The following is a 64,514-nucleotide window of genomic DNA, read 5'->3' as shown; positions in this document are numbered from 1 at the left end:
CCACTCTCACATACAAGTGTGTCACCCACAAACACAGCTCGCACATACACTAGCACACACTGCTGAGCAGAGGTTTGAGCCCTCTCTGACCTGGGTTCCTTGGCGAAGTCAGGCGTCTTATTCTCCAGCAGCAGAGACAACAATCTCACTCCTGATGCTGAGCTCTCATCCGCCCAGCTGTTATGCAAGTATTTAACATCACAGACATTAATTGGGAGTCCCTAATCACATGTTAGCAGGCTGATAACTTGGTTTTCACGAGCTAATATAGGGCCCAGATTGGGTCTAACAAAAGAAAAGAATCAGGCTGTGAGTCAGATACATAGAACACACACATACATGTAACTATCAAATAACATGAACACAAGCATACACACACACATGCACACTCATGAACACAAAGGCATGCAAAACCACATGCATACAGGCAGATCCATCACCAAGTGTAGATTTTCAGTTCCCTCTGACCTTTGCTCATCATTGGTGACCTGGAACACCTTATGCTCCGGACTTTAGCCCATATCCTCAGCTTCTCTTCAGAAGACTCAGTATCCAGACAAATGGACGAAATATCTGTGGTCTCAGGGCTTCTCCAGACTTTCATATTTCTTAACCAGCTGGAGAGAAATGAGTCGAAAGATAGCATTTTAATTACCATTTAGAGCACAGAAACAAACTCCCCTAAATTCCTGCTAAAGTCTGGCTCTCCTTTGGAGAGATGCATGTCCAAGAGCTGGAGCGCTGGAGTCCCAGGGGTTGGTGTCCCTAATGCCAGCAATGCCTGGGAGTCCTTTGTCTTAGTCATGGTTCCATCTGGGACAAAGGATTTTTTTTTTCATTAATGTTATGATAGATTACAACCTTGTGAGATTTCAGTTGTACATTTTTGTTAGTCATGTTGTGGGTACACCACTTCCCCCTCTGTGCCCTCCCCCCACCCCCCATTTTCCCTGGTAACCACCGATCAGATCTCCTTATCAATATACTAATTTCCACCTATGAGTGGAGTCATATAGAGTTCGTCTTTCTCTGACTGGCTTATTTTGTGTAACATAATACCCTCGAGGTCCATCCACGTTGTTGTGAATGGGCCAATTTTGTCTTTTTTTATGGCTGAGTAGTATTCCATTGTGTATATATACCACATCTTCTTTATCCAATCATCAGTTTCTGGGCATGTAGGCTGGTTCCACGTCTTGGCTATTGTAAATAATGCTGCGATGAACATAGGGGTGCAACGGACTCTTGAGATTTCTGATATCAGGTTCTTAGGATAGATACCCAGTAATGGGATGGCTGGGTCATAGGGTATTTCTATTTTTAACTTTTTGAGAAATCTCCATACTGTTTTCCATAGTGGTTGTACCAGTTTGCATTCCCACCAACAGTGTATGAGGGTTCCTTTTTCTCCACAACCTCTCCAACATTTGTCACTCTTGGTTTTGGATGTTTTTGCCAATCTAACGGGTGTAAGGTGATATCTTAGTGTAGTTTTGATTTGCATTTCCCTGATGATTAGCGATGATGAACATCTTTTCATGTGTCTATTGGCCATATTCATATCTTCTTTTGAGAAATGTCTGTTCATGTCCTCTGCCCATTTTTTGATCGGGTTGTTTGTTTTTTTGTTGTTAAGCAGTGTGAGTTCTTTGTATATTATGGAGATTAACCCTTTGTCGGATAAGTGGCTTGTGAATATTTTTTCCCAATTAGTGAGCTGTTTTTTTGTTTCAATCCTGTTTTCCCTTGCCTTGAAGAAGCTCTTTAGTCTGATGAAGTCCCATTTGTTTATTCTTTCTATTGTTTCCCTCAACTGAGGAGTTACAGTGTCCGAAAAGATTCTTTTGAAACTGATGTCAAAGAGTGTACTGCCTATATTCTCTTCCAAAAGACTTATTGTCTCAGGCCTAATCTTTAGGTCTTTGATCCATTTTGAGTTTATTTTGGTGTGTGGTGAAAAACACTGGTCAATTTTCAATCTTTTACATGTGGCTGTCCAGTTTTCCCAGCACCATTTGTTGAAGAGACTTTCTTTTCTCCATTGTAGGCCCTCTGCTCCTTTGTCGAAGATTAGCTGTCCATAGATGTGTGGTTTTATCTCTGGGCTTTCAATTCTGTTCCATTGATCTGTGGACCTGTTTTTGTACCAGTACCATGCTGTTTTGATCACTGTAGCTTTGTAGTATGTTTTGAAATTGGGGATTGTGATTCCACCGGCTTTGTTTTTCTTGCTCAGGATTGCTTTAGCAATTCGCGGTCTTTTGTTGCCCCATATGAATTTTAGGATTGTTTGTTCAATATCTGTGAAGAATGTTCTTGGGATTCTGATTGGGATAGCATTGAATCTGTATATTGCTTTAGGTAGTATGGACATTTTAACTATGTTTATTCTTCCAATCCATGTGCAAGGAATGTCTTTCCATCTCTTTATGTCATCGTCAATTTCTTTCAAGAAAGTCTTGTAGTTTTCATTGTATAGATCCTTCACTTCCTTGGTTAAGTTTATCCCAAGGTATTTTATTCTTTTCGTTGTAATTGTGAATGGGATTGAGTTCTTGAGTTCTTTTTCTGTTAGTTCATTGTTAGTGTATAGAAATGCTACTGATTTATGCACGTTAATTTTATACCCTGCTACTTTGCTGTAGTTGTTGATTATTTCTAATAGTTTTTCTGTGGATTCTTTGGGGTTTTCTATATATAAGATCATGTCGTCTGCAAACAACGAGAGTTTTACTTCTTCGTTACCTATTTGGATTCCTTTTATTTCTTTTTCCTGCTGAATTGCTCTGGCCAGCACCTCCAGTACTATATTGAATAGGAGTGGTGAAAATGGGCACCCTTGTCTTGTTCCTGTCCTCAGAGGAATGGCTTTCAGTTTTTGTCCATTGAGTATGATGTTGGCTGTGGGTCTATCATATATGGCCTTTATTATGTTGAGGTACTTTCCTTCTATACCCATTTTACTGAGGGTTTTTATCATAAATGGGTGTTGGATCTTGTCGAATGCTTTCTCTGCATCTATTGAGATGATCATGTGGTTTTTGTTTTTCATTTTGTTGATGTAGTGTATCACGTTGATTGACTTGCGGATGTTGAACCATCCCTGTGTCCCTGGTATAAATCCCACTTGATCATGGTGTATAATCTTTTTGATGTATTGCTGTAATCGGTTTGCCAAAATTTTGTTGAGGATTTTTGCATCTATGTTCATCAGTGATATCGGCCTGTAGTTCTCCTTCTTTGTGTTGTCCTTGTCAGGTTTGGGGATCAGGGTGATGTTGGCTTCATAGAATGTGTTAGGGAGTTCTCCATCTTTCTCAATTTTCTGGAACAGTTTGAGGAGAATAGGTATTAAGTCTTCTTTGAATGTTTGGTAGAATTCTCCAGAGAAGCCGTCTGGTCCTGGACTCTTATTTTTGGGGAGGTTTTTGATTACCGTTTCTATTTCCTTACTTGTGATTGGCCTATTCAGATTCTCCATTTCTTCCTGATTCAGTTTGGGGAGATTGTAGGAGTCCAGGAATTTGTCCATCTCTTCCAGGTTGTTCAATTTGTTGGCATATAGTTTTTCATAGTATTCTCTTATGATCTCTTGTATTTCATTGGTATCTGTTGTGATTTCTCCTCTGTCATTCCTAATTTTATTAATTTGTGATTTCTCTCTTCTTTTCTTGGTGAGTCTGGCTAGGGGTTTGTCAATTTTGTTAATTCTTTCGAAGAACCAACTCTTTGTTTCATTGATCCTTTCTATTGTCTTTTTTGTTTCAATATCGTTTATTTCTGCTCTTATTTTTATTATTTCCCTCCTTCTACTGACTCTGGGCTTTGTTTGTTCTTCTTTTTCTAGTTCTGTTAGGTGTCGTTTGAGGTTGCTTATGTGAGCTTTTTCTTGTTTAGTGAGGTGAGCCTGTATTGCGATGAATTTCCCTCTTAGGACTGCTTTTGCTGCATCCCAAATGATTTGGTATGTCGTGTTCTCATTTTCATTAGTCTCCAGATAAAATTTGATTTCTTCTTTAATTTCTTCAATGATCCATTGTTTGTTGAGAAGCGTGTTGTTTAGTCTCCACATTTTTGCACCTTTCTCTGCTTTTTTCTTGTAGTTGATTCCTAGTTTAATAGCATTATGATCAGAAAAGATGCTTGATATTATTTCAACTCTCTTGTATTTATTGATGTTTGCTTTGCTTCCCAAAATATGGTCAATCCTTGAGAATGTTCCATGTGCACTTGAGAAGAATGTGTAACCTGCTGTTTTTGGATGAAGTGTTCTCTATATATCTATTAAGTCCATCTGGTCTAATTTTTCATTTAATTCTATTATTTCCTTGTTGATTTTCTGTCTGGATGTTCTGTCCATTGTTGTTAATGGTGTGTTGAGGTCCCCTACTATTATTGTATTGTTGTTGATGTCTTCTTTTAGTTCTATTAAGAGTTGCTTTACAAATTTTGGTGCTCCTGTGTTGGGTGCGTATATATTTATAAGTGTTATGTCTTCTTGGTGGAGAGTCCCTTTTATCATTATATACTGTCCCTCTTTATCTTTCTTTATCTGTTTTGCTTTGAAATCTACCTTGTCTGATATTAGTATAGCGACACCTGCTTTCTTTTGTTCATTATTAGCTTGGAGTATTGTTCTCCATCCCTTCACTCTGAGTCTGTGTTTGTCTTTGGGGCTGAGGTGTGTTTCCTGGAGGCAGCATATTGTTGGATCTTGTTCTTTTATCCATCCTGCCACTCTGTGTCTTTTGATTGGGGAGTTCAATCCATTTACATTTAGAGTGATTATTGAGATGTGGGGGCCTACCACTACCATTTTGTGTCTTGTTTTCCGGTTTTCTTCAGTTTCCTTTGTTTCTCGTCCCATGGTTTAATCTGTTCTGATGTAGAGCTGCTACTCTCTGTTGTTGTCCTTCTACTTATCTCCTCTGCTCTTGGTTTTGTAGCCCCTTTCCTTTTTTGGATTTTTCAGGAATGAGGGTTTTCCTGAGGATTTCCTGAAGAGGAGGTTTTGTGGCAATGAACTCCCTTAATTTTTGTCTATCTGCGAAAGTTTTTATTTCTCCATCGTATTTGAAGGATATTTTCGCTGGGTAGAGAATTCTCGGCTGTAGATTTTTGTCCTTCAGATTTTTGAATATATCATTCCACTCTCTTCTAGCCTGTAAAGTTTCTGCTGAGAAATCTGCTGATAGCCTGATGGGGGTTCCTTTGTAGGTTAGTTTCTTTTGCCTGGCTGTCCTTAGTATTTTCTCCTTGTCGTTGACTTTTGCTAGCTTCACTACTATATGCCGTGGAGTTGGTCTTCTTGCATTGATAAAGTTTGGAGATCTATTGGCTTCTGTCACCTGAAGATCCATCTCCCTCACCAGATTTGGGACGTTCTCAGCCATTATTTCTTTGAATAGGCTTTCTGCCCCTTTCTCCTTCTCTTCTCCCTCTGGTATACCTATAATCCTTACGTTGCATCTCCTAATTGTGTCTGATAATTCTCGGAGAGTTTCTTCATTTCTTTTTAGTCTTGCTTCTCTCTCCTCCTCTGCCTGCAGCAATTCTATATTGCCATCTTCCAAATTGCTAATTCTTTCCTCCATATTATCGGCCCTACTGTTCAGAGCATCTAGATTTTTCTTAATCTCCTCTATTGTGTTCTTCATTTCCAATATTTCTGTTTGGTTCTTCTTTATCATATCAAACTCTTTTGTGACATAGCTCCTGAACTCGTTGAGTTGTCAGTCAGAACTCTCTCTTAACTCATTGAGAATTTTAATGATGGCTGTTTTGAAGTCATCATCATTTAGGTTATATATCTCATTTTCTTTGGGATTGTTTTCTGTGTATTTGTTACTTTCTTTCTGTTCTGGAGATTTAATGTATTTTTTCATATTGCTTGATGTTGTTGATTTGTGCCTCCGCATGGAGATAGAGTTTAGTTGCTCCTTTCACTTGTTTCAGCTGCTGCGGTGGGGGAGCAGCTGTTTATACTGCACCAACCAGGAACCCTGTCTGCAGTTGCTAACTGGGCCTGGGCCCCTCCTCGTAGCCACAGTGGCCCTTTGGATTCCCTCCTCTGCCGTGGGGGCCGTCACAGGGGGGCTTCAGGCTGCTGGTGCCTACTGTTGCAGCCCACCTAGATGTGCTCTCTCCTTGGGGTCTGCAACGGTGTTATGGGCTTTTCCAGCGGCCAGGGGTGGGATCACTTATATTTGTCGCTCCATTGCTGTCGGCACCCACAAAAATCTCACTTGTCCTCTATGGGTCGCAGGAGAGCTATTGGCATCTTCTACAGTCTGTGGTTAGTTCACCTAGCTATGCTGCTTTTGCCCTGGGGTCTTCCAGCCTTGTGGCTGGCGGCTGGGTGCCTTCTACTGGTGCTGTGCAGAGGCTTTCCCTAAGGCTGCTGTGAGCCTGTAGGGTTTCCCCCTAGGCTACGAAGCTGGGTCTCTGGAACTCCCCCCAGCCCCAGTCCTCTCTGAGATCTCCGGCTATCCCTAGTCCCACGGGGCGGGCAATGGCAGCTGGGGGTCGCCCCGCCCTCTGGGATTCTCTCCGGGCCTCTCCCGGAGCCGTGAATGTTCGGCGTGGCCCCTCTGCTAATGGCAGACAGAGAGTTTTGTCTGCTGCCCAGGCGGAACTCCGGCACTTCCCGTCTGGGTCGCAGAGCCGGCCTTTGAAAGTTCCCCCAGCCCCGGTCCTCTCTGAGATCTCTGGCAATCCCTAGTCCCACAGGGCGGGAAACGGCAGCTGGGAGACCTCCGTACCCTCAGCGACTCTCTCTGGGACCCTCCGGGCGCCGCGAACACCAGGCGGGGTCTCCCCGCCAATGGCGGGGAGAGACTCTCCCCGCGGGCTCAGGTGTGCAACTCCAAAGTTTCCCTCTGCATTTAGGAGTAATTGCGGGGGGGTTAGGTAGGGTTCTGGTCACCTGTTTCCACCGTCGCTCCTCTGTTGTGTGCTCGCTCCTGCCCTAGATGTGTGTAGATCCTCTGGGAACGTCCGTTGGAAGAAAACCGCTTGCGGGTACTAGGCTGCTCATCGGGGTCGGAGAGTTTTCACCTATTTCCACATCCTCCCGGAGGAAAGTCCATCCGCCTTCCGATGTATAGTCGCGTGGGTGTCTCAGACGTCCTGAGATGCTGTCTGGATATCCTTTGTCAAGCGATAAGTGTCCAAATAATTGTAGACTCGAAGGGGGAGAGACAAAGAGGACTACTCACGGCACCATTTTGGATCCTGCCTCTCTGGGACAAAGGATTTTTTAACTTTTTATTTTGAAATTATTTCAAGCTTATAGAGAAGTTGTAAAAATTCCTACATGGAGTTCACCCAGATTTCCCCAATGGTTAACATTTTAGTATGTTTACTTACATATATGTCTGTTTAAGGCTTAGATTTTTGGCATATCTACCACAGTACATATTATTGAAAAGCACATGATATCAGTGTTTCCAATTACTACTGATTTTTTATCTCTGATGAATTGGTTAAGGTGGTATCGGCTTGGTTCTCTACTGTAAAGTTACTATTTTAACCTTTGTAATTAATATATATCATTTCGATAGAATTTGTAGGCTACATAGCCATAACTTTAAAAAAATTTCAGTTACTATCTTTCCTATCCATTGGTGATTATTATATGAAAAAATTATTGAAAATGTGGTGGACAAATGATGATTTTCTGATTCTATCGTTTCTCCTACCTTTATCAGTTGTGTCGTCCTATAAGAAGGAACATTCTATCAGCCCCCACTCATATGTCTGTTCATTGATTTATTTATATCTAGAACTTGTGAATTCTTACTTCTTTGAGTCACAATCCATTACTGTTGTTATCAATTTTGAAGCTCAAATTATTCCAGATTTGGCCAGTGGGAGCCCCTTCGAGCTGGCCATGTGTCCCCATGATTCATTTAGCACTTTTTACTTTCAGACTTAACAAAATTTGCTTGGATAATCTTGTAATGTCCTAGCCTTGGCCCTGCAATCAGCAGTTTTTCTGAGTAACGTTGGTCCCTTTTAGAGGAGCATGGTAAAGAGCAAATTTGGCATTAGGTGTGTTCATTGCTTTCAAGTCTTCTAAGTGATCTCAGAGGATGCAGCTATGGAACACATATAAAAGAAACACAGGAAGTAGACACTAGAAACTAATAAACTAAAGGAGTGGTTACCCATAGAGGTGGGTCAGAAGTAGGACAGAAAGAAAGGTAATGGGAATAGTATATTTATTGACATATACAATATATAAATTTCAATCTGTTCACACATTTGAAAAATCATGGTTCAATTTGACATCTCCAATTTTAGTTCGACATCATAGAGTTCCTTCCAGCCCCTCATTTTCTATGCACATAGCTTCTTTCCCTAAGAGTGAGGAGTCGTTTCCCCTTTCCACAATCTGTTTACTTATTTGCTCAATCTTTGAATACAGGCTAAGTAATTTCAAATTCTTGAACCAATACCGCTGTTAATGACAAACTAACTGCAGCTCAAAAACTTTGTTTACAGTTTTTTTTTTCTTGTGAGATTATATAAACAAAATTCTCTGTTCAAGAATTACTTAGGTTATTTATTTTCCCCATAGTCTAATTATGCTTATTAATTTGAAACATAGATCTTTTTTTGTTTGTTTTATTGTTTTGCTTTATTCCTTGCCCTTTTCTCTTTATTGTCTAGTAGGCAAAAGATAACATAGTCAAAACTACCCAACTTTTCTACACCATTCCCACCCTCCTCTTGTAGGTAAGCAATCTCATTAGTTTCTGATTTCTTCTTCTAGCATCATATTTTGCACAAATTGGCAGACACATGTGCATTTTAATTCCCCTTCATTATTACACAAAAAGTATCATACTATAGATTGTTTAAACTTTTTTTTCATTTAGCAATATATCCTGTAAATCTCTCCATGTTGATTCTTAGATATCTTTGTCATTATTTATTCTCATCTGCAGAGTACTCAATTGCTGTGATGTTTTGTAGACTTTCCTTTTGGAGTCCTAGAATGAGACAGTGGTGATGAATGTACTAAACGCCACTGAATCTTATATCTCAAAGGGTTCAAATGGGAAATTTCATATTGTGTATACAATACAACAAGAGAAAAAAATTCAAAGAGAATGTAAGAAATAATCTCAACATACAGCACAGAAAAGAATTGTAAAATAATATTACTGTATGAGAAATAAGTTAATAGAAGGGGAATGGAATAACTATATGTATATTTAATACATAACAAGGGAGAAAGAGATGACAATAAGTATGAAACATGTTTCATGAGGAAAATATATAGTAATATGGAAAACATAAATTCAAATATATCCTGATTACATTAGATGTTAATAGATCTAATTCTCCAAAACTATAATTATTGTTGATCTGCATATAAAAGAGAAAAATCCAATTTTATTCTCACAATGGACACTTCACAGATAGAGGGACATAGAAAAGTTAAAAGTAAAATGGTGGAAAAGAAACACCATGCAAACACTCACCAAAAGAAAGTTGGTATATCTATAGTAATATCAGAAGAAGTAGATGAGATGTTAACATAGGAGCCATTGATGAGATAAAGAGGAATATCTCCTAATTATAAATGCAGTACTATATTGGTAAATGCATAAAAAAAATGACTCTCTCTTTCTCTTTTTCTCACTTTTTTATAAAGTCTTGATTTGTAACACTTATCAATTTTCATAATTAAATTATTTGCACTATGGTTGATATCAGTCTACCAAAATGATGTCATTTAATGTAGATTGGGGAAGAAATGTACACAATCACCTTGAAGCCAACGTAAGCCAGCCTCAGCACAACAGGAGCAGATCATGATGCTAAATTTGTATGTCCTCAATAACATAGCATAAAAAATATATAAGCTAGGTGTGGCTTGGTAGTGTGGTAACTAAGTTCACATGCTCCGATTTGATGGCCCAGGGTTTGCAAGTTCAGATCCCTGGCGTGGACCTAACACCACTCATCAAGCCATGGGTAGACAGTGTCCCACACACAAAATTGAGGAAGATTGGCACAGATAGTAGCTCAGGGCCAATATTCCTCAAGCAAAAAGAGGAAGATAGGCAACATATGTTAACTCAGGGCCAATAAACAATAATCAAAAATAGACAGATCTACAAGGAAAAAAAGACAAATCCACAAATTAATTAGTAACAAAGAATATTTAACAATACAAGTAGCTCACTTGACCTGGTTGACATATTAAAAACACTATAAAAACAGCAGAACGCATATGCTTTTAAAGTTATATGGAGTTGTCATGCATATAATAATTTTAGGAGATATGTCTCACTGTGCTCATGACTGCAATAAGAGGATTTAGTGATTGTCACTTAAGGAACTTGGCCTTATTGACAAATATTTCTAGGGCATGTTTTATGTCTCTGTTCCTCAGGCTATAGATGAAGGGGTTCAGCATGGGGGTAACTACTGCATACATGACTGAAGCAATTAGGTCTTTTTCATTGGAACTCCGTGAAAAGGAGAAAAGGTAAACACCTGCAATGGTCCCATAGTACAAAGACACCACAAAGAGATGGGAGCCACAAGTTGAAAATACTTTAAAGAGTCTCCTCCTGGAGGGGACCCTCAGGACTGTCATCCAAATATGGATATATGAGCCTAAGATACTAAAGAAAGGCAAGATGACAACCATTGCTCCTTCGGTGAAGATGACCAACTCATTGAGGAAGATGTCTGAGCAGCTAATCTTCAGGAGAGCAGGGAGGTCACAGAAGAAGTTGGGGATGGCATTGTCAGCACAGAAGGACAATTGGACCAAGAGGAGGGCGTGCAAAAGTGCATGTCCACAACTGAAGAACCAGGACCCAGCTACTAATGAGACACACAGCTCCTGCCTCATAACAGTTGTGTAGTGGAGTGGCTGACAGATGGCCACGTATCTGTCATATGCCATCACTGCAAGAAGGAAATTGTCAAGACAACCAAAAACTATGATAAGACACATCTGAGAAATGCACCCCACATAGGGGATGGATGGTTGCTGAGTCTGCATGTTCTTGAGCATCTTTGGAACTGTGACAGATGAAAGGAAAATGTCAGAGAAGGCCAAGTGGCTGAGGAAGAAGTACATGGGAGTGTGGAGGCGAGAGTCCAGTCCAATAAGCCAGATGATGAGCAGGTTCCCCAGCACTGTAGTGAAGTACATGCCCAGGAACAGGGCGAAGAAGATGCCCTGCTGCTCCAGTGGGATGGGAAGCCCCAGGAGGAGGAACTCAGACATGCTGCTTTTGTTCTCAGGCCTCATATTGCTGTCCTATATGCTGGAGATGAAGAAAGTTTGGGGATCTCAGGAACCTAGAAAGGATGATCAAGACCATCACATTTCATACTGTAATTCTCTTGGAAAACAGTGAATTTTCAAATACACTTTCATTAATTTCTCACACCTGTGGATGGAGACATCTTCCCTCTATCCCAGTCTGGCTCGAGGAAAACATCATACCCAAAAGCAGTCAACAAGACCTCATTGCACAGAAGCAAGAGAGTGCTCAATGCTTCATTAGACCATTATTTTTTGAACAACAAGTCTGAACAAGGACGTCAACTAAGGACTGAGAATGCAGGACTAAAAAAGAGAGGCAAGGTCCCTGATCTCTGTGAGTGTAGATCTTGATGAGCATACAGGGTTAATTACTACACCAAGACAGAGCCAAATTGTAATAATTCCCTGTGTCAAAAATAATAGAGGAGCCTCCACACACTGGTATCAGTTGTATCTACCTTAAAGTAGCATGAGACTCCAGTGCTGAGGCAAAGTCCTTGAAGCTTTGTCACACTCCTCCAGTCAATCTTTCTGGGTCCCAGAGACCTAGAATTGTAAATCATGGTCACTCTAGAAGTAGGTGGTCATTTAAAGCTGTCTGCTTCCAGAATAGATCCCAAACCATAATAGTTTTCTAACTATCTTTCATAAGAATGGTGAACATTTTAGTGAACAATTTGGGTACCAGGCTGAGGACGTTTTAGGTACATTGGCTAATTAAATCTGTGCCTCAGACTTTCATTCCCAGAATTTTAAAATATCTTTCCAGCTTCTATAAGAATGAATGTTCTTTTGCCTATTTTAGCTCTTAGGAAACAGAATTATAAATGGTATAAATTCCATGCATATATAAAGTTTATGTATTCCCATTTTCCGTAGGTCAAAAATTTTAGCAGATTGATTACTTCATGCTGTTCTATCTAATATAACTGTGTGATCAGATCTTGGGCTCTCAGGATGGGAAAATTCCTCCATCCCTGATTAGGAGCGCTAGATGCCTGTGTTGCTTTAGGGCTTCGAAGAAGCCAAAGTAGTTCAAAATCTTCTTACTTCACGTCCTAGATAGTTACATTCACTTGTATTGATCTACTTTCCAATTGATGAAAGTCTTTCACATTTATTATCATTTATTCAAACAATATTTATTGAGGGCCTGTAAGTTTCATGAGGCAAGTGTAATTGCTTCCATTTTATAGATTGAAAACTGAGGCCTAGGAATTAAGCAATTTTCCCAAGATCTCCCTGCCATTTGCTAGGGGTTCTGCACTCTAACTTCACTCAGTATGGCGCCCAATGTGTCTTTACCTAGGATATTAAGTGAATGGTTAAAACACTGAGCGATACAGTCATATTCAGGCATATGAAAATCATAGCAGATCCATTTCAGAAACAGAGTTGTTTGGGGCTTTAGTTATCTTAGTCAATGGTGCTTCAGAGTAAGATACTAAAGGAAACATTTGAGTCATGGAGGAAAGTCAGAACTCCTAAAACACATACAAACAACACGCATGTGCAAACACACATTGCTGATTTGAGGATTCCAGTCACCTGTGACCAGTTCCCATCCTAAGGGAAGGATGGTCAATATGTGGTTCAGTTCATAAACACTCATATACATTCACACAAGTCATAAATAATGCACAAAGTGAGACATACACAACATACGAGGAAGCACCATTCACCCACAAACACACTCACAATGCACATCAATGCACCTGACACATGACATACTTGGTAAACATTCAACTCTCCACATATAGGTAAATCATCACCATACACACACATCACCAAAAACACACAGGGCACACACAATGCAAAGGTCTCACAGGAAACACACACCAAAAACGCACACGCACACGCAGCCACACACTCACCACAACAATCAGCACCCACACTCCCACTACTGAGGGGCATTCTTTGGCCCCTTCTGACCCATACCCTTTCTGAGGGAAAGTAGTCAGCATGAAGTAGTTAAGCCTATTCACACAAGCACATCAGTAAAGCACCGACAATGCTATCTTATGCATGGCAACATACACATAGACAAAAGCAAACAATATACTTTCTTGCTTGCACACATGACTGTGTCACACACAAACACAGCTCACACATACACTAGCATACTGCTGAGTTGTGGTTTGAACCCTCTCTGATCTGGGTTCCTTGGGGAGGTTGGGCATCATCTTTCCCAGCGGTCGAGACAACAATGTCACTCCTGATGCTGAGGTCTCATCTGCTCTTCCTTGACACCCGTCCAGTGTTGGAAATGTTCCCATCATAACAAAAGGAGGCAAATATTTAAGATCATTGGCATGAATGCGGAGTCCCTAAACTGCATGTTAGGAGGCTGATGACTTGGTCTTCCTGCACTAAAATAGAGCCCAGATTGAGTCCAACTCAGGAAAAGAAGCAGGCTGTGAGTCAGACGCATAGGATACACACAATGGATGCAGCTATCAAACAACACAAACACGAGCATACACAATAGATGCAGACACACACCAATGAACACAAAGGGAACGAGCATACACAATAGATGCAGACACACACCAATGAACACAAAGGCATGCAAACTCACAAGCACACAGGCAGATCCACTGCAAAGTGTAGATTTCCAGCTCCCTTTGCCCTTTGTTCATCGTTAGTGACCTCAGACACATTTTGTTCCAGACTGCTGCCCAAATCCTCAGTTTCTCTTCAGAAGACTTGGTATCCAGATGAAAGAAGAAATATCTGTGGCCTCATCACTTCTACAAATTTCCATGCTCCTTTATGAACGCTAGAGAAATGAGCAAAAAGATAACTTTTTAAATACCAGCAAGAAGACAGAAACAAAGTCCCCAGGCTTCTGGGTCAGGGAGGAGCCACCTTAGGTTAATTAGCCAAGTTCTTCCTGAACTTTGGGGAACTACATGTCCAGGAGCCAGAGACGACAGGATTCCTATGGGGTGGTCTCTCTGCTGCCAGCAGTGCCTTTCTTCTTAGGCATGGTTCCAGCTGGGACAGGAATTTTTTTAATGATTGTAATAATGGCTTATTTACAAAGGTGTGGGCAAGATTAATGGAAACTACTAAGGGATGCTGTGGCACCCAGGACTAGCAGCAGTGGGAAACAAGTACAAGGGGAAGGAGTGGTTGTGAGAACCTAGTGAGACGTGTAGGAGTAGGAGAAAATTCCTGGACATGACTGCAGACAGTCACTGTCAACCTACAGTCCAGCAGGGAAGAAAACAGAATAAATACCCAAATGTCTGTCTCTTTTTGTGTTTGATCTCTTGCTTTCGGCCAAATACAAAGGACCTGGAAGCCAAGTTCATGCAGTTCATAAGACCTCTTAGAAAAACCATGGTGGAAAGGCTGGAGAATGGACCTGGATGGGCAAGTGGAGATTATCTACCACACATTAGTATAGATAACATGTTCTAGTTACACATTCATGCGCCAATTTGTACATGGAAAGTATACTTATATGCTTTTTCTTACAGACATGCTTCTTTTCTTGGGGTAAAATTGCTACTACAGTTTCAATATAGGGACAGAAAACTTGTAAAGAGGAGACATACCATTTTATAGAATTACTTTCCTGCGTCTTGCCCATGGTTCAGCAGTTCATAGTCTGTCTCTGACGGGGACTTCAAGGAGAATATTTTAGAAGATCATAATTGTCGGCCTGGACGCCAACTTTAAACTTAAGAATAGACCTGTAGGATATTCTATTCTCTCCTATTGAGTACTTGTGGACAAAGTATTATTTTTTCTTTTTGGTGAGGAAGATTGGCCTTGAATTTACACCTATACCAATCTTCCTCTGTTTGGTATATGGGATACTGCCACAGCATGGCTTGATGAGCCAAGTGTAGGTCCACACCAAGGATCCAAACCTGCAAAGCTGAACCACTTAAGTGGAGCACGTGGACTCAGCCACTAGACCACTGCACCAGCCCTGACAAAGTATATTTTTTAATTTTTATTTTGAAACCATTTGAGACTTACAGAAAAGTAAAAATTATACAAAAAGTTCTCATATACATTTCACTCAGCTTGTCCAAAGGTTATCATTTAACCCTTTTTTTTTCTTTTTTTGATGAAGAAGATTAGCTGTGAGCTAAGATCTGTTGCAAATCTTCCTCTATTTTTTTATGTGGGGTGCCACCACAGCATGGCTTGGTGATTGGTGTGCAGGTCCCCGTCTAGGATCCGAACCTGCAAACTCTGGGCCACCAAAGCAGAGCATGCTAACTTAACCAGTACACCACCTGCTTGGCCCCTATTTAACTATTTTTGCTTTACTATTATGTAGGTATGCACATATTTCAGATTCAGCCTATAGATCTGTGCATATCATCAGAAGGCAGGTGCAATTTTCCCAATTAAGAGAGATTTTAATCTTGGTCAGTTGATTAAGGTTGTGTCTTCTAGGTTTCTCTACTGTGAAGTTACTATTTTTGTCTTTGAAATTAATAAATATAACTTGGGTAGATATTTTGTAGTTATATAAACATGCTATTTCTCTTTAAAATGTCAACCACTATATATTACATCACATTTAACATGAGTCAAGTGATTCTTGCCTGAAACATTATTGTAATTGTGGTGGCCAAATGGTGATTTTTCTCATCCCATCCATAGTTCTGCATGTATTAGTTATCTCTGAGAGAGAAGTTTCCCTTCTCTTCCATTTATGTATTTACTTTTATTTATATCATTATGTATTCATGGATTCTCATTTAATCTCTGAGTCATAATCCATTACAGTTGTGATTCTTTTTTTTAAATTATTTTACCAAGGTCAAATTGGTTTAAAATATTGTATAAATTTCAGGTTTACATTATTATATTTCAGCTTAGGTATTGACTGCATCGTGTCTTCACAATAGTCTAGTTTCTACCCATCACCGTACATATGTGCCCCTTTACCACTTTCACACTCCCACCACCCTCTTCCCCTCTGGTAACATCCAATCTGTTCTCCTTCTCTATCTGTTTGTTTGTTGTTATTCTTTTTGGAACTCAACTTATTCCAGATTAAGCATTTAGGAGCCCCTTTAACCTGGCTCCTGTGTTCCCATGATTCGTTGAGGACTTCTTTCCCTTCAGGCTCAGCAAAATTTCCCCAGATCATCTTTCTATTTTCCGGCCTCAGCCCTAGAATAACCCATTTTCTATGTAATTTAGCTTCCTCTTAGAAAAGAATGGTATTTAGAGAGAAAATTTGTTAGGTGTGTTCATTGCTTACAGGGCTTATATACATACATACACACACACATACATGCATATATATATATATATATATATATATATATATACACACATAGGCATACATATATATATCAAAACAGGAAGTATAAACAGAAAACTAAGAAACTAATAGAAACGATTACTCATAGGAGATGGATTGGGAAAAGGGTGAAAAGAATAGGGCTTAGAGTAGTATAAATTTTGATATATAATACATAAATTTTAACCAATTTACATATGTAGTAAAAACCACAAGTTCCAACTGATGCCTCCAATTCCAGTTTGATACCACAGAGCTCTTTCTGCATCTCCTTTTCCAATTATGTGACACCTTTCCCTGATAGTGAGGAGTCATTCCCTTCTTCAACAATATTTTTACTTATTCACTGAATCCTGAAATACATGTTAAATAATTTCAGAATCTTGAACCCATATCACTGTGAATGACAAAATTATTAACTGCAGCTCTATATTTTTAGATATTTTCCCTTATTTTGAGTGCATATAGACAAAATATTGTGTTCAAAAATTACCCGGATTAGTTATTTTAATTCTCCACTCTGTCTAATCATGTTATTCATTTGAAATATAGTTAATTTGTTTTGCTTTTGTTCTATTTTTCTGTACCGCATTATTTTTATTCATTTATTTATGAGCAAGTAAAAGATAACTTGGTCAAAACATACAAATAGGTATGTCCATCACCCCAATCTTCCCACACCTTCCAACCCAGCCCTTGTATGAAACCAAACCCATTAGTTTCTGACTTCTTCCTGTGTTCCTTCTTGCTCAAGTGAGCAGATACACATGTGTTTTCTTATTTCTCTTTCATTTTTATGCAAAAGCTAGCATGATACAGAATTCATGGACATATTTCTTTCCTATGGTAACAGTGTGTCCTGGAGGTCATTCCATTTCAATTCACAGATATCTTTGTCACCTGGAGAATAATAAGAGCTTAAATTATAAAAATAGAGTCTGCTAATTGCTTTAGATGATGGACTGATGTGAAAAAGTTGACTTTCACTGTTAACAGCTTAAGGAAGACTATTCTTTAAAAGTTTAGATGACTTATCTGGGATTTGAAGGAAGTTTACTCAAATAAGAAAGGAGAGAAAGGAAGGGCCAGAAACCTGCGAATAGTTATTGACAGGTTGGAGAAGCAGGCTCATTGTAGCAAAGACTCCTCTGCAAGAGGAATGGGCTTAAAAGATGACAGCAATCTCTCACGTGACTTCAGAAAAACTGTTGGCATCCTGATCCAAATTCCATGCCCAGTATGGCATGATGACTGCGGTTATAGAAGTTTAAAAAAAGTCTCTGAAACGTTTCACACCTGGAGACTTATCCCAAAGGAGCAGGGTATGAGCTTGAATTCAAGGCAGAACACCAATATTTTTTCAGGGGAAATTGAATAATAATGTTGGGCTGAGTCCAGGTAAGAAGTTCCTTCAATAAGGCACTACAAATAGGAACTTAGAATGCGGACTTAAACAAAAAAAATGAAGTAAAACTTCATTTTAAAACAGTAATTGCCCTGTGTGAATGTTGCGGATTAGGAGAGAGATGCTGCAAACCAGATTATATCACAGGATCACAAAACCAGGGTATTGAACCCAAATCAATGTAACTGTGAGGGTGACACAAAATTGTCCATTTTTGGAAGGAGTTTGGAGATGGCTGGGTCTATTTAGGTGCGACCCATTTCATACTTGGATTAAATTCTAAAAAGTGAGGAAATGGTGAATGGGAGTTTAGTCTGCCAAGGTGTGAGTTTGCTGGTGAAGAAGGATCAAGAAGAAGTGAGGCAGGATTGACAAATGTCTACCTCCTGACGACTGCTTGCATTCTCCTGAACTGACAGTGGAGTTACAATACTCCATAAAATTTCTGCTTTGGGGATGTTATTTTCCCTGTTTTTAAAGTGAGTAGAAAGTCATTGGAAGATTTGCCTTCTTTCTTCTTGATTATTACAACTTAAATGGGTCTCATTAATCTAGTTGCATTGGCCAATATCTTCACCACAGTGTTGATTTGTGAGCATTCTCATTTTGATCATGAACTTAAAAGAAATACCTCTAATGTTTCCTATTAAGACATTGGCTGTTTAACTGAGATATATAGATCTTATTATGTATAACAGCACACATAATATAGTATATATTTTACGTGAAATATGTGATATATACATATATATTTATTGTGTATAGTAATATACATAAATAACATTATAAAGAATAAAAATATAATTATAGGCATCATATATATTTCATGTAACATATATTTATTTTTGAGTGTTATCAAATTCTGTTGAGGTCTTTCAGCATCTGGGGGAGAGTTATATGATTTTTAACCTAAGATTAATTAATGCATTATATTATATTCAGGGTTTCCTAACATTGAACTAACTTCAAATTGGCACTTGGTTACATGTGCTGTTTATTGATGTGTTGCTGGATTCTACTTGTTGATATTTTATTTAGCTTAAGTGAATAGTCATAAGTACTGTCAAATTGAAATTTTATGTTTGTACTTCTTTATCATCCTTACACATCAATGTTGTATTTGTTTCATCCATAAAACAAATTAAGATATTTTCCTTTATTTTCAATTCTATTGAACAATTCATGCAGTATTCATACTATCAAGTCTTTGAGCAATGATAGAATTCCCCATGAAATCATGTGGGCCTGGTTCTATTTTATGGAGTAGTTACCTTAGAGCATTTCTACTTATTCTACAGAAATTGAAGTGTTATGTTTTCTGTATCATACAGAGTCAATTTTGGTAATATGTATTTCCCTGAGTAATTATCTACTTCAACTGAGTTTCCAAATTTGTTTTCACAGAAATGTGGCATTAGGATTATTCAGATAATCTCCATAGGATACTGTTATTGTTGCTGTTTTTTGTCCAGTTAATATTCATTTTTATATTTACCAATATTGTGAATGTCTCTGAATTTTCAGGTTTCTCCCATAATCATTTTCCTTCTGCCTGAGGAATTCTTCTGGTGTTTCTATTAGTAAAGGTTTGCTGGCAATTTTTTTAATTTTTGTTTTTCTGAAAAATCTTTATTTCACTTTCAATTTTGAAAGATACATTTGCTGACAGGATTCTAGGTTGGCAAAAATTGCTTTTTTTACTCAAGATGTCACTTCTTTGTCTTCTGATTTCCTTCAATCTTTTGTTGCTGCTCTTGTTAAAAACTCAGCTCTCATTATTATTAGGACTTATTTGAGTGTGATGCTTGTGTATATAAAGTCACTTCTCATTCTGGATCCTCAGCTCTCCCTCAAAAACTTGGTTTAATTCACTCTTTCAGCTCCTCCAGCTTCTGAGCACCCTAGGTAGGCCTTGGTAACTCAGTGCCACGTTCTACTCATCACCTACACCTGTGTCCACCTGTGAGCTGCAAGATGATGGGTTTAGAGCGGATTTGCTGGTAAAGTTTCGAGACTAATATAAGAAGAAAGAAGACTTTTGTTTAAGTATGTTTTGATGTCAGCAAAAGACAGAAAACATTAGAGAGGAAAGAAAAAACAGGTAGGAAAAATGGGAACATCTCCTCTCCAAGACAATGACATTCATTATATACAAATATATGTTCTTTCACTTCTTCTGAATAGTTTCTTGCCTTTCCTGTCTCCTCCCTTTTAGTATTAGTGTCTAACATGCATACCCTATGTGCATAAATATAAAATGTTTGTCCTTATTTCATCAGCTTTAAAATGCTAATAATAATAGTATTGTCATTATGAAGTTATTATGATTAAATGAGTTAATGCATGATAAGCAGATAATAAATAGCAAATGTCGGCTCTATCATTCTCTTTGTACATTCCAATACAAGAGAAATATATCTATAATCATTGATGTTGATATAGTATTGAGAGTGAATGAATGTCTCAGTTAACTGATTCATAAATTCATCAAAACTTATAAATACGTACTTCCTCCTTGAGGAAGACCTAACTTGTCCCCTCAGAACAACAAAATATGTGATACAAACTTCAATAGATCAGCCAGTCCACGTTTACTCACTCTGTGTTTAACATATGTTAACAGACAGCCCCACAGGCTGGGTGGCTGTCAGGATCTTCGCAGACTCTTCAGAAAGTGGCTATTTGCACAGGATTCATTTCAAGCTTCCCTCCTACACACCCTGCCCACCTCAGCCACCACCCTCAGTTCTCATCATGCACGCAATCTGCCCTACAATTTGGGACACATTTCTTTCCTATGTCCCCTGAAGTTGTAGCTCCTCTAGGACAGAGGTTGTGTAATTTTTTCTCCCCTCTCCCCAACCATTCAGAGCCTAGCATGCGTCTGCACACACAATAGGGTCTCCTTAGATGTCAGATTCTGACACCTAGTCTCTTTCATTCAGACAGAAAGACCACTGAGGTCTCCTCAAGACTAATACCTTGTCCACAGGCACTTTTCATTCTTCTTTTAACTCTTGGATCAGGGAATGAGGGAGCTAACAGAGATTAAAGATTTTCCTCAGTTCAAGCTTCTGTCTACTTACGTAAAGAAAACCAGACTGATTCATTAAAGATGAATTAGTCAGATGACTAATTCTACAAATTGTTGTCCAACAATGCTAAAAGACAAGTAAGGTAAGAAATTAACTAGTAAATAATACTCACAGCATAATTTCTCTACCAGTTGCTAAACATGATAAATTGGAACCATTTCTTCCTTTAAAACATTTGATAAAATTCACCAGTGAAGCAGTCTGTGCCAGTTTTCTTTATGAGAAGACTTCAATTAAAAATTAAATTTCTGTAATTGATATAGCAGTGTTCAAGTTAACTATCTAATTCTTTTTACTTTTTTCAGCTTTATTTGTATGTCATTGGTACAATAAACAGGTATTTAAAATGCACAATTTGATGTTTTCACGTAGGCATCCATTCATGAAACTATCACGTCAACAAAAATTGAGATACTATCCATCACTCAGAAGATTGTCTTGTCCCACTTTGTAACATCTCTTTCCCATACTACCCTTCTCCACCCTCCTCACTGTAACCAGGCAAACACTGACGTGCTTTCCATCTATAGGTTAGTTTACCTTTTGTAGAATTTTGTGTAAGTGGAGTTAGATAGTATGCACTATATTTTTTCTTACTTATTTCACGTAGCATATTATTTTGAGATCCATCAAGGTTGTTGTGTGTATCAATAATCCATTACTATTACTGCTGAGTAATATTCCACTGTATATTCACCTATTAGTTAACATTGGTTTGCTTCCAGTTTGGCTCTATCAAAATAAAGCTGAACATTTATAAATGAACATATGTTTTCATTTCTAATGAGTAAATACCTAAGAGCGGAATAGATGAATGACACAGTAAGTATATGATCAACATTGTGAGAAAATGACAACGTTTTTCAAAGTTGCTGTATCATTTTCCCTCTCACAGACAGTGTATGAGTTTTTGAATTCCATCACATTCTCTTAGTATGATCAAAGTTTTCCTTTTGTTTTGTTTACTTGTTTTTTATTGAGGTATAATTCATATATAGCATCATATGTGTTTAGATGTGCAACATAATTCAATATTTGTAAATATTGGGAAATGATCACCACAATGTCTAGTTAACATTTGTCACCATATATAGTTACAAAACTAGTTTTTTCTTGTGATGAGGACTTGTAATTTCAACATTCTAATAGATACAGTCAACATTTGGTATGGTCAGTCTTTTTAATTTTAACATTCTAATGAGTTGATCTTGTCCAGCATCTTCTTGTCCAGCAAAATAGACATTAATCTCACTCCCGATGCTGAACTCTCATCTACTCAGCTGTGAAAGCCACCAGTGGGGGAAATGTCCACAATTTATAACAACAAAAGGCAAATATTTATGATCAAAGGTATGAATCAGGTGTCCCTAATCACCTGTTCGAAGTCTGATAACTTGGTTTACATGCACTAAAACAGAGCCCAGATTGGATCTAACTCAGGCCAAGAATATGGCTCTGTGTCAGCTCCATAACACACACACACACACACAATTATCAAACAACATGAACACAAGCACATACACACATGAACACAGAGATACTCAAAGAAAAACCCGCACATACACAGGCAGATCCATTGCAAAGTGCAGATCCCCAGCTCACTCCGACCTGTGCTCCTTGTTGATGAGTTCAGACACTCCCCTCACAACCATAGCCCATATCCTTAGCTTCTCTTCAGGAGAGTCATTTTCCAGATGAAAAGAAATAATATCTGTGGCCTCAGCACTTCCCCAGGTTTTCACGTTCCTTAACCAACTCCCAAGCTATGAGCAAAAACATAACATTTAAAGTACCAGTACAAGGACAGAATCAATGTCCCCAGCCTTCTGGGTCATGGAAGAGCCACTCTAGCCTAACTGGCAAGTTTTTCTTCCTTTTGGGGATCAACATTTCCAGGAGCTAGAGGGGACTGGAATCCCAGGGGATGGAGTCTCTGACGTCAGCAGTGTCTTTCTTCTTGCTCATGGATCTAGGTGGGGCAAAGGATGTTTTTAAAAAGATGTCAAAATGGCTTGTTTTTTACAAATCTGTTGGCAAGTTTAAGGGAAACTATTAAAGGACGGTGAGAGAAGCAGGGCTAACAGCATTGAAGAACAGGTGATAGGAAAGGGAGTGTTTATGAAAACCTAGTGAGACTTTTGGGGTAACAGAGGACCCCTGGACAGAACTGTGGACAGTCATTGTCAACCCATTGTCCAGCAGGCTAGAAAATAGAATTAAAGCTCCAACCTTTCTCTCCTTTAGCATTTGATGACCTCCTTGTGTTTACATTGGCCAAATCTAAAGGGCCAGGGAGCCCAGTTGACATAGTCCATAAAGGTCAGATTCCTGAGATATAAGAGGCTGGAGAAGGCTGGAGAAAGGACTTGAAGGAGCAAATGGAGACTATATAGCAAACATTGGTATAGATAACATTTTCTAGTTACACATTTGTGTGCCAATTTGTGGATGGCAAATATGCAGATATGGTTTTTTCTACAGAGACACTTATTTTCTTGGTGTAAAATTGCCACTTCAGTTTCCTTTCAGAGACTGTAAACTCTTCTTTTTTCCAAATAATTTTAGTGAGACCATAATGGTTTATGACATTATATGATTTTGAGTGTACATTATTATTTATCAATTTCTGAATAGACTTCATCGTGCTCTCCACCAGTGGTCTAATTTTTGTCTGTTGCCGTATATATGTGCCCGTTTACCCCTTTCAAGCACCCTTCAACTCCTTTCCCCTCTGGTAACCACTAATCTGTTCTCTTAATCCATGTATTCATTATCTTCCACATATGGGTGAAATCATGCAGTATTTGTCTTTCTCTGTCTTGCTTATTTCACTTAACATCATACACTCAAGATCCACCCATGTTGTTGCAAATGGTGTGATTTTGTCCTTTTCAATGGCTGAGTAGTATTACAAGGTATATGTATGCCACATCTTTTTACATTCATCCATAGATGGGCACTTGGTTTGCTTCCACATCTTGGCTATTATGAATAACGCTGCAATAAACATGGGGAGGCATAAATCTCTTTGGATTATTGATTTCAAGTTCTCTGGGTAAGTACCCAGTAGTGGAATAATTGAATAGTATGGTATTTCTATTTTTAACTTTTTGAGAAACCTCAATATTGTTTTCCATAATCACTGCACCATTTTGCATTCACATCAGCAGTGTATGAGAGTTCCCTATTCTCCACATCCTCTCCAACATTGTTGTTTTTTGTCTTGGTAATTATAGCCATTCTGACGGGTGTAACATGATTTCTCAGTGCAGTTTTGATTTGCATTTCCCTAATAATTAGTGGTGTTGAGCATCATTTCATGTGCCTGTTGGCCATCTGTATTTCTTCTTTGGAAAAATGTCTGTTCATATACTTTGCCCATTTTTTGATTGGGTTGTGTGTTTGTTTTTGTTGAGTTGTATGGGTTCTTTATATATTTTTGAGATCAAATCCTTGTTGGATAAATGATTTGCAAATATGGTCTCCAGTCTGGTAGATTGTCTTTTCTTTTGCTCATGGTTTCCTTTGTTTTTCAGAAGCTTTTTAGTCTGATGGAGTCCCATCTGTTAACTTTATCATTGGTTTCCCCTACCTGAGTAGACATGGTATTTGAAAAGATGCTGCAAAGACCAATGTCAATTTGTGTACTGCCTATATTTTCTTCTAGGAGTTTTATGGTTTCAGGTCTTACATTCATGTCTTTAATCCTTTTGAGTTAATTTTTATCTACGTTGCAAGATAATGGTCTACTTTCACTTTTTTGCATGTGGCTGTCCAGTTTTCATAACACCATTTATTGAAGAGAACTTCTTTTCTCCTTTGTATGTTTCTAGATCCTTTGTCAAAGATTAACTGTCCATATATTTATTTCTGGACTTGCAATTCTGTTCTATTGATCTGTGTGTCTGTTTCTCTGTCAGTACCATGCTGTTTTGATTACTATAGTTTTGTAGTATGTTTTGAAGTCAGGGATTGTGATTCCTCCAGCTTTGTTCTTTTTTCTCAGGATTGCTTTGGCTATTCAGGGTGTTTTGTTGTTCCATATATATTTTAGGATTCATTGTTCTATTTCCATGAAGAATATCTTTGGGCCTCTGATTGGGAATGCATTGAATCTGTAGTTTGCTGTAGGTAATATGGACATTTTAACTGTATTGATTCTTCCAATCCATGAGCATGGAGTATCTTTCCATGTCTTTGTCTTCTTTAATTTCTTTCAATAATGTCTTAACAGTTTTCAGTGTTTGGGTCTTTCACCTCTTTGATCAAGTTTATTCGTAGATACTTTATTCCTTTTCTTGGGATTGTAAATGAGATTGTAGTCTTGATTTCTCTTCCTGCTAGTTCACTTTCAGTGTATAGAATGCAGCTGGTTTTTGTAAGTTGATTTTGTACCCCTGCAACGTTGCTGTAGTTGATTATTTCTCATAGTTATATGATGGATTCTTTAGGGTATTCTATATATAGAATCATGTGATCTGCAAACAGCAAGAGTTTCACTTCTTTCTTTCTAATTTGGATTCCTTTTTTTTTTCTGACCTAGTTTCATTGGACAATACCTCCACTATGTTGAATAGGAGTGGCAAGAGGGGGCGCTCTTGTCTTGTTCCTGGTCTCAGAGGTATCACTTTCACTTTTTCCCCATTAAGTATTCTGTTACCTATGTGTTTGTTGTATATGGCCTTTATTATGTTGAGGTAATTTTCTTCTCTACCCATTTTCTATCATAAATGGATGTTGGATCTTGTCAAAAGCTCTCTCTGCATCTATTGAGATGAAAATATGTTTTTTGTTCCTCATCTTGTTAATGTGATGTATCACATTGATTCATTTGCAGATGTTGAAACATACCTGCATCCCTGGACTAAATTCTATTGATCATGGTGTACGATCTTTTTAATGTATTGCTGTATTCGGTTTGCCAATATTTTGTTGAGGATTTTTGCATCTAAGTTCATCAATGATATTGGCCTGTAACTTTCCATCTTTGCATTTTCCTTGTCTGGTTTTCATATTAGGGTAATTGGCTTCATACAATGAGTTAGGAAGTGTTCTGTCTTCCTCAATTTTGTGGGATATTTTGAGTAGGAAATGTATTAAATTTTCTTTGAAAGTTTGGTAAAATTCTCCAGAGAAGCCATCTGGTCCTAGACTTTTGTTGTGTGGGAGTTTTTTCATTACTCTTTCACTCTCTTTACTTGTAATTCATCTATTCAGATTCTCTACTTCTTCTTGATTCAATTTTATAAGGTGGAATGAGTCTAATAAAATTTATCCATTTCTTCTAGGTTATCTGATTTGTGGGCATACATATTTTCATATATTGTCATAATCCTTTACGTTTATGCAGTATCTGATGTAATTTCTCCTCTTTCACTTCTAATTGTATTCATTTGATCCTTCCCTATGTTTATCTTGGTGAGTCTGGCTAAGGGTTTGCCGATTTTGCTTATCTTCTCAAAGAACCAGCTGTTAGTTTCATTAATCCTTTCTACTGTTTTTTAATTGCTACTTCATTTATTTCTGCTCTGATTTTCATTATTTCCTTCCTTCTGCTTACTTGGGGCTTTGTTTGTTCTTCTTTTTCTAGTTCTGTTCCATGCAGTTTAAGATTATTTATTTGAGATGTTTTTCTTGTTTGTTGAGGTGAGCCTATATTGCTGTGAGTTTCCCTCCTATGACTGTTTTTGCTTCATCTCGTAAGAGTTGGTATGTTGTGTTTTCATTTTCATTTGTCTCTAGGTATTTTTTTAATTTCTCCTTCGATTTCCTCATTGATACAGTGGTTGTTCAGTAGCATGTTGTTTTGTCTGCACATATTTCTGACTTTCCCATTTTTTCTTGTGGTTAATGTCTAGTTTCATAGCATTGTGGTCAGAAAAGATGATTGAGATGATTTCAATAATCTTAAATTTACTTAGGCTTGCCTTGTTTCCCAACGTATGGTCTATGTTTGAGAATGATCTGTGTACACTTGAGAAGAATGTGTATTCTGCTCTTTTTGGATGGAGTGTTCTGTATATATCTAAGTTCATCTGATCAAGTGTTCCATGTAAGTTTACTATTTCATTGTTTACTTTTTGTCTGTATGAACTGTCCTTTGATGTAAGTGGGGTGTTGAGCTCCACTACTATTATTGCATTGCTGCTCATCTCTCTCTTTAGGTCTATTAATAGTTGTTTTATGTACTTTGGTGCTCCTGTGTTTGGTGCATATATGTTAACAAGCATTATGGTATTTTGGTGGAATGTCTCTTTTATCATTATATACTGCCTCATTTTCTCTCATTGTGTTTTTTAATGTGAAGTCTGCTTTGTCTGATTTAAGTATGGCAACATCTGCTTTCTCTTGTTTCCATTAGCTTGGTGTATTGTCTTCCATCCCTTCATCTGAATCTATGTTTGTCTTTAGAGCTGAGGTGTGTTTCCTGGAGGCAGCATATTGTTAGGACTTGTTTTTTATTCCATCTAGCTACTCTGTGTCTTTTTATTGGAGAATTCAATCCATTTAGATTTAAAGTGATTATTGATATATGAGGGCTAAATACTGCCATTTTCTCTCTTGTTTTCTGGTTGTTCTATATTCCCATTGTTTCTCTTTCTTTGTATTTCTGAATGCCATTTCATTTGCTGGTTTCCTGAGGAGGTTTTCTCAGTTTTCTCTCTCTTTGTGAATTGCGGCTCTGCTCTGCTTTATTGTTTAGTGATTACTGTGAGGATTGTATGAAAGATATTGGAGATGAGATAGTCCATTTTCTCATATCCTCTTATCTCCATTAACCTAAGTAGGTTCCTTCCCTCTCCTCTCCTCCTCTGAGTAATTGCTGTTACAAATTGTTCTATTTTTAATTTTGGGATTTTGTGGCAAAGTTGAAGTGTTTATCATTAGACTCTTTGGAGGGATACATTCCATCCTCAATACTGACTTTGCCTGCATTTATGATCCATTGTTTGTAGGCAAATGTATCCCAAAATTGTCTTTAGGGGACCTAAATATCAGCTTCCAAGTTTCTAGATATTTCTTGGGCATCAAAAGAAAAGCTTCAAATTCAGACTCTCAGTCCTGTATACCAGCCTCAGATCTACGAACTGAGGAATATAATCAGCCAAGGAGAGAGCTCTCGGGGGTAGGGTACAGGACTTGTAATTTTCAGTTAAACAGATCCATCAAACTTGAATTAATTGCCCAATTTGCCCATTTATTCCTCTAGAAAAGATGTCCTGTAGGAAGGGTGTTTGTGCTGGGAACTTTAGAGAATGAGCCCGCAGAGAAAGGATCTCAAGACAGCCTCAGCATCCTTTCTGTTTCAGGTCTACTTTCCCAGTCATAATCACGCTTTGGCATAGGTAACCTCCAGAGAGCTTAAAAAAAAAAAAGAATTACTGGCTCCAACCAGGTCCCAATAGAAAGCCAATGATCAAATCGCCTCTGAAAATTTAGGTAGAACCATATCCTATTCAAAGGGATTTTATTGGGCCCTACCCACCAGGTAACCAAATAGAAATGACTTTGTGTTTCTTATCTCTGGTGATAATTATGAAATGAAAAGTGAGAATAGTCAGGGATAATCACTTTTTTGGAGGTTTTATAGCTTTATTGACAAACTTAGGTTTGGTGACATCAAATAAAAATAGTTTTCAAGGAGGGAAGAAAAGAAGGGAAGAAAGAAGAAGGTGGGAAGGAATAAAGGAAGATAGAAAGGAAGAAAGGAAAGAAGGTACAGAGAGGAGAAGGAATGGAAGATAGACCAAGTAAACCCCACGAAGAAAAACAGCTTGCAAATAGGAACATAAACTTGACAGATATAACCAGAAAAATTTACACTTACAATTGAAAAGTTTCAGGTTCTTTGAAATTGACCCTTTGGACAAAATGATCATTTATTGTGGCGTTCATGATTCTTACTGTTGAGATACATAGGACAAAGAAGTATTTATGTCCTGAGATAATAATCATTGAGGATTTATTTTGGCCTTTTTCTTAAAATGAAGAGTATTTTGGCAAAAACAAGCAGATGAACCTATGAGAGTGGGGAAGAAAGTATACAGACCTTTTTTCCTGGACCACTATCTTTCCCCTGAGAATCAACAGTGGTTCAGAAAACTTTCCAATATTTTCATTACTTATAAAAGGAATGCATGGTTATATCAATGTTATGGGAAAGAAATATTTTTAAAACACATAAATGCATCTACTCCCAAGAACAAAATACAGATTCTGTTAACATTTTAGAGCACATACTTTCAGGTTTTAAAAAAACTGATAACCTGCATTTTTGCCAATAGTTGTAAACATGCCTATACACAATTTTCTATTACACTGTTTCAAAAATAATATCATCAGCTTTTCATAAACATCATTTTAATGGTTGTGTAATATTTCTTCCAATGGATATGTACCATAGTTGCCTTAACCCTTCCCTTATTGATAGAAATTAGGCTGTAACTGATTCTTATCTTTTTAAATTATGCAGTAATTAGATGTATTTTTGCATAAGTCTTTTTCAGTGCTAGGCAAAGAGTAGAAACTGTTATACATCAAAGCCTACACCACCAACTACAAAACTCCAATGACTCCTATTTTGTTATGGCTTTGGTACCTGAATTAGCTTGCTTCTTCCCTACAAGTTGCCCATCAACTTGGGTGCCTTCAACATTTGCATGAATGAACCATTCAAGGACATTGTAAATTTATTCTTTGATCTTCTGTTCAATGACCTTGACCTCCATCACACTTTAGCCATGTCTTCCCATGGCTATAATATGAAAACTGGAATTACTTTAACTATTAAATATTGTTTAAACATTCAGTTAGTGCACTATCTTTCCACTCTACTCATTATGGAGGATCTTTGGCCTCATAAATCTATCCAGTCTCTGATCCTGTCTGTTTTTCTCCAAAATTTGTTTTGTCTTCATTCTATTACCTCTTCAGGATGGATCTCCTGATTTATTACTTTCTTACCAATTTGCCCAAGTGTTTACCACAATGGTGTTCCATCCCACCAGCTAGTAAAGATTCAATGTTGGGTCAGGCCAAATAGTCCCCTTCTGCGCTTCTTACTTTCCATTTATTCCTCAATGAACTCTAATCTATATTCTGTTCCCACCACCCACTGAAATTGCTTCTGGTTACATCATCAAAATCCTCCTTAGTACTAAATTCAATGAGTGATTTTCAACACTTAACCTTCTCTTCCCTTGGTTCCCAGGGTCCCACATTTTTATATTTTCCTTCTATGTCTCTGGTAGTTCTTTGAAGTCTTTTTTAGAACACTCTTTCTCTACCATTTCCTTAATTGTCAATATTCATTATGATCTATCCTCCACCCTGTTCTCTTCCTTTCCTTTGCTTTTCTTTCCCTCCTCCTTCTTCTCCTCCCTTTTCTCTTTCCTTTACATTCTTGCTCTCTTTTCTCAACTTTTCTTATTCATCTCATTTCTTTTCAGGCAATTGTGTCCTCTTCTATGTTGATGGCCCAAGAATTTCTATCTCTATCCAAAATAGACCCGCCTGTCTCCTGAACTTATTTTCATGGATGACCCATGAGTACTTCATACTCAGTGTGTTAAAAACTTCTCAAACCTGTTTCTCCTCCTGTGCTCCCTGTTGCAGTGAATAGCACAACCATACACTTAGCTGGCCGAGCCATAAATTTAGAGAGGTTTTTAACTCCTATGTTTTCCTTATTTTATATAGTTTTGTCAAAGTCAGCTCACATCAAAATTGCCACATCCTTCAGATTTTGACTCTGAAGGAGACTGAAATCCACATAGTTCTCTCCGACTCCATTATCTCTTAGACAGACTTCTATACTCTCTTACCTAAATGACTGTGGTCACGTCCTAACTAGTCTTCTTGCTTCTGGTATCCCATCTCACCACATTATTCCTGTTCTGCCAACATTCCCTCCACCCACTGAACACATGCTCATTATCCATTCTTCACCTATAGTGATAGTTTTAAACATGACACTGTCAATATTCTTATCAAATCCTTCTACAGTTCTCCCTTTCCTTTTGGATAAAGTGCACATTGTTCAGCATGGCTTCCAAGGTTCTGCATGATTCATTCCTGCTAATCTTCTGGCCTCATCCTGAACCTCTTCCCCTGTTGAAAGTGTACATTTCAGCTATTCTAATTTTCCTAATAACATCTTTCCAAACTTGCCACCTTTCTCTTCTCCAGGTCTTTTCCTGTTCCTCTCTTTTTCTCCCTTCCAAATATCTGTCCCTGTGCTGTCTGTATCACATTTTACTTGTTTTGATTGTCTCGGGTATCTGCTTACATGCAACTTCCTACAAGTCTGCCTTGATTGACCACTTAAATTTCAGTTTGACACCCTTCTTCTGTGTTCCCAAAGCACTCATCACTCACCTTAATTGCACTTGACACACACTGTTTTGTCTATTCTGCTCACTACTTTGGGAGCACTCCCAATGTATTTTTTTTTCAGATATTTACTCAGAATACTCAAATTCTTTGCCACATCGTAGCTACACAATATTTTTGTGAATGAGTAAAATAATGAATGAGTTATTGAAAAAATAATGTATAGAATGCTATCTTCTCTGCTCGATCTGTTATCTCTTCTCTATTTTTGCCAATCTGAATGGAACAGGTTTCCAAAGGCTTCTCACACTCAATCTTATGATTAAAAATATATTTTGAGCTCTGAGAATGTGCCAACTATTATGTGTTATAGCCAACAAGAAAAATCTCTACATACATGCAATTCAGGTGTTTCTGTAGGAAAAAGTACTCTCTATTTGTAAAAAACAGAAGCCTAACTATTCCTTGATAAGTGTTTTTATTCCCTGGAACTAGTGGCCATTCTCCTCCCAGTTCCAGATAGAATATGGGAAGGAAGAAGTCCATAAGATACAAAGCCTACTATTATGGTGAGATGCAACTAGGCTTTTGGTTTGAAGGTAATGCATTTGGGTTTGAAACCTCATTTGTCCATTTTCCTGTGAGCCATTATCAATCACAATAAAATGGGGGAAAAAACCACTATCCACCTGAAGAATTATTGTGAAGCTTAAGTGAATTCATAGATGTTAAAATTCTCCATGAAAAAATGAATCTGCAAATAATAGAAGTCCTCATTCATATACCCAAAGGAGTTGACTATCTTTAGTATCTGGCAAGGGCACCTATCCCCTGGGAGTGGCTAAGGGAAATGCAGTAATTACTCCCAAATTGTCCTTCACCAAAATCTGTTCCCTGGGTTTTCTGGGTTCTCAGAGTGGCTGCTAAAAATGGATGCCTTTGTCACTGTCTGGATCTGGTGAAAAAGAGAGCGTGTACTTCCTTCCCACTTCAGAGTTGAGTTTGTGACATTTTCCCTGCACAAGATCTAAAGAAAAGTTAGTTCCTACCCTGAAGCTGACAGTAGTGCTTGCATTTATTACTCCTGAGATAGGTAAGGGCAGTGCCTATAGACTTCACTCAGCAATCAATATGTGTGTGTGTGTGTGAGAGTGTGTGTATGTGTTTGAGAATGGTCTTCTACAAAATCTTGCAGATGATTATACTTGTATCAAGCACTTTTATAGTTTTCGTGTATCATCTCAACTTAGATGGACAAAATAATTATTACTCTTTGGAGTTTACACTTCTCTAGGAAAACGCTATTTCTTTCACAGTTTTGTTGAATATCTGTCATGCATCCAAACTGTGAGCAAAACTCCACGTTTAATAAAATAATAATATAATCTGCATTGTTTTTACAAATAACTGTAAGCATGACTATACATAATTTTCTATTGTGTTTTCAAATATTATATCATGAGCTTTTCATGAATGAATTTTACTGGCTACATGATATTATTTCCAATGGATGTGAATAATAGTTGCCTTATTAACAGAAATTAGGAAGTCCATCAACCACATTTGCCAGGATCTGATCTGCTTTTTTTCTGGAGACCTCACAAATTCACTTTATGAGCTCTGCTCTTTCACTTTACTCTTTCTTTTCATTTTACTCTCTGTAAACCCCGTAGCTGGTATCCTAGTCTCTCTAGGCACTTCTGATCGTCTGATTAACAACAGAGGCAATATATCTATCAAAAGGCTTTGGGGAAATTATAGATCCCATCTTCTTCTCTTTAATGGGAAACACATATCCAGATGTCTCTTTTTCATCAAATCATGCTCTGCTGGAGGCACTATTGCTTGGTGGTTAGCAACATGGGTTTGAAATCAGATAAATCTGGGTTTAAATGATCTGTCCATCATTTTCATACTGAATGATTTTAGGAAAATTACTTACACTCTCTAAGCCCTAGTTTCCAAATGGTTAAATGAGAATAATTCCATTTTTGTGGTCCTGTTAGGCTGATACGATATACAGTACATGTCATAGCATCTGGCCTACATTATTCAGACAATAAATATTTGATTAATGAAAAATTATTATAATTTTATCATTATTATCATTGATATTAACATCTAGGCACATATCTTGAAACCATAGATTTTCATTCATCCTCAAACTTCCTGATTTACTTCTTGAAATTCTTGAGTGCTCTCAGGCAGCAAGGACTGTCACACTTGAGGATATAGTCAATGAAGGCAGGTAACACACTGGGAGAAATATAGTCCTTGAAGTCAGATAGACATGGGATCAAGTTCCAGGTTCACCATATAGTAGTACAATAACATTAGGCAAGTTTCTTCACTCAGTCCCAATGTTCTGAGGATCAGAATGACTATGTTGAAAGGTTGTGGGAAGTAGTGAACAGCACTTGAAAAGCACCTGGTGAAAATTAGATGGTAAATCAGATTTTTTTATTAATAATGTGACTATTTCTATCCCTTTATCAGTCATCTCAGACAAAGTGGAAGGACAGTAAATTTGTTATCAGTGTCTTCAGCCTCTGACTTCATTCCACCTGTAATCCCCAACAATCTCCCCTTCTCACTTTGTCTGAGGAGGTCGGTGCCCTTGTTCTGCCATCTAAATGTTGTTCCCAAATATTAACAGTTCCAAGCCATGCCATCTCAGTGAGACTGCTGGCCACAGGGCTCTGTCTTCCAGAGATATTTACTTTTAAATCTAATCTGTAATTGAGACTTTAAAATCTTTTTTTCTCCTGGTGAAAGAATTTCAGGTACCAGCAACCTATTAACGGTGGTATTTTGGGTAAGGGTGTGGAAGGCTCAACGCTTTTCTGGAAATCACACTGTACAGCCATAGTTCTTCACGGCACCCCACCCCCACCCCCACAAATGGATCCATAAAATCTGAAGACTCTCAAGAAAATTAGAGAGAGTAGTCCATCATTCATTTTCCACAATCCATGATGACTGTGGCGTCAGGGTTGGGGCCAAGGTGCTGGAATCTGTGCAGAAGGCTTACTGTTTCTAGGACTGAGTAGCAAACTACCTTTCACCTGTTTCTCAGACAACTAACATATTCACAGATATTCTGATTTAATTTCTGATTCCAGACACTATAGGGAGCCAATTGGCTCCCTACACTTTGCAGCAGTCATTGAAAGTTGTCATTTGACATGAATTTTCACTACTGGATTCATTTGTTTCATAATTACACTATTCTTTTCACTCAGTTGGAGGTAGAGGAACCAGGACTCATACCTGGTTGTCTTCTGAATCCAGCTGAAAAAGTGATGGTGAGGCCAAGTCCTCATTATAAACGTGTCTGTTTCTAGACTCTCTATTTTCTTCCACTGTTTTATTAGTTTATCTTGTAAAATGCATTTTCTGTTGAAATCAATATATCTTTATAATCAGCTTTGATAGGTTATAGTGACTCCCTATCTTCTCTTTTAAAAAATATATAGACATTTTGACAACCATTGATTGGAGTTAGGAAATAAATCTCTTACAGTCTATTTTAGAGACAATGAAAAGATTAGAATTCCTTTTTATAATTATGTTTCATTTTTAGATTATACTTCTTTGAATGCAATTTCATGTGACAACTAAATAATATTATTATTAGGGTTTATTATTATTAGGATTATTAGGGTTAAACCTGAGTCTTGAACAAGGTCTGATGCAAGTTTCTTAAAGATACCTCTATGATGAATTTAATTTGAATATCTTATCTTTTACTGGATAGACTAATTTATATTGTGTGTGCATTCATTTTCTTTGATAGATTCTGGGTCTACAGCCAATGAACAAATTAGAAATAATCTAAGATGTGTAGACAGGAGGAGGATACAGTATTAAAGAGATTATTACACAGAAAATTAGGAAGGGCAATGATATTTCTGATGTCAAATAATTTGTTTTGCTTCCAGAGACCAAATTCTGGAGTCAAAACACTTGGGCCCAAATCCCAGCTTCTCCTCTTCTTACCTCAGTGACTGTGAGACTGTCTGCTTCAGCTATCCCATAGGAAAGTGGAAATAATAACAGTCCCTACCTAGTTCATATACTTCAGACTATGGAATCAGTTACTACATGTAAGCTATAAGAACAACACATAAGGACAATGTTTAATAAACACTGTTAGTATTATCATTTACAGAGACTGGGGCCAGATTGATAGAAAAAGTAGCTGTATATCATAAACCTACACTTCTACTTTTATCTGAAAAATATATGTCAAATATAAGAAAATATGGATGAAGACATTCTAAAAATCAAAAGAACATCTCTTTTATGCTATGCCACTATTATCATTTTTTTTATTTTGAGACATTCCTTTCCCCCTCAGCTTTCTACAGTAATCCCCTCCAGCTGATATATCAGTATGAGAGGAGAGAACCAGAGCAGCGTGTATGAGTTCCTCCTCCTTGGGCTCCCCATCGAGCCAGAGCAGGAGGGCCTGTTCTTCATCCTGTTCCTGGGCATGTACCTGATCACGGTGCTGGGGAACCTACTCATCATCCTGCTCATCAGGCTGGACTCTCACCTCCACACCCCCATGTACTTCTTCCTCAGCCACTTGGCCTTCACTGATGTCTCCTTCTCATCTGTCACCGTCCCTAAGATGCTGATGAACATGCACACTAAGCACAAATCCATCCCCTATGCAGGATGCATTTCACAGACATATTTTTTCATCTTCTTTGCTGATTTGGACAGTTTCCTGATCACTTCAATGGCTTATGACAGGTATGTGGCCATCTGTCATCCTCTCCATTATACCACCATCGTGAGTCAGAGAGTTTGTATCATGCTGGTGGCCAGGCCCTGGCTCATTGCCCATGCGTGTGCTCTTTTGCACACCCTCCTCCTGGCCCGGCTTTCCTTCTGTGCTCACCACACTCTCCCTCACTTCTTCTGTGACCTTGCTGCCCTGCTCAAATTGTCCTGCTCAGACATTTCCCTCAACAAATTGGCAATCTTTACTGTGGGATTAGCAACAATTGTGCTTCCATTCTTAGGCATCCTGGTTTCTTATGGCCATATTGGGGCCACCATCCTCCAAGTTCCCTCTGCCCATGGCATCTGCAAAGCCTTGTCAACATGTGGATCTCATCTCTCAGTAGTGACACTTTACTATGGGGCAATTATTGGTCTGTATTTTCTTCCCTCATCCAACAATGCCAACAACAATAACATAATTGCTTCATTGATGTACACAGTGGCCATTCCCATGTTGAATCCCTTCATTTATAGCCTGAGAAATAAAGACATGAAAAAGGCCTTGAGAAAACTCCTGAGTAAGAAAACATACTCCTCCAGCTGATACTTACCTTTGTTTTAAAACACCTATATGAACCTATTTCCACAATAATATATAGCTCACTTGTCTTCTTTCCACAGCTGCTACTCAGAAATCTTTTCTGGAATTATTCTTGAAACTATTAGAGAAGTAAAATAGAATTTGGTTTATAGGACTTGAATAAAGTGGGGCTAAAGTTCTCTTGGATAGTGGGGATTGTAAAATACTTTGAGGGTTCTATGGCACTTCAGCAGTTATCATTGAATGGAAGCCATTAAAGCTGGTGGTTCCCCAATATTAAAGTTGTTACAAAATGTTTTTGGAGTTTCACATTTTCATTTCTAAAGAATTTTCCATTTTGGTGACAATATGGCTTCTCCTTTACCCAGGCACCCAAGCATTCAGGGACCATGATCCCTTTGAGGGAGAATTAATTAAATTTTACTTTCTTTATATGATAATCAACACACTGCTTTCTTGTCCTTCAGGAATATAACCCATACTTTCTCCCCAAACACATACAGATATTCAGCAACAAAATAAATGTCAACTCCTTTGTCTCAGGTACTGGTCAAAGAGCTTAATATGCATTAAAATCATCTACTTTAATCCTGATAACAACCCTAAGAAATATGGTGGGAAAACTCAGGCTCAAAAAGCTGAAGAACTTCTTAAAATTGCACTTAATGAAAGTAATATTTCAATCTTGGCAGAACTCCAGAGTTCTTCAACCAAGGACCATAATTGTTTACATGGAACGCTGTGTCCTGAGGAGGAATAATTAGCTCAGCAGGGGATATGAAAAATTTCCCGGAGAAGACGTTGCTTTACCTGAGACTTGACAAATCAGTATTATCTAGACACGAAAAGTTCTATCTTGTCTTGATGACCATAGGAAGAGGGAACAGCATGGGTCAGGATGTTAACCTAGAAGTTTCAACTGAGGCACCAAGATTTGATAGACGGAAGATACCAAAGTGAGTTGGAAGACCCAAAATGAAGATGTTTATAGGAAGTACTCAATGATCAATTTCATAACTAATTTTGTCTGTGTGTGAGGAAAATTGTCACTGAGCTAACATCTGTGCCAATCTTCCTCTCTTCTATGTGGGATGCTGCCATAGTGTGGCTTGATGAGTGCTGCTAGGTCCACACCCGGAATCTGAACCTGCAAACCCCGGACTGCCAAAGCAGACTTAACCACTAAACAACCAGACCATCCCCCAATTTCATCACTCTTGAGACTCCCAGCATAGATGTGGATCTAAAAAGTGATAGGAGCTGGAAATGAGGGATTCTTGTGAAGTGGTGGAGCTTTTTTTGAGAAAGCTGTATGGTGAGCCCCAAATCCTGCAAACAGAGAGGGGGGTACCCTTCTCCTCATACCAAGCTTAGTGGGAGAAGCTTCAAAAGAACCTTTTAGAGAGATTTATTTATATCCTTTGCTTTTATAAGAGTGAGAACAATAGGAAAAATGAAGTGGTAGGGCAGAGGGAGAGAATTGGAATTATGGAATAGAATTATGTTTGGGAAATACCTTTACTTCTTTTCACCGTAGGGCAATAAAAGCAAAAACGTTTCTGATGGACAACAGGTGGGCTATGTGAGAGAGATAAGTGATATGAAGCCACATTAAATTCCTCCCAAGAAAACCTATTAGTAAGCCTAGAAAACACCAGGAGAGAATAAGAGATTTGTAGTGGATGAACCACCACAAACAGGGGCTATGAGGTGAAGCATTCACAGGATGAAATATACTTAGTTAAATCACAGAGCATGTGTGTGAAGGCAGCCCAGAAGTCTCTGATTATCCCATGGCCCGGAAGTGACAAGAGAATGAGTCAGTTTTAACCATCATCCAAGTCAAGAGAGGTCAAAACCTCCTTAATATGGTAGTGACCAAAAAGGCATATATTGTCACTTCTTTCTCATTCTTCCTTCCATACTCCATCTCCAGAAGGTGGGTTCAGTAGCTGCAACTTTACTTGAGAAAAATAAGGGAAAAAGAGATAATATACCATTATGACTCCTTTCTGGACCTCAGGTTCTTGCCTGCAGCTGAATTCAATGAGAGAAATGGAAATTTAATTACAGAATTGAGGGAGTGTTTGTAATAGAAAGTAATCCTTACTCTTTCTAATACCTAAAGGTTAGAAGAGAATTTATGGGGTCTATAAGAGGTTTTCTTTTTTTTTGTTCAGTAGTAGAGGAAAACAATCCTCAACTAAATAAATTTTGAAATAACAGCAATAAGAAATTACATCTCCTGAGAGGTAACTTGTTCAACACTCCATATATCAAGGATGGTATATTGGATTATTGTTTAAAATAAGATTTACTCTTTCTTCCTCACTTCCATGGGAGGAATATACTTTCCCATTCCAATGATGTTAGGCTTGCCCTTGTGACATAAGGACTTTTTCATACCCCTATGTATCAATTAGCTCTTGCCACGAAAACACTAGATAACAAATGACCACAATATCTCAGCAACATTCAACGAATCTGAAGGTTAGTTGAGGCTTGCCAGAACTAATTTAAGCTTGGGATGGTGATTTTTCTGGACTTGACTGTTCTCACTCGTGCTTCTGTGGGCACCTACAGGTTATCTGATCTAAAGTAGGCTCATCTGGGGTGACTCTGCCCCATGCATTCCTCATCCTGTTCCTGATGCTTGTATATGGGCCCTCTCCCAGCCTCCTACCCAACCCCTCTTTCTTGTACTTAGATCCTATAGTAGATTGTGGTTAACTTAGCATCATCATCATCCGTGTCTAAGGCTTCTCCTATATTGCAGTGGTGAGTCTGGAAATTACGTTTTCCACATTTTTCTTTTTGGTATTGTTCATGTTTAAGGTTTTCCACTGAGAGGAACTTGTGAGAGATTTGAAGGTGGAAGAGAAGCCATTACTCTCTGCAGGAAACTCTAGCCAGCAATAGAGGCAAATGTGAGATTCACAGTAGTTTCCCATTGAGCTCCTAAGAGCCGCCTGCATTATTGCTGAAGACTGAGACATTTTGGGGAGTTTTTCAGTGATTCTTGAGATTTGCAGCTACTCTTCATTAACCTTTTGAAACTATTTTATGCGTTAGGCTGAAATCTTTAGTTTTAGCTTTTTTAATCTTCAAGAGCAACTTCTCTAACCTCTGTTCCCTAGTTCTTTCAGACTATCTCCAGTTTTATGGGCACACACCTTTGTTCTACCTTCCTGAAGAAATCCTTACTGATACACTTCCACTTAAAGATTACCTGTCATTTGTCTTCATCTATTTCTTAGAGTACTGATAAAATTACCTAATTGATACTTTCATTTTCAGTCAAGGGCATCTATTGCAAAGTAGTGGAGAAAAAATAAACTCTTTAAAGTTAGTGAATTTTAAAAATTTTATTATTAATATGAACAAACATTAAAATGAATCTCTATCTCACACTACCTTAAAACAATCAACTCAATGTATTTCAAGGACTGAAGGCAAAGTTTTACAATTTCACGCAAAAATATAGAACGCAATCTTTATGTACATGAGACATGGAAGTCTTTTTTTTTATTTTTAAAACTTCAGATGTATTTGGTTTGAGCCACACTGAAAAGCACATGATTTGCCAGCCAATGCCTGTATAAAAACCTATCAGGGATGGAAATAATCAAAGTGTTATAAAAACTGGATCCTGTTAAGTTATTATCAAAGCATACACTGTTGATATTCTTTTATTCTATTCTGATGAAATCTAGCTCAGCTTCTTATCACATAGTGTTAATTAGATCAGGGGCATGGGTTTCCCTGTAGGCATTTCACTGGATTCTATTTTTGAAGGTCACAAACTTCCCCCAGACTCTGGACAATGCCATGCACATATAAGCTGTTAGTTGTAAGGTGTTTGTGCATGTATATGTGTGTGTGTTAAATTAATATCTCTGAGTTTAGAGGACATTTTCTCTGACACGACTATATAGCACAGTATCAGTCTTGTAGGTTACTTTGCTAAACAACTCTATCCTTTGAGCAAGAGTCTAGGGTAGAACCATGTAATGCTGAGTTATCTGTAGCAGATTGTTCTAGAGGGGATTCCACTGGGATATTCGCACTATTTATGCAAATTCAAAACGTTCTCTCTGAGAAGAAATCTCAGTACACCCTTCCTCAGTCTCATTTCCTAATCTCACATCTCTTCTTTGTTGTCTACAAAACAGAATTGTTGCCATTTTCAAGGTGACATTCTCAACGAAGTACATTAAATTCAAGAATACAAATCATACAATAATTCATTAATAACTTTAATCACATTAAAATTAAGACTAATAGTAAAAAAAAGCTAAAGTAACAATCTTCAAATAATGGAAGGTGTTTGCAATATAGACAAGTGGTAAGGGATTTACTTTCAGATTTACGAGGTCTGTCTTACAATATAATAGATAAAAGAGAAGCAATCCAATAAAAAAAAAAACCAAGGGAAATAAATAATCATGTATTTCACAAGAGAAAATTTTGTATCAATACTGAGAGTGATGATCAATAAGGATAGTGATAGCTGCTACAATGGTTCAGTGTGGGTCTTCTGATGGAGTGATGGCATTTCACTTTATGTTAATTCAGGGACCAAGTTCAATTATCTCTCAAAGAAGCAGGTAATTTTCTTCCAGACAATAGAGCAGAAGACACACTATTCTTCACAATTTAGCCAGGAAATAAGACACGTTCTCTTCCTTTGTGGAGAATGTGCCATCTACCTACACCTAGATTAGGAGGAAATGTGTCAGCTGCCTCCCAGTGACAACTTCACACGTGGGAAGTAGGTCATGAAATTTTGGAGGACAGCCAGCCATCTCTGCCACAAATATTCAATAAGCGTAGCATAAGATGCTATACCTCTTCAATAATCAGGGAAATAGAAAGTGAAACCACTATGAGATATAATTTTCTATTCACCAGAATTGCAAAAATTAAGAAATCTGTAAATACCAAGTGTTGTTGAACATGTAAATTAATAGGATTTCTCATACTCAGGTGAGGGAGATTTAAATTAGTATAACTTTTAAAAGATTAAAGGATTTTATTTCTTAGAGCAGTTTTAGGTGGGCAGAAAATTTTCATATGCATCTCCCCCATCTCTATCCAGTTCCCCTATTATTAACATCTTTCATCCATGTGTTACATTTGTTATGATTGAACTAACATTGATGTATTATTAACTGAAGTCCACAGTTAACATTAGAATTCACTATATTATACATTTTTTTTGTTTTTTGACGAATATGTAATGACATGTATCCACTGTTATAGCAACAAACAGAATAGTTTCACAGCCATATAAATCCCCTTTGCTCTACCTATTTATCCTTATTCCTCTCAAGTCCTGAACCTCTGGTAACCACTGATCTTTTTGCTGTCTATAATTTGTCGATAATTTCTCCAGAATGTCCTATTGTTGAAATCACACAGTATGTAGACTTTTCACACTGGCTTCTTGGTACACCTATTTTAAGCAGAGCTTAGCAGCTATAGTCAAGTTTAACATACACATAACTACAATCCAGTAGCTTTTCTTCTGGGTATAGAATTTACAGAATCTCTTGCATATATATGCACTAGATGATGTACAAGAATGTTTGTAGCAGCCTTGTCTGTAACAGCAAAATGCTGAAAACAAGCAAAATAGCCATCGAAAATAGAACAGAGTGTGTTATAGCTTCATGGTGGACTATAAACAATAAAGATGTTTCACAAGGACAGTATGAGACAAAAAAACCAAAGCCTAGAAGAATAAATATAGAATTATTCCATTTATATGCAGTTCCAGAGAAATCAAAATTGAAGGATCAATATAGAAGTGTTAAAACTGTATGGAAGCCTAAAGAAATATTGAAAATATTAAAGATAATGGGCACTTTCAAGAGGAGAGGAAGATACCATTGAGGAAGAGACACAAAGGACTTAATATTGTTAGTGTTCTACTAGTTAAGCCTCAAGATTAAGTGAGTATTTCTTATAATATTATTTTTTAAAGTGTGATTATATGTCACATACAAATAAAACAAACATATATAAATATCTATATTAATACACAAATATATTTAAACTGTATATATATTATATATGCTTTTTTGTTCGTATGCTAATTTAATATTATTTTTAAATTTAAATAAAATTTCCAAGTAAAATAGGTAAAAATATTGTTCAAATTTGAAGACTATTGAAATTATTTAAAGGACTCAAGATTTGACCTCACACATAGAATAGTTTGAGTACCACCTCCACTAAACATTGCTAGTTTAGTGGTGATGGGAAACTTATGAAATGTCTCTTAATATGAATTCCCTACTTTATACCAATTACTGGGGTTAAATGAAATAATGGATATGGAAATATTTGTCACAGATATCAGCATGTCACAAGGAAGTTACCTACAATTGCCTTGAACAGAGGTAGTTCCTCAAGAACTGAAGACAAAACTTCACTATGTCAGATGGAAACATAAGACACTATATTGATGAACTTGGGGCAGGGAAGTAATATTTTTAGAAACCAGATACATTTGGATTAAAGTACACTACGTCCTGCCTGAGTTCAATTCAGGTTGCCTAGATTTCCAGATATTCTTACTAGCCATTCTTAGTCTCATATCCTGAAAGGCCGAACCCCTGTGTCAGATTGGACTTGTCACCCATAATCAAAATCACTTGGAAAGCCACTTGGAAATCTCTTCTATTATCACTACCACGCATCACATCCAATTGGCCATCCAAGGACACAGGGCTACAGCCAAGTTTGAGTTCACCAACTAAGGCCAGTACCAGTCCTGTCTGTACAAATTTCCTGGCCTTTTACAGAAAACCATCTCATTTAAATTTGTGGCCAGGTCCACTCAACTTATGGAAAATAAAGTGACACACCATGTCACCATAATGCTATAAACACAACTGTAACGAAAATTTAGAAAACTGATAAGAAATTAGAAACAAAAATAAAACTCAATATCTGATTAGTGTCATTCATAAAAATACATTTCAAATGTATTACAAAATTAAACACAAAAATAAAGTCATGTAACTGCCAGAAGGGATATTTTTGTTCTCTTGAGAAGGGAAAAGCTGTGCTATATAAAAGTTATAGACTATAGAAAAAGCGAAATAAAATGACTGAGAGCTATGACTTGATAAAAATTTTAAATGCTTGTAGGTCTTGGGATACCAAATGAAAAGGAAATAAAAATAAGAAAGGATAGTTTTGTAGGTATATTTTTAATAAATCTTTCCCATGACTTTCTTTTTTTGGTTTTATTTATTTATTTACTTACTTATTTATTTATTTATTTTTATTTTCGGATGTACATCATAATATATTTCAAATTCTGTGTAGATTACGTCATATTCACCACCTGAAAACTAATTATAGTCCATCCCCTCACCTGTGAGCCTAATCACCCCTTTTGCCCTCCCCCTCTCCTGTTCTCCTATGATAATCAGCAATCCAATCTCCAATGCTATGTGTTTGTTTGTTCTTGTTTTTATCTTCTACTTATGAGTGAGATCATATGGAATTTGACATTCTCCCTCTGACTTATTTCACTCAGCATAATACCCTCAAGGTCCATCCATGTCATCACAAATGGCCGGATTTCATCATTTCTTCTAGCTGAGTAGTAGTCCATCGTGTATAAATACCACATCTTCTTTATCCATTCGTCCTTTGATGGGCACCTAGGTTGCTTGCATGTCTTGGCTATCGTGTATAATGCTGCAATGAACAGGGGTGCAAGTATCTTTATGCCTTTGTGTTTTCAAGTTCTTTGGATAAATACCCAGCAGTGGGATAGCTGGATCATATGGTAGATCTATCCTTAATTTTCTGAGGATGTTCCATACTGCTTTCCGCAGTGGTTGCACCAGTTTGGACTCCCACCAACAGTGAACAAGGGTTCCCTTCTCTCCCCATCCTCTCCAACATTGGTTGTTTCCTGTCTTGTTAATTATAGCCATCCTGACTGGAGTGAGGTGATACCTCATTGCAGTTTTTATTTGCATTTCCCTGATAGCTAATGAAGTTGAGCATCCTTTCATATGTCTGTTGGTCATCCGTACTGCTTCTTTGGAGAAACCTCTGTTCAGATCTTTTGCCCATTTTCTAATTGGATTGTTGGGTTTTTTGTTGTTGAGCTGTATGAGTTCTTTGTATATTTTGGATATTAACCTCTTATCTGATATATGGTTTACAAATATCTTCTCCCAATTGTTAGGTTGACTTTTCGTTTTGTTGATGGTTTCTTTTGCTGTGCAGAAGCTTTTTAGTTTGATATAGTCCCATTTGTTCACTTTTTCTTTTATTTCCCTTGCCCGGTCAGACATGGGACTTGAAAATATGCTGCTCAGACCCATGTCAAGGAGTGTAAAGCCTAAGTTTTCTTCTTGAAGTTTCATGGTTTTAGGTCTTACATTCAAGTTTTTAATCCATTTTGAGTTGATTTTTGTGCATGGTGTAAGGGAATGGTCTACTTTAGTTCTTTTGCATGTGGCTGTCCAGTTTTCCCAACACCATTTATTGAAGAGACTCTCCTTTCTCCATTGTATGCTCTTGGCTCCCTTGTCGAATATCAGCTGTTCATAAATGTGTGGGTTTACTTCTGAGCTCTCAGTTCTGTTCCATTGATCTGTGTGTTTGTTTTTGTGCCAGTACCATGCTGTTTTGGTTACTATGGCTTTGTAGCATATTTTGAAATCAGGGAGTGTGATACCTCCAGCTTTGTTCTTTTTTCTCTGGAATCCTTTGGCTATTTGGGGTCTTTTGTTGTTCCATATAACTTTTAGGATTCTTTGTTCTATTTCTGTGAAAAGTGTTGTTGGAACTTTGATAGGGATTGCGTTGAATCTATAGATTGCTTTAGGAAGTATGGACAATTTAACGATGTTAATTCTTCCAATCCAAGAGCACAGAATATCTTTCCATTCCTTTGTTTCTTCCTCAATTTCTTTCAACAATGTTTTATAGTTTTTGGCGTACAGAACTTTCACCTCTTTGGTTAAGTTTATTCCTGGGTATTTTATTCTTTTTGTTGCAATTGTAAATGGGATTGTATTCTTAATTTCTCTTTCTGCTACTTCGTTGTTAGTGTACAGAAACGCAACCAATTTTTGTACATTGATTTTGTATCCTGCGACTTGACTGTATGCCTTTATTGGTTCTAAAAGTTTTTTAGTGGAATCTTTAGGGTTTTCTAGATATAAAATCATGTCGTCTGCAAAGAGTGACAGTTTCACTTCTCCTTTTCCAATATGGATCCCTTTTATTTCTTTTTCTTGCCTCATTGCTCTGGCTTGGCCTTCCAATACTATGTTAAGTAAGAGTGGTGACAGTGGGCATCCTTGTCTGGTTCCTCTTCTTAGAGGGATAGCTTTCAGTTTATCTCCATTGAGAATGATATTTGCTGTGGGTTTGTCATATATGGCCTTTATTATATTGAGGTATTTTCCTTCTATATCCGTTTTATTTACAATTCTTATCATAAATGGATGGTGTATCTTGTCAAATTCTTTCTCTGCATCTATTGAGATGATCACGTGATTTTTATTCTTCATTGTGTTAATGTGGTGTATCACGTTGTTAGATTTTCAGATGTTGAACCATCTCTGCATCCCTGGAATGAAACCCACTTGATCATGATGTATGATCTTTTTAATGTATTGTTGTATTCAATTTGCTGGTATTTTGTTGATTTTCGCATCGATGTTCATCAGTGATATTGGCCTGGAATTTTCTTTTTTTGTGTTGTCCTTGTCTGATTTTGGTATCAGGATAATGTTGGCTTGGTAGAAAGACTTAGGAAGCCTTCCCTCCTCCTCAATTTTTTGGAAGAGTTTGAGGAGGATAGGTATTAAGTCTTCTTTGAATGTTTGGTAGAATTCATCAGGGAAACCATCTGGTCCTGGACTTTTATTTTTTGGGAGGTATTTGATTGCTGTTTCGATCTCCTTACTGGTGATCAGTCTATTCCAATTTGTTGGCATATAGCTTTTCATAGTATTCTCTTATTATCTTTTGTATTTCTGAGGTGTCTGTTGTAATCTCTCCTCTTTCATTTCTGATTTTATTTATTTGAGCCTTCTCTCTTTGTTGTCTTGGTGAATCTAGCTAAGGGTTTGTCAATTTTTTTTATCTTTTCAAAGAAGCAGCTCTTGGTTTCATTAATTTTTTCTCTTGTTTTTTTAGTCTCTCTTTCGTTTATTTCTGCTCTGCTTTTTATTATTTCCTTCCTTCTGCTGATTTTGGGCTTTGTTTGTTGTTCTTTTTCCAGTACCTTTAGGTGCACTTTTAGATTGTCTATTTGGGATTTTTCATCTTTGTTGAGGTAGACCTGAATTGCTATAAACTTCCCTCTTAGAATCACTTTTGCTGTATCCCACAGATTTTGACATGTCATGTTTTCATTTTCATTTGTCTCCAGGAATTTTTTTATTTCTTCTTTTTTGATTTCTTCATTGACCCAATCGTTGTTCAGTAGCATTTTGTTTAATCTCCACATTTTTGTGGCTTCTCTGGTTTTCTTCCTGTAGTTGATTTCCAGTTTCATACCTTGTGGTCAGAAAAGATGCATGGTATTATTTCGATCTTCTTAAATTTATGGAGACTTGTTTTGTGGCCTAATATGTGATCAGTCCTGGAGAATGTTCCATGGGCATTTGAAAAGAATGTGTATTCCGTGGTTTTTGGATAGAATGTTCTGTATATATCCACTAAGTCCATCTGGCCTAATGTGTCCCTTAAGGCCAATGTTTCCTTATTGATCTTCTGTTTGGATGATCTATCCATTGGTGTAAGTGGAGTGTTGAAGTCCCCTCCTATTATTGTGTTACTGTCTATTTCTCCTTTCATGCCTGTTAATAATTGCTTTATATATTTAGGTGCTCCTATGTTGGGTGCATAGATATTTACAAGTGTTATAACATCTTGTTGTGTTGTTCCCTTTATCATTATGTAGTGCCTGTCTTTGTCTCTTGTTACAGTTTTGTTTTAAAGTCTATTTTGTCTGATATAAGTATTGCTAGCCCCACTTTCTTTTCTTTGCCATTTTCATGGAATATCTTTTTCCATCCTTTCACTTTCAGTTTGTAAGTGTCCTGTCCTTAGGTCTGAAGTGTGTCTCTTGTATGTAGCATATACATGGATCTTGTTTTTTTATCCAATTGGCCACCCTATGGCATTTGATTGAAGCGTTTAGTCCATTGACATTTGAAGTAGCTATTGATGAATATGTATTTATTGCCACTTTGTCACTTTTTTTTCTGGGTGTTTTAGTAGTTCTTCTCTGTTCCTTTCTTTTTCTCTTTCTCTCTTCCCTTGTGGTTTGATGGCTATCTTTAGTAATATGTTTGATTTATTTTATCTTACTTTTCTTCTTGCTTGTTATAGGTTTCTGATTTGTGATTACCATGAGGATCCTATTTAATATACTATGCATATAATAGTCTGTATTGAGTTGATAAACTCTTTAGCTTGACCTCTTTCTAAAAACTCTACTTTTTCACTCCCCTCCTCCCACATTATATGTTTTTCAAATCATATATAGTCACTTGTTTAGTGTGCATCTGTCCATTACCTTCTTATCATTGAAATAGGTCATTTTAGTACATTTGTCTTTTAACCTTCATATTATCTTCACAGGTAGTTGATCTGCTGCCTTTACTATATTTTTATCTTACAAATGATTTTACTGCCTGGTTTTGTTGTTGTTCTGTTTTTTTGATAGTTTTGTTTTGTTTTGTTTTGTTTTTGAGGAAGATTAGCCCTGAGCTAACCACTGCCAATCCTCCTCTTTTTGCTGAGGAAGAGTGACCCTGAGCTAACATCTGTGCTCATCTTCCTGTTCTTTATATGTGGGATGCCTACCACAGCATGGTGTGCCAAATGGTACCATGTCCACACCTGGGATCTGAACCAACGAACCCCAGGCTGCTGAGATGTGGAACATGCGAACTTAACCGCTGCACCACCGGGAAAGCCCCAGATAGTTTTTTGTGTGTGTGTGTGTCTATTTGTGGTCATTGCTTTCCCACTTAAATAAGTCCCTTCAGCATTTCTTGTAGAACTTGTTTCTTGGTGATAAAATCCTTTAATTTTTTGCTTGTCTGGGAAACTCTTTATCTCTCCTTCCATTCTGAAGGACAACCTTGATGCATAGGGTAGCCTTGGCTGTAGGTTTTTTCCTTTTATCACTTTAAATACGTCGTGCCATTCTCTTCTCGCCTGTAGGGTCTTGGCTGAGAAGTCCACTGATAGCCTGATGGGCTTCCCTTCATTTGTCACTTGTGGCTTTTCTCCTGCTGCTTTTAGGATTCTGTCTTTGTCTTTAATTTTGGACATTTTAATTATATGTCTTGGTGTGGGCCTGTTTGGGCTTATCTTGTTTGGAGCTCTCTGTGCTTCCTGAACTTGGATGTCTGTTTACTTCCTCAGGTTAGGAAAATTTTCATCTATTATTTCTACAAATAAATTTTCTGTCCCTTTGTCTCTCTCTTCTCCTTCTGGGACACCTATAATCCAAATGTTAGCATGCTTGATATTGTCCCAGAGTTCCCTTACACTGTTCTCATTCTGTCTAATTCTTTTTTCTCTTTTCTGTTCTGCTTGAGTGATTTCCTCTAGTCTTTCATCCAGCTCGCTGATCTGTTCTTCTGCTTCCTCTACTCTGCTATTCAGTCCCTCTGGTGAATTTCTCATTTTGAGTATTGTATACTTCATTTCTGATTGGTTTTTTAAAATATCTCCCAGTTCTTTGCCGATGTGCTCACTCTGTTCATCTGTTCTTCTCCTGATATCTGTGAGCATCCTCAGGATATTTTGTTTGAACTCTTTGTCGAGTAGGTCGCTAGTTCCTGTTTCATTTAGTCCTTTTTGGGGAGTTTTGTACTATTCCCTTGCTTGGAATGTATTCCTTTGCCTCCTCATTATTCCTCTTTCTCTGTGATATTTTCTTTGTGGTAGGTGAGTCAACTAAGTCTCCTGATCTTGGAGAAGTGGCCTTACATATGAGATACCTTATGAGGCCCAGCAGTGTGCTTCCCTATTGTCAGCAGTCCATAAGAACCAGGAGTGACCCCTTTGTGGGCTACTTGTGTCCTTCTGCTGTGGCAGGGTTGCTCCCACTGCAGGTACCCAGGGAGTCTAATCTTTCCTTCACTGGCCAGCTGTTTGTAAATCCAGTTTGGGGAGCCTCAGCACCATTGGCTACAAAGTCTATCAGCACACTCCTATTGCAGTTTTCCTCTTAATTGGGTTGGTACCCAGTGTAGTTGGTTGCTAGGCTCAGGGGCTTACAGTTGTGATAGGCCTCAGGCCTATAAGCCTGTTGTCAGTTCTCTTAGGGGTGCAGCTGAGTAGGGCTGGCCCTTGGCACAGGGGCACTCAATTGTTTCAGGCTTTGGAAGGTAGGGCTGATCCTTTTTATGGCTATTTGTGAAGCACAAGTCTTCTGCCACTGATAAGCCTCACCCCCAACAGGACCACATACACTGCCCACACAGTCCTGGTCCATGCACACTTCTCAACCCCCTGGAACGTACCCCAACGCCACACTGCAGAGGCCCCCACCTCTCCACCAATGCCCCCCACAGTTCACCTGGTCCTCACACAGGCCCTGCCCCATAGAGGCAGACACCCTTGCCTGCCTGTAGAGGATCAAGGCACCCAGTCAGTCACTGCAGGCTGAAAAGTAGCCTGAAGGCTTGCTGTTAGGTGGGGCCAGTCCCTAGGGCGGGTTGCCTGCCCTGGCTGAACTGGATTAAATCTGTGCTCTAGTGGGCATTGCAGACCCCTGGGTTAAAAGGCGAAGGGATGCACCTCAATGGCCCCCACCAGGGTCCATGTCAGCATGCCTGGACCAGCTCAGAACAATGGCCCCCACCAATGTCTCAGTCTCCAGAGAGGTCCCTCCTCTCACCAAGATGCCCCCAGAGCCCACCAGGTGAGTCTCATTTCACCAAAGGACAGTCAGCCTTCTCTCTGGTGATTTTAGGTTGCTGCAATGAGTGAGTTTGTGCATGGGCCCTTTAAGCCCTGGGTCTTTTTGGCTTTCGGCTGATAGCTTTTCTGGGGTTATCCTCACTGCAGTTAATAGCCATCAAAGCCAGACAGTAAGACCCCCATCTCTGTTGGACTGAGTCTGAAGGATGCTTATAGCAGTATCGCCCCTGTTCCGGACCTCACTCCTCCAGGGAAGGCTGCGTTCCTTAGGGTGGCTCCCACTTGGCCAGCTGAGAAGCTCTGCTGCTCCCAAAGGTGGCTTTTTTCCTCTCCAGCCAGAATTACTGCCTCTTCTGCCTTCATCAGGGCTGTCCCTTGTTGTGGTGGCTCTTTTTATCCAGTTTTCAGTTTTCAATCCGGGGTAATTGCTCTGAAAATTGTTGTAACCTGGTTGTGTTTGCGGGAGGAGACGAGTTCAATGTCTGTTCACACCACCGTCTTGACGAGATCCTCATATCCTGATCTTTTAGGCTGTAAAGAAGGGGTTCAGCATGGGAGTGGAATGACAACAATGTACATCACAGAAGCAACTGTATTCTTGTCTTTGGACTTGTTTAATGAAAAGGAAAAATAAATGCCTGCAATTGTCCCATAGTATGAAAGTAATACAAAGAGTTGTGACCCACATGTAGGCAAGGCTTTGAAGAATGTCTTCATGAGGGGAACAATCAGGATGATGACTCCATGCAGAAATATGAGCCCAAGATAGCACTCAATGGCAGAATGAAGATCAATCTTCCCTCAGCGATGATTAGCAGCTTATTGTGGGAGATGTCTGAGCAGGAGGACTTAAGGACAACCACAAGACCACAAAAGAAGTAGGTGATGATAGTTCATGCACAGAAGGACAATTGGTCCATGAAGAGGATGTGCAAGAGAACATAACCACAAGAGGAGAACCAGGACTCAGCAACTAGGATGATACAAAGCTCATCCCTCACAATGGAGGTGTATTGTAGAGAGTGCTAGATGGCCACATACCTGTCATATGTCATCATTGAGAGAAGAGAGTTGTCGATACAACTAAAATTAATGAAGAAATACATTTTTAAAATGCACCCAGCATAGATGATGGAGTGATCCTGACGACACATGTTTTTCAGCAGCTTGTGGACAGTGGTGGATGAAAGGTAGCCATCAGTGAGGGCCAAGTGGCTGAGGGAGAAGTACATGGGGGTGTGGAGGGGATAGCCCAGCCTGATGAGCAGGATGATTAGCAGGTTCCCCAGCACTGTAGTCAAGTACATGCCCAGGAACAGGATGAAGAGCAAACCCTGCTGCTCTGGCAGGATGGGAAGCCCCAGGAGAAGGAACTCAGACACACTGCTCTGGTGCTGTTCTAGTCATGCCTCATACTACTCATCTTTATGCTGCGGAAAAAGAAGGCTTGGAAATCTCAGGAAGCTAGAAAAGATTAGCAGAACCACTACATTTCATACTGCAATTCTCTGCAAAAACAATGACTTTTTAACTGCATTCTCGTTAATTCTTCACACCTGTAGATGAGTGCATCTTCCTTCTATCACAACCTGTCCCCAGGAAGACATCACACCCAAAAGTAGCCAACAAGACTTCATTGCACAGAAGCAAGAATATGTTTACTGTTTCATTCAACCATTATTTATTAAACATTGGTACTGAACATGGGCTTCTTTTTAGGACTGAGTATGCAGCAGTGAACAGAAAGGCAAGGTCCCTGCCCTCTGTGAATGTAGAACTTGATGAGAATAAAGGGATAATTCACTACACCAACACAGAGTCAAATCATAATAATTTACTCTGGCAGAAATCATAGATGAGCCTCAGCAAACTGGTATTTGTTTGTTCTGCCTTAAAGTAACATGAGACTTCAATTCTGAGGAAGCCTTGTTGTAGCATTGTCACATTTCTCCTGTGAATCTAGCCAGGTCCCTTTCACCTAAATTCAAGTCACTCTAGCTGCTTGATCTCAGAATAGTTTCCAAAACAAAATAATTGTCCACTAACTATGTTTCATAAGAATGGTGAGCATTTTGGTGACCATTTGGGTACTAGGGTAAGAACTTTATCTACATTTCCTAATTAAATCAACACATCAGAGTTTAAAAGTTCAGAGCTGCACTAAGCATTTGTGGTTTATTTACCCATTCTATAGCTAAAATCTTTTACTAAATAGAAATGTAAATGGTATCAATTCCATGGGCCCTCAACAGTACAGCAGGAGATAAAGATCACACACACACAGACACACAAAATAATGTATTTCTGTATATCTTTAATATACATGATATATAATGTACATAATATTTAATACATATAACTTGGTTTTTATATTACCATTTTCTGTAAATTAAAAATTTTAAAGTATTAGCTATTTCATGTGGTTCCGTCTAATGCCTGTGTGGTCACAGCCCATACTCTTAACCACTACACCTCCTTTCTTAACCTCCTTTCATTGGCAGGGGAGCAAATCACCCTCTATTATTTTAGAGATACAAGGAAGCCTAAGTTGTCACCAATTTTCTTAGTCCTCTGCTTAGATAATTTCATTCCTTAATATTTAGAAACTTTCCAACTGACTAAAAATTCACATAATAAGCTATATTTAAACAGTAAATATTTACTGAGGGCATGTCAGGTTCACAAGACACGTGTAATTCTTTCCATTTTATAGATGTGGAAACTGAGGCCAAGTAGTTAAGTAACTTTCCCAAGATCTCTCTGCTACTCGATGGTGATTCTGTAGTCTAAGTTCGTACAGCATGATGCCTGGAGTTCTTTTTGCCTGCAATATTTAGTGAAAGTAAAAGGTTACAAAACTCTGAGTAACTAAGTCATACTCAGCAATGTGCCAATGATAGCAGATCCCTTTCAGGAAACAGAGAGTCTCTTGGGTTTCAGGTATCTCAACCAGTGGTGCCCCAGAAGGAGGGCACTTAAGGAATATTTGAGGTCATGGATGCTAATCAGATGCCCACAAACACACGTGCACACTCAGCTATAGACTCGCTACAACAAACAGCACAGACACTACCATTACGGAGAGGTGTGCTTTGGATCCTTCTGACCCACACCCTACCTGGAAGAAGGCAGTTAGCATAGGGCTGTTAAGCCTATTTGCACAGGTACAGTCACTAAACCACCAACAACCCATGCACGTGCTAACATACACATGGCAACATAAACACAGACAAAAACAAGCAACACATTCCTGCTCTCACACACAAGTGTGTCACCAGCAAACACTGCTTCTACATACACTAGTACACACTGCTGAGCAGAGATTGAGCCCTTTCTGATCTGGGTTCATCGATAAGATTGGGCATCTTTTTCTCCAGCAGCAGAAACAAGAATCTCATACCCAATGCTGATTGCTCATTCACTCAGCTGTGATGTAAGTATTTAAGATCGCAGGCATAAATCAGGGGTCCCTAATAACACATTGGGAGGCTGATAACTTGGTCTACAGGCACTAAAACAGAGCCCAGATTGGGTCTAACTCAAGTAAACAATCAGGTGAGTTAGATACATAATACACACACACGTGCAACTATCAAACAACATGCACACAAGCATACACACACACACACCCATGCACAAACACACACCCATGAATACAAAGGCGCACAAATGCACAAGCACACTGGAAGATCCACTGCTTAGTGCAGATTTCCAGCTCCCTCTGACCTACTTGTCCTTAATGAGTTCTGACAACTTCTGCTCCAGACTGTTGCCCAAATCCTCAGCTTCTCTTAAGGAATTCAGTATCTAGATAAATAGAAGAAATATATATGGCCTCGGCACTTTCATATTCCTTAGCCAGCTCCAGAGAAATGAGTCAGAAGATAACATTTTAATTACCAGTGAGAGGACTGAAACAAAGTCCCCATGGTTCTGGCTAATTTCTAATTGTCCGTTAGGATGCTCTGTGTCCAGGAGCCAGAGGGACTGAAGTCCCAGGGGATGGTGTCCCTGATGCAAATGATGACCTGGACTCCTTTCTTCTTGGATATAGTTCCGTCTGGCACAAAGAATTTTTTTTCTTTTTACTTTGAAATTATTTCAGACTTAAAGTTGTAAAATGATACAAAGAATTTGCACATGCAGTTCACCCCGATTTCTCCAATGGTTAATATTTTATTTTTAACTTATATGTGTGGGTTATTACAGGCTTAGATTTTCAACATATCTACCACAGTGCATATTATCAGAAGGCATATAATATCAATTCTTCCAATTGCTAGTGATTTTGTCCTTGATCAATTGGTTAAGGTAATGTCTGTCGGGTTCTCTACTGTAAAGTTACTGCGTTCCTTTCTAGTTAATAATTATCATTTTTGTAGATATTTTGAGATTATATAACCATAACTTTTTTATTTTAAAAATTTTACTCACTATATTTAACATCCATTGATGATTCATATATGAAAAAATTATTACAAATGTGGTGGCCCAATGGTCATTTTCCAATTCTATAATTTATTCCACATTTGTCAGTTGTGCTGTTCTACAAGAGGGAACTTTCCATCAGAACTGCTCATTTGTTTTTTCTTTGAATTATGTATATCATTATGAACTCCTGTGTTCTTATTTATTTGAGTCATAATCTATTTCTTGTATTATTCATTTTGAAGCTCAAATTATTCCAAATTTGGCAAATGGGAGCTGGCCTTGTGTTCCCATGATTCATTCTGCACATCATACTTTCAGGTTCAGCAAAATTTTCTATGATAATATTATTATGTCCTGGCCCTGGTGGTAAATCAGCCATTTTTCTGTATAATATTAGTTCCTTTAAGAGGAGAATAGTAAGGAGCAAATTCGGCATTAGGTGTGTTCATTGCTTTCAAAGCTTCTAAATGATCTCAAAGGACGCAGCTAGGAAATATATATAAAAGAAATACAGAAAGTAGAAACTAGAAACTAATAACGTAAAGAAATTGTTACCATGGGAAGTGGGTCAGAAGTGGGACAGAAAGAATGGGTGATGGGAACAGTATAGATGTTGATATATAATACATAAATTTCAATCTATTTATACATTTAAAAAACAATGACCTCAAGCTGATATCTCAAATTCTAGTTTGACACCATAGGTATTTTTTTAGCCTCTCCTTTTTCATGTATATGGTACTTTTCCCCTGACAAGAAAATTCTTATATATTAAAGTATATGGGAAAGCCATTCAGTTTTGAACTTGACTTAGCCTGAATTTTATTTGAACCAAGGAAGCCTGACTTAAGGTCTACCTGACATACATTGTATATCTGCTTTAATAATTACCCTAAAGTAAAGAATGTACTCATTGAATTAATGCCTCTCTTCCTATGATACCAGGGTCATGTTGACCCACTGTGTACGTGATAATCTGTCTATGTATGAAAATCTCCTTGAACTCTTGAAAGAATGTATCCTTGTCATGCTTTATGTATATATCTTTGTTTTGAAATGGTATATAACTGTGCTGAAAATTGCTCTTCTCTGGAGTAATTTCTTCCTTTGTGAACGTTTTAACTCCCAAGCTATATTCCTTAGTTTGTTCAAATATAACTCTCTTATTTTCTTTAAAATAGAATGATTGTTGATTGTTAGCATTGACATTTCTTAGTTGAGCCAGGTAGGAGTTCAGAGAAACCCACCTAAGACCACGTGGAGCCTACTTTAAGTTAGAGTACCAGCCCAGTTCCATTGTGCCCCTTCAACTTCACTGCACTGTTTAGAGGTTTTGCTGAGTTTTTCTGAAATCCAGGCTTCCTTATTTAAGTTGACAGTCCCGACTTTTATTCAAGCTGTTTCAGGTCTTCGGACTTAACATCTTAAGGGTGTACCGGTACGTTTCCTAGGTAAAGGGAATGTAGGGGGAAATTTGGAGTGAACTGGGTTGGCTGACCTTTAAATTTTGCTTTAATAATTATAAAAAAATTATGCTTACAAAGTCTGAACAAATTGTTTGAAAGCAAAATGAGAGGAGGTCCTAGTTTAGCTCTTAAAGACAAAGGATATTTGCTCCTTGCAGCCACAAGGCACTCTCAGATGACTGAGAATCTAGTGGAAGCATCTGCAAACAATGCTCGTGATGTGCAGCAGTCTCATTGGGAACTCCATCGTGATTGTTTACATCAAATAATTAACTGATGGCTCATCTAAGGAAACGTACATGGATTCATCATCCAGTGCTCTGAGCCCTCATGGTTATTCTGGATGGCTGGCAGGAGAAACTCAGTCATATAAGACTGTTCACAACCTTTTAGGAAGTGACACTCACAAGCAGCACACTTTTGACCCACTACACTTCCCTTAGGAATTGTTCATATTTTACATTAAAATGAAACTAAAAGAAAATGGGAAACCACACTTAAAGCTGACCAGCTTCCAGATGGGCAGCTACCCACTGCATCTCTGGCTAATTTATGTAAGGTACGTACAGAGCCTTTACTTGCAAGTACTTAACAAAATGAGAAAAATTGACAAAAGATAATTTAAATCTTAGATGGTCAAAATGGGGAACACCAATTCTAAGTCCTCTTTGGGAGAAATGCCTACTTTCAAGCTATTGGATATGTGTTTAAGAAATATGAAGAGGATAGCTGTAAGTGGATGAATCTTTGGATCAAGAAAACCAGGGGTAATTTAAAATTCTAGTGGCCAATTTGGGGCTCTTTTAGGGTTCCCAAACTTGTCTTTTGTGCACTAGATTTGAGAACCCTGGAACAGATTAAACGCAAACTGTAATCTCTAAAGAGTCAAGCATGCCACCTTCTGGCACACTAACTCAGAAACTAATGGTTCCAGAAGCTTTAAATATTTACAAATAACTCCAAAATTATATTAAGCGTGCTTTGTGTCCTGAGAGCTTGGGTTGGTAACCAACAGGTTGGGGGCCTCAAAATATGATTGGACAGAAATGCAAACGGCAGTCCATTTGCTTTCAGATATGATTGGACACAAATGTGTGTTGATTCCATTAGTGACTAGGATCCTACCAAACTTCCATTGGACTCAGGGGAATTACATTGGCCCTTAGAAGGAACAGTCCAATTATATAAGATCATGTAAGAAGTGCACCTAAAACTAAAGGCTTCAAAATTCCAAAATAGCCTTATTGACAGTTTCCTGGCAAAAAAATAATAAAAAATTAAGATATAAAAGGTAACTAAAAGAAAGGACTATGCAAAAGTCTGTTAAGTTAATGACTTAACAAACACCCCCATAGCTACCTGTAAAATAAGGTCCCATATGAGCCCCTAACAGAGTTGATGAGATGCTGAGAGATTTTTCTGAGAAACTGCTACATTATTGCCTTAAATAGTCAAGGAAAAACTAAAGTTAAAAAATTAATGGAGTTGTTTAATACCACCAGAAATATTTACTGTTTGTCCTGGCTGAAAACTGACAAGATATTTGAAATGGTTTAGCAACTTACTCTTTTTATAGGCTAAGTTAAAATAAAACTGTGTCCCCAGAGAGAAAGAAGCAAATTAAAGACAATGTAGTTTGGCAATTAGATCAATCTCTTATGTCATTTAACTTACAAGACAATTTCTGAGGAATTGATAGCAACTGTATTCATCTTACGAATCTTTGCAAAACTGGTAATGCAGCTGTAGAGGCACTTCAGACACCATCCATTCCCTTTCACCAACCCCAACTCTCCACTCACATTTATCTCAAAAAGCTTCTAACCTCTCTGTGAACTGTTATCTAGACTATCACTGATTTCTAAGGAGATAACCTAAATTTATTCCATCTGCCAGAAACACAATTTGGATCCAACTATTCTTTTATAAATTAGGGAGTTTTGTATGGTACCTGATTCATAGCAAAAATTTAACAAAAGCTATTTAAGATCTCTGCTTGTGTCTATATAGCTATGTATGTCTATATATGTGTGCCATAAACACATGTGAATTTTTCAACCTCTAATGATATAGTTTCTAAAAGAGCTCTATTTAATTGGCTTAGAGTAGTGCTTATGTAAATTATTTCTAAATGCAATAGAAACTAACGCAAAGGTTTTTCAAGTTAACATGATATAAAATAATATATGGTAAGTGAAAGCTTATTTAAGTTGCTTGTTTCGGTTGAAATAAACATATCTTCAGAGTTATCAGCATTGGATAAAATGCATATATGCAGTCTTCATGCTACGCATATTAGTCAAATAAGCTCATGTTATGTCTGTTACAAAATTTGTTAGCAAAAATAACTTAAACTGATAGATTATTTTGTTATATGTGTCATGAAGTTTTTGTAGGCAATCTAAACATAACTATTGAGAACAAATAAACTAAATAGATGTGAGGAAGATAAAAGGTTTTATGTAAAACTTTAAAAAATAATTGTATGTTATGGTACATGTACTTAAAAATGGCTTCAAAATCTTTTGCTAACTTGAAAATTTAGACTATTGCTAAATTAAGTTAAATGGTAGAAATTTATTAGGTAAATAGGTAATTTCCACTATGATAAAAATATTAGACATTAATTACTGAATATAGATTTATCTATCTTTGGCTTCTTATTACAGAGAAACTGGAAAAAATAACGTTTTTGTTAATAAACAAATTTTGTGGCATGCTGAAAAATTTTCCATGAGAAATCACATATTTCAAGACAGTATATATAACTCTGCCAATCCATAGAAAGTTCAAGTAAAGAATAAGGGAAATATCTCTGAATACAAGGAGAGGAAGATGCATGTTTTCAGTAAAGAAGATATGAGGAGTGGAGATATCTTTGTTTGTTTATTTTGTTAAGAAAGTAAATGTCCAAATTACTAGGATGGAGGGAAGGCATGGAACAAATTCTGAATGTAAAAAGGAAAGTTTAAGAATATTTGTGGAATATAAATTCCAAGGAAAGAATTTTCTGCATGGTCAGGTTGGCAAAGATTGAAATAAACTTAATTAAGTAAATGAGTTTCAATATAAAAAGTAAGCTGGTGCAAAAATTAGAATTTTGTTTTCTTTCTCTTAAAGGGGTAATTTCTTAGACTTTTAGACTGCCCTTGATGAAGATATTACGGGACTTTTTTCTTTTTACCTTTGAGTAGTCTACGAAAAAAGGAGGGCTTTCATGTTTCATTAAAATAAATGTCCTCTATTGTGTTTATCAGGTCCTCAGTTTGTCTCAAATAAAACTCTTCTTCTTTTTTTTTAATATAGAGTCGTTATTGAATATTTACATCAACATCTCGATAGTGAGCAGTCATTCTCTTTTCTACAATGTGTTTACTTATTTGCTGAATCTTTGAATATATGTTAAGTAATTTCAGAATCTTGAAATCATACCACTGTTAATGACAAACTAACTGCAATTCAAAAACTTTGTTTACAGTTTTTCTTTATTGTGGGAGTAGATAGACAAAATTCTGTATTCAATAGTTTCTTAAGTTACTTATGTTCTCTTCACCTTTTGTCTAATTATGGTAGTAATTTGAAATATAGTTAGATTCATTTGTGTGTTTTTTGTTCTTTTTTTATTCCTCATCTTCTATTTATTTTTAGTAGGTAAAAGATAATGCAGTCAAAACTCTACTAATAAATATACTCATTTCTCCATCTTTTCCACCCCATTCCCACCTACCTACTATACTTAAGCAATCTCATTAGTTTGTGATTCATTCTTCTTGAGTTTCTTTTCACTCAAAAGGGAAGATATATGTCTATTTTATTCCCCTTCACTTTGTTACAAAAATTAGCATATTATACATAGTCTTTTTACAAGTTGGTTTTTTTTCCATTTAACAATATATCTTAGAAATGCCTCTGTATTGAACATAGACATCTTTGCCATTATTTTTTCACAGCTGCAAAGTACTCAATGGCCTTGAAGTTCCATAGTGTTTGTTTTCGTAGTCCTAGAATGAGATTGTGATGATGAATGTACTATGAACCACTGCACTGAATACCTCAAATGGTTAAAATTGTAAACTCATGTTATGTATATTATACTACAAGGAAAATATTTTAAAGAGAAAGTAAGAAGTAATCTCAACATAAAGCATAGAAGAGAATTATAAAATAATAATAATGTCTGATTAATAAGTTAGAAGGGGAATGCAATAACAAAATATATTCTTAAATAATAAAAAGGGAGAAAGAGAAGAGAAAAGAAATATGAAACAGAGGTCTCAAACAGAAAAGATAAAGTAATATGGAAAATATAAATTAAAATATATCATGATGACATTAGATGTTAACAGAACAAATTCTCCAGAAATATAATGATTGATGATTTGCATAAAAAGAGAAAAATATAGCTTTACACTGTTAACAGCGGACACCTCACAGGTATAAGGATATAGAAAAGTTTAAAATAAAATAATGGAAAAGAAGGCTGTGAAAAGACTAACCAAAAGAAAGCAGGTATATCTATATGAATATCAGGAAAAGTAGATGAGTTTATAAGGTAGAAGCCATTGCAGAGATAAAGAAGAATATCTCTTAATTATAAATGAAGTGGTGTGCTATTAAATGCATAAAAAATTATTCTCTCTTTTTTGGAAAGTCTTGAATTGTAGTGTTTTCTAATTTCCATAGAGTCATTGTTCCCATTATGACTGATTTCAATCTCCCAACATGATGTCACTGTTTTTGGAGTCACAAAGAAATGTGGACAATCAGCTTGAAACCAATGTGAGCCAATTTCATCACATTACTAAGTAAAAGAATCAGTCCACCAGGAACAGATTGAAATTCTAATTCTGTGTCTCTTCAAGAACATGGCATAAAGAATATAAAACAAAAAGTGATATATTTAAAAGGAGAAAAACACAAATCCACAATTATAATTGTGTTCATTGTTTTGCATAAGATTTTGTACATATCTTATAAGAGATGATAAATAAGCAGAAAAATTTAATTAGGAATAAAGAATATTTAGCAATCCAAATAGCAAACTTGACCCAGTTAACGTGTTAACAGCAATCGGCATGACAGCAGAATGCATATTCTTTTAAAGCTATATAGAGTTGTCAACCATACAATATTTTTTGGAAGATATATTTCACTGTACTCATGACTTCAATAAGAGGATTTAGTGATTGTCACTTAAAGAAGTTAGCCCTATTGATAAATATTTCTAGGGCCTGTTTTATATCTCTGTTCCTCAGGCTATAGATAAAGGGGTTCAGCATGGGGGTAACTACCACATACATGACTGAAGCAATTATGTCTTTGTCATTGGACCCCCATGATGAGGAGAAAAAGTAAACACCTGCAAGTGTCCCATAGTATAAAGACACCACAAAGAGATGGGAGCCACAGGTAGAAAAAACTTTAAAGAATCTCTTGATGGATGGGACCCTCAAGACAGTGGAGCCTATCCGGATGTATGACCCCAAGATGCTACTCAAAGGCAAAAAGAAAAGCATTCCTCCTTCAGTGAAGATGACCAGCTCATTGAGGGAGATGTCTGAGCAGCTCATCTTCAGGAGCACAGTGAGGTCACAGTAGAAATTTGGGATGGTATTGTCAGCACAAAAGGACAGTCGGACCAAGAGAAGGGTGTGCAACAGAGCATGTGCACAACAGAATAACCAGGATCCAGCTACTAAGGAGACATACAGCCCCTGACTCATAACAGTTGTGTAGTGGAGTGGCTGACAGATGGCCACATACCTGTCATATGCCATCACTGCAAGAAGGAAATTGTCAAGACAAGCAAAAACTAAGAAAAAACACATCTGAGATATGCACCCCACATAGGAGATGGATTGTTGCTGAGTCTGCATGTTCATGAGCATCTTTGGAACCACGACAGATGAAAGGGAAATGTCAGAGAAGGCCAAGTGGCTGAGGAAGAAGTACATGGGAGTGTGGAGGTGAGAGTCCAGCCTGATGAGCAAGATGATGAGCAGATTCCCCAGCACTGTGGTCAGGTGCATTCCCAAGAACAAGGTGAAGCACAAGCCCTGATACTCCAGTGAGAAGGGGAGCCCAAGGAGGAGGAACTCAGACACGCTGCTCTTGTTCTCAGGCCTCATAGTGCCCTTCTGTATGCTGTGGATGAAGGATGTTTGGGAATATCAGGGATTTAGAAAATATTATCAGGTCCATCACATCTCATACTGTAATTCTATGGGAAAACAATGAATTTTTAAATAGACTCATTAATTTCCCATACTTGTGGATGTGTGCATCTTCATGCTATCCCAGTCTGACTCCTGTAAACCATCACATCCAACAGTAGGCTATGAGACCACATTGTACAGAAGCAAGAGAGTGTTCATGATTTTATTCAACCATTATTTATTGAAATGAACTCCTACTAAGGACTAAAATTTCAGCAGTGAACAAGAAAGACAGAGTTCTTTCCCTCTGTGAGTGTAGAACTTGATGAGCATAGAGGGATAATTCACTACACCAAGACAGAGCCAAATCATAATAATTCACTGTGGCAGAAATAGATGAGCCTCAGCAAACTGGTATCAGTTGTTTCTGCCTTAAAGTAACGTGAGACCCCAGGGCTGAGGCAGTGTCGTTGGAGTGTTATCACACTCATCTTATGAATCTGACCAGGTCCCATTGACCTATGGCAGTAAATTCATGGTCACTCGAGAAGTGGGTGGTCATTTAAAGCCACTTGATGCTGGAATACCTCCGAAACCAGAATAGTCCACAAGCTATCTTTTGTAAGAATGGTGAATGTTTTGGTGAACACTTGGAACTAGGCTAAGAACTTTACCTATAACTCCTAATTAAATCCACACATCAGCCTTACATTCTCAGATTAAAAAAAAATAAAAAGTCCTCCCAGCTGCACTAAGAATGAATGTTTTTTCACCTATTTTAGCTCTTTGAAAATAGAAACAGAAATGACATAAATCATACATATATATGTGTGTATATAACATTGTCATTTTCTGTAGGCTAAAAAGGATAACATATTGACTACTTTGTGCAGTTCTAGCTAATATGTTTGTGTGATCAGATCCCACGCTCTCAACCATTACATATGGAAACTTCTGGTATTTTTGGTTAGGAGTGCCAGACACCCTCTGTTGATTTACAGCTTCCGTGAAGCCAAAATAGTTGAAGATCTTCATTCCCTGCCTAGCTATTTCCTTTCATTTATATTGATCTATTTTCCACTTGACAAAAGATTCTCACATTGATTGTCATTTAAGTTTACTTCCTTCCATTATATAGATTAAAAACTGAGACCAAGAAGTTAAGTGATTTTCCCAAATTCTCATTGCCATTTGGTGGGGGTTCTGCACTCTAACTTCATGCATCATGATGCTAATTTGTCTTTGCCTGGGATATTAAGTGGAGTTAAAACACTCTGAGTGACTCAGTTACTGTCAGGTATATGAAAATCATAGCAGATCCATTTCAGAAACAGAGAGTTTGGAGCTTTGGTTATCTCAGTCAACAGTGCTCCAGAAGAAGATACTGAAGGAAATATTTGAGTCATTTGGGGAAATAAGCCCCCAAATCACGTAAAAATCATACATACACACACACAAACACACTGCTGATGGGGGAATTCAAGTCACCCATGACCTGTTCTCATCCTAAGGGAAGGATATCTGATGTGTATTTCAGTTTACCAACACGCATATACATACATACCAGTCATAAATAACTCAGTCATACATACAAATCATAAAGAAAGCAAGACACACAACACAAAATGTTGTACCATTCACCCACAAACACACTCATAATGCACATCAACACACCTGACACATGACACACCTGGTCACTTGACACATATTCAACTCACAACATATACATAACTCATCACTATACACACATATCACCAAAAACACACAAGACCACACACAACACAAA

The 64,514-nt window shown here is 37.7% G+C and overlaps 3 protein-coding genes across 7 annotated transcripts; 1 reads left to right on the top strand and 2 right to left on the bottom strand.

Annotated features, from left to right (window-relative positions):
- Positions 1 to 8,205: 8,205 nt before the first annotated feature.
- LOC103555975 (olfactory receptor 1J4-like) lies at positions 8,206 to 22,931 on the bottom strand. 4 transcript variants are annotated; one of them, XM_070595876.1, is made up of 4 exons: positions 22,641 to 22,931; positions 13,878 to 14,078; positions 11,758 to 11,845; positions 8,206 to 11,331 (listed from the first exon to the last, which is right to left on the bottom strand). In XM_070595876.1, exon 4 carries the CDS (start codon positions 11,279 to 11,281, stop codon positions 10,343 to 10,345), a length of 939 nt encoding a protein of 312 aa, XP_070451977.1. In that variant the 5' UTR covers positions 11,282 to 11,331; positions 11,758 to 11,845; positions 13,878 to 14,078; positions 22,641 to 22,931; the 3' UTR covers positions 8,206 to 10,342. The 4 variants fall into 4 exon arrangements, with proteins under 4 accessions (XP_070451977.1, XP_070451979.1, XP_070451976.1 ...); XM_070595878.1 differs by having other exon boundaries at positions 22,686 to 22,844; XM_070595875.1 differs by lacking the exon at positions 11,758 to 11,845 and having other exon boundaries at positions 22,641 to 22,844.
- Positions 22,932 to 31,844: 8,913 nt separating this feature from the next.
- On the top strand, positions 31,845 to 36,747 carry LOC103555979 (olfactory receptor 1J1-like). 2 transcript variants are annotated; one of them, XM_070595235.1, is made up of 2 exons: positions 31,845 to 31,861; positions 35,805 to 36,747. In XM_070595235.1, the coding sequence occupies exon 2, from the start codon at positions 35,806 to 35,808 to the stop codon at positions 36,745 to 36,747; it is 942 nt and encodes a 313-aa protein (XP_070451336.1). In that variant the 5' UTR covers positions 31,845 to 31,861; position 35,805. The 2 variants fall into 2 exon arrangements, with proteins under 2 accessions (XP_070451336.1, XP_008526052.2); XM_008527830.2 differs by lacking the exon at positions 31,845 to 31,861 and having other exon boundaries at positions 35,806 to 36,747.
- Positions 36,748 to 61,762: 25,015 nt separating this feature from the next.
- On the bottom strand, positions 61,763 to 62,771 carry LOC103555360 (olfactory receptor 1J4-like). Its single transcript, XM_008526834.2, has one exon. It carries the CDS (start codon positions 62,699 to 62,701, stop codon positions 61,763 to 61,765), a length of 939 nt encoding a protein of 312 aa, XP_008525056.1. The 5' UTR covers positions 62,702 to 62,771.
- Between the last annotated feature and the right edge of the window lie 1,743 nt (positions 62,772 to 64,514).

Source organism: Equus przewalskii, chromosome 26 (assembly GCF_037783145.1).
Source record: "Equus przewalskii isolate Varuska chromosome 26, EquPr2, whole genome shotgun sequence".
Taxonomy (NCBI): domain Eukaryota; kingdom Metazoa; phylum Chordata; class Mammalia; order Perissodactyla; family Equidae; genus Equus; species Equus przewalskii.
This window is presented reverse-complemented; position numbering and strand designations above follow the sequence as displayed.

Excerpts from the sequence above, each read along its gene's own strand:
- LOC103555360 (XM_008526834.2), bottom strand. The coding sequence starts at position 62,701 with ATGAGGCCTGAGAACAAGAGCAGCGTGTCTGAGTTCCTCCTCCTTGGG.
- LOC103555975 (XM_070595876.1), bottom strand. The coding sequence starts at position 11,281 with ATGAGGCCTGAGAACAAAAGCAGCATGTCTGAGTTCCTCCTCCTGGGG.
- LOC103555979 (XM_070595235.1), top strand. The coding sequence starts at position 35,806 with ATGAGAGGAGAGAACCAGAGCAGCGTGTATGAGTTCCTCCTCCTTGGG.